The 72,089-nt window shown below is 39.0% G+C and overlaps 1 protein-coding gene across 1 annotated transcript; it reads left to right on the forward strand.

The window, feature by feature from the left end:
- Positions 1 to 26,675: 26,675 nt before the first annotated feature.
- Positions 26,676 to 27,698, forward strand: LOC138873413 (uncharacterized). The gene has a single exon (XM_070151883.1). The coding sequence runs from the start codon at positions 26,676 to 26,678 to the stop codon at positions 27,696 to 27,698; it is 1,023 nt and encodes a 340-aa protein (XP_070007984.1).
- Positions 27,699 to 72,089: the final 44,391 nt, after the last annotated feature.

Below are 72,089 nucleotides of genomic sequence, written 5' to 3' on the forward strand. Positions count from 1 at the left end.
TTTTTTTTCTTTAATTAAAAATCTTATATTAAATTCCTAAATTAATCTAAAATTGTAAAATTGAGCCAAATATCTAATTACAATAATTATAAAATTACTTGATCCTAAATTAAAAGAGAAAAATCACTAATCTAAAAATTAAAAGGTAAAAAATGTAAAATGAGCTATTTTGTGATTTTTATTTTTTTAATAAAACAAATAGTTAACTAATTAATCCTAAAAATGTAAATGCAATGCATGGTGTTTTTGACATTTTTCATTGATTTTAATAAAAATTAAACGTGCACAGAAATGCAAGCAATTAATAAAAATCCTACAAAAATCCTATAAAATGACAAATAATTGAAAAAAAATCTATTTTCTTGAATTTTATACGAGTATTTCATATAGGGCAAAAATCACATGCTCACATATATTAATAAGTTTGAATAAAGTAACACCGTGACAGAGAAAATTGTGATAGTGAAATTAATTAAGTTTGGTTGTATTGTAAAAAAGATAAAATAATGCAGCGATCTTTCTTTCATATACAACACCAATTTAAGACGACGAATCCAGCTTTGGATGGACGTGTGGGAGTTGGCTTGCGGGGCAGCTAAGTCTGTGACTGAAAGTGTGTGTGAATAATTTCTATTAAGGGGAGCATTTTCAACGCAAAGAAAATAGGAGGAAAAAAGTGGCTTATTTCTAGTAAATTCATAGTTGGTGTGGTTGTTAGAAAGTTTTTGAGTGCACGAGAGGCAACTCCCCTTTTGTCTTTATTACATTATTTATTAAGTATTGAAATTCGACTAAATTGGACGTAAGCAAGAATATTTTATAATAGGGTAAAATATTTTCTGACAAAGACGAGTTTATATACAGACCTCGAACTCGAGATTTCCAATCGATTGAACATAATAATGGCTTGTTTAATTTTCACTGAATCTTGTTAGATTTGATTTTGGAAGTCTCTTATTCAGTCTTAATTGGCTACTTTCAATGCTCATAAATATGGTTTTAATGTTAAGCAATGGTTGTCAAACACTCAGAAGTTTCTAGATCAAGGAGATACGTTTTTCTGTCTAAGACGGACAAGAAAACGTACCAATTTTCTGCACCAACTTGTACTCTAATTTTATACGTATTATTAATTGGCTCGACAAGTTATCCTCATAGCCCCGACATTACAACAATTAACTAATTAGATAAGTACTAAACATGATGTTTGTAAGTCCTTAATCAATCAAGAGTCAATGACCTGCCTTCAATCTCACTTTATCTTCTAGGTGAAGTCGAAACCAAGAGATGCCGATTAGTGTAAATTTTAGCAGTTTGTGGTGTAAATCTTATATACGTTCTACCTAGGGTGTTCATGGTTCGGTTTGAATCGATTTTTCCCTAAAAAGAAACCAAACCAAGTAAGTCGGTTTTTCAAATATTAGAACCAAACCAAACTAATTAAGTCGGTTTTTTCTCGATTCGGTTTATGTCGGTTTTTCGATATTTTCGGTTATTTGTCGGTTTTTTCTTAAATATAAGACATACACTACCAAACATACATTTCGGCAGCCACATTTTCAACGTAACACTATCAAATCAATTGGCCTTTGAAAAATCTATTATTTACCAAGATATATTGATGATAATTGAACCAAATAGTAATGAACAATTTAAGGAGTCAATTAAAAATATATTATTTTTAACATGAAATAGATTCTTACACTTAACAAAAGAAAACTATCAATTAAAATAGAATGTAAAGGTAAAGAACTGTACTAAAAGTACAAACGATTAATATTTACTATAAATTTTTTAAAACTTTGTATAAAAGGATACATATATATGTATAATAATAAATTTAAAATAGTTACTCCTATATTCGGTTTGGGTCGATTTTTTTTAATTAAAACCAAAACCAAACCACATTTGATCGGTTTTTAAATTTCAAAACCAAAATCAAACCAAACCAAAAAGTATTGATTTTTTTGATCGGTTTAATTTGGTTTTCGATTTGGTTCGAATTTTCGGATTTTTATGAACACTCCTAGTTCTACCACTCGAAAAAAGAGAAACCTTTCATTCTCATAGTAAGTGTAGTATTTTATTAGAAAGAAGGTTTCATATAACAATTATCTTAACCGTTGATCGGATAATATAGACACCAAACTCCAGAATTTTTGTATTTTAATCGCTGAAAGTCCAATGTTAAAACTTAGCATATTTTTATATTCTTCTAAAATTTAAATAGAAGAGAACGATCTTGCAAAGATCTATTGCGTTTATTTTACGTTAAGGTAAAAAATTCTTAAAAATTTTGACGAGAATTTATAACTGACCACAAAATCGATTTTCGGATAAGAGGAGATAATTTATGGAAGCGTGATTAAAAAGGGTAGTGGAGCAGCATATTGTAGAATATTTCTGGGAAACTAGGAAGGGATTTATTACGAGTATTCAAATTAAAACAGTGACAACATGAGGCACGGGGCGCGGGACCTAGGGTTTGATGCTTCCTCGGCACAACTCACAAGTCTGTTTTTTTCTTCTCAAGGTCTGTTATATCTTTACCACTGTTTTCTCCTTTTTTTTTTGTGTGTTGTTTTTTCTTTTCTTTCTTGAAGCTGAGTTAATACCATGGCTCATTTGAAATTTAAAAATGTTTATATAATAGCAGAATATCACTAAAATTATAGTCTACATTTTGAAATAATTAATGATCATATGATTCAGATTATATATTTTATTGTATATAGAGAATGTAATTTTTTTTTTGAATAGAAGGGAATGCAACTTGATGCACGAAGCACCCCGCATTCTATAGATTCAGAAGAAAAGTCGTATTTCAAGGGGATGTAATGCAGACAGCTTAGTCATGACCTATAGATATTAATGACTGATTTTATAGATCGAACCTGTAATTTATAGATCACATGAAAATAATTTTATCCCTATTTTAAGACTCTTTCTGGAATGTATTTTTTAATGCGCCATAAAAAAGAATGTAATTTTTGAAATTAAAAATCAAGGGAATGGACAATTTAGAATTGTGATTGAGGGAACAGTTTTGTCAGTATGCACATCACACGAGTGAAAGTGAAGGACCACAATTGAGAGGGGACTGAATCCAATTCTCGTGTCTTATTTGTGTAGATTCGATTCGCCGTTAGTTAATGCCAAATTGGCAATACATTCAATGTATACAATTACGGTCAGACCTCTCTATATAACATCCCTGATATAACAACACTTTATTATAAAAGTCAGGCTTTTTCGGAACCAATTTTCATATTATGTTATAATATATATTCTATATAATAGTACTTTGCTATAATATTCCAAAATATTCAAAATAAACGAAATTGTTATAGAGAAGTTTTACTGTACAACAACTAGTATTTGGCAGCATTCCAACAAAACATACAATTCCCTACTCCTTTTCTTTCTCTTCCTGGGATTACTCCCACATTGGGGAAATTCTTGACATCTACATTTGGTATGACTATTAACTATTACACAGAAATTTAAAATAGTAGAATATAATTTGTTGCACTATGACACAGCGGAATCCTCGCAAAGAAACCAGGCTGATTTTTGGCCCGTCCTTTCTGTTACTACTACTACTTTTTCTTTTCTTTTATTTATTATTATTTATTTAAAAACGTCCTACTAGTACTTATTAAGTATAGCAGGTTTAGCCAAATGAAATGAAACTCATTATCCTCTCCTTACAGGCTTTTACTTGTACTAGAGCCAAAATAAAAACAAGAGCAAGGAGGGAAGCGCTGAAGAGAGAGATAAAGATTCCATTTATTGGATAAATGATGCTCCATTAAATTAAAGAACAAGTGTCGATTTTAGTAAATAGGACAACTTATAAAGGAAAATTTTGTGTACGCGTGTCAGAAAGGAGCCTTCATAGTTTTTTACAATATTAAAATTAAGAATTTTTTTTAGATCTTTTATATAGAAAAAATAAATCTCTCATGTGTAAAAGTTATAGGAAAAAAAAATAAGGTCATAAAATTAAAAACAAATTTATAATGGACCACAAAATGTTTTTGACTCAAACTTTACCGTGAGATACATAATTGAAACGAATAATGAAAAATATTCAAAAAAAATAATTGGTTTTTATTTTTATATTCATATGGTTAAACAACTTACTAGAACAACTACAATAAGAGATAAGACAATCACTTTTTTATTCCAGATAGTTAAGCGAGGTACGAAAAACATAACCAGTCATAATTAAAAGACGACGAGTATTTGAATTAGTAGCCCGCATATTATGACCTCTATTGTGGGGCGATTTATTTGGAACCTGTAAAATAATTTTTTCCCTTGTCTCCTGTAATTCATTTGTATTTTATTTTTTCAAAATACAATAAAGGTCGCGTCATTGTTATCATTTTAGATCGAATGGGAGGAAATTAATTAATTAAATTTAAATAGAGTGATAAACCGATTACATACATACCCCACACTCCCACAGTCCCAGTTTTGGGGGAGGGGGCCGTAGGGGCTACCTAATTGTTGAACTCGTGATGTAGAAAATGAAGGTGGTGGCCCAATAGCGTCACGGCAGCCGCGCACGAGTGCCAGTGGGCCCAATTTTCGCTAATATTTGACTTCGAACAATTCTACTTTCCAAATTAGACTTTTTTTTTGTTGTCTCTTTCTATAATCCCACTTAGTGGGGTCTGGGGAGGGTAGTGTATACGCAGACCTTACCCCTACCCTAGGGTAGAAAGACTGTTTCCAAATAGACCCCGGCATCCTTCCTTCCAAGAACTTCCCACCTTGCTCTTGGGGAGACTCGAACTCACAACCTCTCGGTTGGAAGTGGGGGTTGCTTACCATCGGAGCAACCCCTCTTGTCTACTTTCAAATATTATACTTTGGAATAAAAATATCCCTATTTTGAATGGAGTTCCACGTGGCAACACCAGATTAAAATGACTTATTTTTTTTTACCCAACCCATTTTACAAAAAACCCACAACCCGAACCATATTTTCATTTTTCAGTTTTTTAAATTTTCTTTTTGTAAAACATAAAAAAAAAATTGCAAAATATTTCATTTTTTAAAACTGGGTAGATACTGAAAAGATTTTGCAAAACAAATTGTAAAAACTGAAAAAATTGTTTTTTTCTCCATTTTTTAACAAAATATTTTCGTTTTTTAAAAATTGGAAAATATTTCCAACAAAATATTTTCGTTTTTGAAAAAATATTTTTTTAGTTTTTTTAAAGATTTCCTTTTTGTAAAAACTGAAAAAATAAATTTGTATAAACTGATTTTTTTGTAAAAACAGAAAAAAAATATTTTTCGTTTTTAACGAAATATTTTAGTTTTTTAAAAACTGAAAAAATTATTTTCAACAAAATATTTTCATTTTTGAAAAATATTTTTTTCATTTTTTCAGTTCTTTAAAAGAATTTTGTTTTGTAAAAACTGGATTTTTTTTTGTAAAAACAGAAAAAAATATTTTTTGTTTTTTAACAAAATATTTTCGTTTTTTAAAAACTGAAATTTTTTAAAAAAATTGGAAAAAAATGAAAATAGGGGTCGGGTAAAAAAAATGTGTTGTTTAAATCTGGTGTTGCCACGTGTCACTTCATCCAAAATAGGGGTATTTTTGTTTTAAAGTATGACAGTAGGGGTATATATAACCCAATAGTATGACGGTATTAATATAGATAGTCCAATAATATAACGAGGGGTACAAGTAAACAATATTTGAAAGTAGAGGGGTATATTTAGCCCTTTGCCGTTTCCTAATTCAAATTAGACTGCAAACGTGTCCAACGTTTGATGACTCGTGCAGTTAGTTGGGCTTGAGTACCTACAAATCGACGTTTAAAAATTAATTGTATCATATAATGAGTTCAAAATTCAAAGTTCAAACCAAATAACTTGAAATACTGCTAAAATAAATTATTTAATTTAATATAAATATTATATACGATTAAATATTAATTACTCTTTGTATGGCAGAATATGGTTATACATGTTTAATCGATTCGGGATGATATAGTTTACTTTCTCATTCCTCAATTGTAACTCAAACCATTATCAATATGTTAGGGACTATAGCCGTTTATCAATAAGTCATTCTTGCTTGGTAAGTACACAATTTAATGATTAAAATGTCATAATTCAAATAAAAATATTTGGACCCAATATAATTTATGACCGACCCGTCATCTCTTTCCTTTAATAGTGCTTTGGTTTCACCTCAAAACGATTATTTACCCATAAAAAAAAAAAAGGACGCAGCAGAAAAAACTACCTTGCCTCTTCTTCTACACAACACTAAGTGGGCGTTTGGACATAAGAATTGTAAAATTCTACAAAAAGTGGTAGTTTTTTAAGTGAAAATGGTATTTAAAAATTAGAGTTGTGTTTGAATATGAATATAATTTTGGGTTATTTTTGAAGTTTTGTGAGTGATATGAGTGAAAATTTGAAAAAATAATTTTTTGGAGTTTTTAAAATTTTTGAAAAATTTCAAAATCTATCTTCAAGTGAAAATTAAATTTTTTATAGTCAAACACTGATTTCGAAAAAAGTGATTTTTTTAAACAAAAGTAAAAAAATTCTTATGTCAAAACGGGCTCTAAGTTGTTTCTTCACTTTTTAGTATTGGTTCTTCTATGATTCTATCAAGTACCGCTTAAACTCCAATAGTACTCACTAGGAATGACAATTTGAGCCAAACTCATTTAACCTGTCCAATCACCTAATATTACTTTTTATATTTTAGCTAAGAAGGGTCTCTAAATTAGAGTTAATGGTTCAAGCGCGGGTTTTGAAAGTGTCTCTTTACAGGAGTAATATTAATTAAAGGATTAAGCGCGGGAAAAGATAAATTTAGGAGAGAAAAAGGAAAAGATTGACGCATTGTTAATAATAATGACAATTGACAGCTTCTATTGGGGGCCATTATTATTTATTGGGGTAAAAAGAAAAAGGCATGTAATGGTGGCCAACACGTTTTACCTTTCGCTGTTAACTCTAAAGTAAATATGAATATGGAAATTCTTAGGCTTAATCTTTTTCTATCTCTCAGTCTTTTTTCTTTTTTCTAATCTGGGTCTAAATAACCAACTAACTCGTGACTTTTAGAATCTTTTAAGCTTTCTTTTCTAATCTTTCTTAGCTCTTGACATGTGATGCACGACCATATAAGAAGCAGAAACTATTAGCTGAAATAAAGCGATTGAATGATCTACATTTTTTCAGGAAAAAGTATTTATATGTAAGGTGTGTTTGGTACGAAGGAAAATATTTTCTTGAAAATATAATTGATTTGTTTACTTATTTTCAGGTGTTTGATTAGATAACAAAAAATATTTTTTTTTTGAAAAATATATATTTTAGGCAAACAATATGGAAGACGAAATGAGTAGGGGCAGGGGAGGGTGGTCGGTTAAGGTCTAGGGGCCGAGGTGACAATGACAAGGGTAGGGGTGGCAGGGGAGGGGGTGGGGTGGGGGTGGGAGTGGGGTAGGGAAATTAGGGTGAGGGTGGTAGGGGTGTGGGGTCAGGGGTGGGCTAGTGGTGCGGGTTGGGAATAGGATGAGGAAGGTTCAAAAAAGAGTTTAGGAAATATTTTTCCTCTTTTTAGCAGGGAAGTCGTTTTCCTCAATTGAAGAAAAATGAGTTTATGAAAAATATGTTTTCAAAATAGTTAAGACAATCAAACATTAAAAAAATTAAAAATTATATTTCTTCGTACCAAACACGCCCAAAGAGGTCAAATATTTGGAGATTAACAATAGTTCCTTATTTACTCCTTGTGACTCCTTCACGTATTATGGGAATTATGACAATGCTAGAGCTAACATAGTGAGTCCAAAGTTGACGATAAAGTCGACTTTTTAAAAATAGAAATTTGATTCTTTTTTTTGAAAATTGAGGATAGGGGAAGAGAAAATGGAGAGGTCGGATTACGAGGCAGTGAATCAAATTCTCACCAACAATATAAAAGCTTAGGTAGCGATCAAGTGAACTACTAAAATTAGTTCTAAAGTATCTTTTAAATGCTATAATTATATGTGCCAAAAATTACCTTTGACATGATCAAAATCAAACCATGTTAACATTAAGGAGGCACTCGTGAATTGTCACGTGTCTCCGGTACGACTTCGATTAACGGCTGCCCGATGTCGAAACGATCTCTTAAGAAGTGAAGGGCAGGACTGACGAAGCTATTGAAGACCAAGGTCGAAGAGTCGGCAAAAATCGAGATCAAAGAGTCAGCGAAGATCAGGGTCGAGGTCGAGCATTCACCGTAAATAGACTGAATAATGACTAGTTTTAGGATAAGACATGAGAGGAGAATATTCTAGTGGATATTCACTGTACATGTACTATTAGGGTATTCTAGGTATATATTCCCTATATATAGAAAGAGACAGAAGGATATGAGACATAAGATATTCACTTGTAAGAAAATACATTGACTTTATAGAGAGAATATAACTTTATTGCAAGCACCCGAGAAATACCTTTTTACTAAGATTCTTGCATAATGTTTCCACTTGATCCAAGAACAACCTGAATATTTGAAGGCTCATCAATTATTCATCATTATTAGAAGGAATATCCACAAATCTCACCCCTTTTCGGGTGACTGGCATATTCTTATTTACTTAAGTACCATTTATTGCTATTTATTATTATTTAATGTTATCCTTCTTTTTTTGAGTCAATGAATATTGTTAGTGTTGTCCACATTTATTGTCATTTGGTCAAACATACATATTATCTACTACAAAATCGATTAATATATCTTTTTGATATTAATATTAGCTAAGATTGACTCTACTTTATTTAAATCTAATAGGTTGAACTCGGATCTAAATTTTGGGTCAAACAGTTTGGCGCCGTCTGTGGGGATTTCTTAGCTAATCTTTTAGTTTCTTTTAGATCTACAACTTACGTGAGTTACTAACCTAACAAACCATAAGGTTTTCCCTTTCTCAGCACGTACGGAAACTTACATGGTAGGTAACCAAGGAGACATGACTAAAGTGACAGGTGACTTCCCCGACAACCTCATGAATGCTATCAACAAGAGCTATGAAATGCTAGGCGATGATGTGACACCCACTGCCTCCCCCAGGTGTGAGAGGTCGCCTCCCCCATTGTAGCACAACAAAACCAAATGGAAAAAAGGGCCTCCACGTCCATAGGAAAAAGGACGCTACCGGCCATGAAAATCTCCTCGAAGTGTGATTGACCGATACATTAGTGAGCATGCTCAACAAACAAGCTCCATGCATGACCATAGACACCGCAGGAGCCCACACGGTACAACAAGCAGACGAACATGGCGACTAGCCAGACCCTCCAATGCCAGGTATAACTCACAATGTTAATAACAATGTAGGTGATGGCGTCTTCACCGTTGTTATGAAGAGAGTGGAAGAAATGGAAAATGAGAACAAATCTCTCAGAGACCAAATGAAAGAACACCAAGAACGGGTCGACAAGATACCGGGTGCTACCAAACTACTGCCAAAGAGGGAAACCGGTAGTTTCATAGAGCAACCGTACAACGAGGGAGCATGTCCACATTCCATAACAAAAACCTTCAAAATGCCACTGTATCTCAGGATATATGACGGAACAACCGACCACGAAGATCACGTGACTCATTATGTCACCACCGTGAAGGGCAACAATATCACCAAGGAACAAGTGTACTCTATTTTGGTGAAGAAATTTGGCAAAACCCTCACTGGAGGGGCGTTAACATGGTATTCACAACTATCAACCCACTCCATAGAAACCTTCGAAGAAATGGCCGACAAGTTCGTGACGGCACACGCCGAGGCCAAGAAAGCCGAAACAAGAGTAAACAATATCTTTGCTGTTAGGCAATCCCTAGGAGAGGGACTAAGGGACTTCTTCGCCCGATTCAACAGGGTAAGGATGACCTTACCAAATGTGTTCGAATGGATGACAGTTGCAGCCTTTCAGAACGGGTTGAATAGAGAGGGTTCAAGAACGACCAAAAAGTTTCTGAGTTGACTGATGAGGTACCCCCAACCACTTGGGATGAAATCCATAATGCTTACTGTACCAAAGTCCAAGCAGATGATGACGACCTTAACGAACCAACTCAGCAACTCATCTCAGTACAAACGAGCCCAGGAGAGAATGAAGAGATAACATAAGGAGGGATCACCCAGTCTCATGGCCAAACAAGGAACGACATCAACCATACGTTAGGGCTCCCGCCCCTCCGGCTTTCCACTATAATGATGGCCCATCCAGATCGAGAACATGGACTCATAGGAACGAGAGAGGTATGCCCCCTTGTTATCTGCTCATAATTTTTGTATGTCGCCTACAGGAATAGTCTATGCCCTAGAGAAACTAGGAACAAAGGTGAAGTGACCGCCAAAGATGAGATCCGGTCCAAGTACCAGAAAATTTGATGCCCTCTACGAGTTCCACCAGGAACGCTGGCACAAGATAGAATATTGCATGGCCCTAAGGCAAGGGGTCGTGAACATGTTGCAACAAGGACACCTTAAAGAGCTGTTGGGTGACAAAGGGTGGAACACTTGCGACAGGGGCTGAGAATGTCAAGGCCCGCCAAGGCTGCCCTCACCAGCACACACCATCAATATGATTATTAGCGACAATGATAATGCCTCCATAAACGACATCAAGTTCACCGCCTCCCACAAGATCCAGAGATCGATCACCCACGAATGGTATGACCGACTTGAAGAAAGTATCATCTTCGACAAGCAAATGCCGACAGTTTGACTTTCCCTCAGAATGATGCTTTTGTCATTACTTTACGAATTTTAGATACTGATGTTAAGAGTATCATGGTAGATGGTAGGAGTGGAGCATGTATTATCCATCCCCGAATCCTCACCCAAAGGAGACTCGAGGACAATATAGTGCCACACTGCATCACACTAATTAGTTTTAACAATGCAGTTGAACGGACCTTGGGAGAAATTACACTCCCCGTCCTCGCTGGCGGTATAACTCTAGAGACAACGTTCCACATCATGGACCAGGCCATCATATACAATGCCATAGTGGGACGTCCATGGATACATCCCATGAGAGCCACCCCCTTCAACCTATACCAAGTGATCAAGTTACTGACACCTTAGGGAATCCAGAAATGCTACTGTATCGCCATGGATGGCTCAATGACCTAACAAAGGAAAGATAAGGAAAAAGAAATATAGCAATCAATAAGGTCATGGTCGATACAAGAAGAGACCAATGACATCATCACCAACCCTAAAATGGTCGAAGCCATTGACTAAACTATATAAGACCTCGACCCATTCAATTAGATCCCAGCGATCCCCGCAAAAAGGTCTACATCGGTTGAAAACTTCGAAATTCAAGTAAATTTAGTCAATTTTTAATATCTAACATAGACTTAGTTTCCTTCAGCCATGCAGCTATGCCGGGGCATCCCAAGGAGACCTCCACACACAAGTTGAATACCAATTCATTTAATTTCCTCCGTAAGGCAGGTCTGATGAAAGTTTAACCCCATAATTAATGGTGCCATCCATGAGCAGGTAGAAAAACTATTAGAAAATGGATCCATGAGAGAGTTAAAATATCCCAAGTGGATAGCCAACATTGTGATGGTCAAAAAGAAAAATGGGAAATGGAGGATATGTGTAGACTTCACAGACTTAAACAAATCATGCCTGAAAGACTCCTTCCTATTGCCACATATCGACCAACTCATCGACTCAATGGCCGGGGATGAGCTGATGAGTTTCTTGGATGCATACTCAGGCTACAACCAGATACTCATGGAAGAAAAGGAATAGGAGAAAACCACATTCATCACCCACCGAGGAGCGTACTGTTATAGGGTCATGCCATTTAACTTCATAAATGCGGGAGTCACATAAGAGATTGGTCACAAGAATGTTCAAAGGCCAACTCGGCAAGACCATAGAGGTATATATTAATGATATACTAGTCAAATATGTAAGGCGAAGGATCATATCAACCACTTGAGGGAAGCTTTCAACATACTAAGATGGTACGAGATGAAACTAAACCCAGAGAAATGTGCATTTGGCGTAGCCTCGAGGAAGTTTTTGGGTTTCTTCGTATTGCAACGAGGAATTGAAGTCAACCCAGACCAAATCAAAACTATCGAAGGGATACCTGAGCAATTGACTACTAAGAGGCAGGTTCAAAGGTTGACTGGTCGAATCGTTGCCCTATCGAGATTCATCTCGTAGTCATCTGATAGACGTCATAGGTTTTTCGGCGTACTTAAAAAGGATAACGGCCTCAAGTGGACGCGTGACTGCATATAAGCTCTGTGAGAGCTAAAAATGTATCTGTCCTCGCCACCTCTGCTCTCGAAGCCCAAACATGGGGAACGACTCATCATCTATCTCCCCTTTATCGAAATGGCAGTAAGTGCAATCCTGGTCTGAGAAAGTAAAGGTACACAATCTCTCATTTATTACATTAGAAAAATACTCGTCGACGCTGAGATGAGGTACCCACACCTTGAGAAACTGGCCCTGGCACTGGTCATAGCCTCACAAAAGCTTAGACCCTATTTCCAGTGCCACCCTATCTCGGTCTTTATCACCTTTCTTCTAAGAAGTATTTTACATAGACCCAAATTGTCAGGGAGGCTGGCCAAGTGGGCCATCGAGTTAAGAGAGCACGATATCATATATCAACCACGAACAATGATAAATTTGCAAGTGTTCGCTGACTTCATCACAGACTTTAGTGCACAGATAATGCCTGAGGTAGAGAAGGAAGCCGTCCAAGCTTCTCTCCAAACACAAGACCTCTGGGTCATATACATCGAAGGCATATTTAATGCTTTTGGATCCAGACTAGGACTCATACTTGAGGTCCCTACCGGTGAAGTAATTTGCCAATCCATAAGATGCCCATATATGACTAATAACGAGGCCGAGTATGTGGCCATAATTGCAGGATTAAGACTAGCACTCAAGTATGGGGTGAAGCGGTTGAAGCTCTATTGTGATTCACAGCTCATAGTCAACTAAGTCATAGGGACTTTTCAAATCCAAGAACAAAGGTTGCAAAAATATTAGGCTGAAATCTGTAAGCTGCTGCTGAAGTTAGACGGATGCCATCTTGACTAGATTCTGCGTGCCCAGAATGTCAAAGCGGATGGTCTCGCTAAATTGGCCTCAACCACCAAAAGCATCACGACCGGGGACAAAAGTGTAGTCTATCTCCTCAACTGATCGTTGGACCAAATCGAGGTAAGATCTGTAAGTTTAACTTGAGATTGGTGCAATCATATTATAACCTACTCTTAGGACGTCACACTCCCAAATGACAAAAAGGAAACAAAAAAACTAAGAATGTAGTCAGTCAGATATAACCTCCTCCATAATGATTTATACAAGAGAACATATGACAGACCTATGGCAAAGTGTTTGGGTCGAAACCAAACCTAGCGCATCCTTAAAGAAGTCCATGAAGGCCATTGCACCGCTCATTCTGGCTGTCGAACGCTCGTTAGGTGTCTCATACGGGCAGGATACTACTGGCCCACCATGAAAAAATGTGCCTCAAAATTTGTGAAGAAATGCGAATAATGTCAGAAATATGCCCTAATAATTTACCAAGCAGGCGAACATATTCATTCAGTCACCTCCCATGGTCATTCATCAAGTGGGAAATGGACATCGTGGGCCCCCTCCCAGCAAGGCGAGGTAATGTACGATTTCTTTTAGTTTTAACTGACTATTTCTCTAAATGGGTGAAAGCAGGAGCGTTTGGACAAATACGTGAACAATAAGTAATCACCTTCATATGGAATAATATCATATGTCGATTCGGCCTACCCAACGAGATCAGCTGTAACAATGGACCCCAATTCACGGGGAAAGAAAATCGTTGAATTCCTCGAGAAATGGCATATTAAGAGGATACTTTCAACCCCTTATCACCCAGTGGGTAACGTGCATATAGAATCTTCCAACAAGTCCATATTAAACATCATAAGGGAAAAGAACTCGAAGATGCCAATGAACTATGAGTGGAAATAATCCCAAAAGTATTGTAAGTGTATAGAACTACTCTGAAGACAAGCACAAGGGAGATGCCCTATTCTATAGTCTATGAAACTGAAGCAGTTATACCATTCAAAGTCGGAGAACCCAGCCTAAGGTACTTCCATGAAAGCGATACTAGAAATTACAAGAGTAGAAGGCAAGAGCTCGATGTGATCAATGAAAGAAGAGATATGGCATACATAAGAATGGTTGCCCAAAAGCAACAAGCGGAATGTTACTGCAACAAGAAGGCAAGGTTTTGGCCACTCAAAGTCGGATACTACGTACTCAAAGCCAAAACCCAGACAAGTAGAGATCCACGAGAAGACAAACTGGAACAAACTGGGATGGTCCGTACAAAATTATAGCCAAAGTAAACAAGGTTTAATTCCAACTAGAGAAAATGGAAGAAAAACAATTATCAAACAATTGGAACATCATCCATCTCAAATACTTCAACTTCTAAAAAGGAAGAAGTGCCCTTCGAGTCATACTCTTTTTCCCTCACTTGAGATTTGTCACACTAGGTTTTTCTCAAGGAGTTTTTTGATGAGGCAACAAAAGGGACACTGCGAGTCGAAGTATGCAAAGAATGGACTGGATTCTCTCTCATAGTCCGACTCCTCAGTACTCTCCAAATCAAATAATGAAGGGACTAGATAGGGAATGAAATGCCAGCCAACGCCCAAAGTTATAACTTTCTCCAATAATGTAACCTGAATAACAACGTCAAAGTAATAGAAATTTTATGTTTATCAAAACAGCCTTAACAAAAGGTTATGTTTGACCAAGTTCGAACAACACCTACTGGCCCTCGACCGCGATTTAACAAAAGGTTAGGTTAAACCAAGTTCGAACAATGCCTATCGTTCCTCGACCGCGATTTGAAAAAATGTTAAGTTCGACCATGCTCGAACAACATCTACTGGCCCTCGGCCACGAATTATCAAAATTCACATATTCGACCAAGCTCAAATAACACCTACCGGTCCTCGGCTGTAATTTAACAAAAAGTTAAGTTCGACCAAGCTCCAACAACACCTACCAACCCTCGGCCATGACTTCTCAAAAGTCACCAATTCGACTAAGCTCGAATAACACCTACCGGCACTCGATTGCAATTTAACAAAAGGTTAAGTTCGACCAAGCTTGAACAACACCTACCGGCCCTCGGCATAGAAGGTTAAATTCAATCGAACAAGAGGCTAAGTCCAAACCAATTTTAAATTAACCTATCGATCCTCAACCAAAGAGACTTATTCGATCTATATAGACAAAGGGATGATTTAGCCTATGGTTATTCAAGCCCAAGGACTACGATCATCTAGAGGACAACAATGAAAATATGAAGGAGCAAAACATACAAGTACAGAAATAAATCAACTTTGATAGTAGGTTTATAGCTGCTTTTGGTAATTCGACCAAATCTTTTTAGGTGGAGAAAATAAATTTGTTATCGCTGAGTCATTATCTATAAAAATTGAGGCCAATTAAACAATGCAAGTTGGCGGCAATAGAGAAAGAGTCCACCTTTCGTTTTACGTTTGTGTGTTTTTTCAACTATTTGAAGGGAAGTTTTGGAGCAACAATAAATTTGTCTTCATGTGACTACGGGTGTTCATAAGAACCCAAAAAACCAAACCAAACCGATCAAAAAAAACCGATACTTTTTAGGTTTGGTTTGGTTTTGGTTTTGATTTTTTAAAAATCGATCAAATTTGATTTGGTTTTGGTTTTAATAAAAAATAACCGAAAATATCCGAACCAAACTAACTATAAAAATAGCTATAAATTTATTATTACACACACACACACACACACACACACATATATATATATATATATATTTATGTAAAGCAAAAATCAACTTTGATATTCATAGACAAAAGTTTTTTACAAAGGATCTTAAAGACGCCGGCAAAAATACACAAAAAATATTAAAGAACTACTATCCATCGCCATCACGACCCATAACATCCTCACCAGCCCGACCCTCAACAACGTTGCCTCCTTTACCACCAATACCATCACCGTCCTGGCCATCAACATCCTCTCCATCCTCTCTTTGAGGATAAATAGAATTGTACCAGGAATCCTCCTCAAGATGATCCATAGCATCCTCCCCATTCTTATATTTTTCGCTAGGACGAGGAGAATTAGGGTCGTAGCCACAAGTAATCTGAGCCTTGTGAGCCTTGACCCCAACATCCTCAAAGGCCGCCCCAGAAATGGAGCCCGTCGCATGCTACTCACGAAGCACATCTAGTCGGGCATCGACATGAATCATTCTTCATACAACTCGCAGGGGACATTGGGGAACCCAAAAGTAGTAGAAAAAGAAGGTCATGTAAGCAGTTAGGACTTCTCAGCCTCCAAAGCAGCAACTCGATCATAAAGATTGGAGGTTTCCTTTTCGAACTCTCCAATCCTCTCATCAAGTCGGTCCTCCTTATCTCTCGCCATTGATAGGTCATTTCTTTCTTAGAACGAAGGGTTCAATTTGCCAATTCAAGGAACTCCACCCTCCTCTGAGCCTCTAACCGAGAAGACTCCGCCTTATCAAGCTCCTCCTTCTTCTCAGCAATCTCACCATTCAGAGCCTCCGCCTTGAAATGGAACTCTTCAAGTTGGCCTCACAGCTGGACCACTTGGGCTTGGAGATCGCTGCATTGGGCCTCTATGTCTCTATTAAGCTCGAGCTCAGCCTCTTTGCTCCTCAATGTCCCCTTGAGGATGCTACACTTCTCTACATCCTGCATCAACTCTTCATCCCTCTTATTCAAGTCCTCCCACAAGACCCGCACATCACTGCCTTGGCAAAATTGACCCCGAAGCTCCAGTACTTTCTAGGGCACGTTGTATACTTATATTTTAGCTTCACATAAATTTCTTTACGCCTCCTTTTCTACCGAGAACTCTCAATCTTTAGAATAACCGTCTACAAAACGAAGAAAAGGTGTTAGAACTTGCAAGAAAACTAAGCCATAAGGAAAGGAACAGATGATAGTCGGACTTACCCCGAGAGCGATACCGGCAATGTTATTCGATAGGGTACCATCATTTATCTCCTTGATAGTCATACCCTCAATTTCAGAACAAAGAGAACCGAGGGCAGGTGTTACACCCTATGTTTTCATATGTAAAAGTACGTTACAAGTCAATTGATGTAATCTAAGAAATGAGATCATCTTTGAAAGTACATAAAGTAGGTTAATCATGTTAACTTGGAGGTTACAAATACTTAAGATTATGAATACCAAGTATCAAGAGGGTTGGAAGGCTTAGAAGCTAAATGAATCGAAGAAAATAAGTTTCGTCAAAAGTCGACAAGTTGGGAATTTTATGACATGTATTTTTGGGTTGAGACTAGGGTGATTAACATTATAAGTAGGTTATTTTATGAGTTATTTTAGTTGTATTATAGTCATGTGTTAAATTTTGAAGTCAAGCGAGTTATGGAATAAAGGTTGGCAAAGGTCATCACAAGTTACATTCGTAAATATGCTGATAATTAGGTCAAATGTAGTTGAGCTTTTCTGCCAATATACTTAGAATTACGGGATTACAGACCTACTAAATTAAATATATACGACTCTAGTTTTTAACTCATTAAACCGTTTGTCAATACAACATCGGAGTAGAGAGATATTCAAACTTTTGCGAGACCGCACAGGCAGCCCCTATGGGACCTATTTGGTCGGTGGCCAACCTTCACCTATTTTTATCTCATATTTGGGATGAGATTTGCTCATTTTTCGACCACCTTATATCCTCACATTATCCAAACCCTCCCAAATAGTTCCCCCAAGTATCCAAACAAATTCCAAAAATATACACCATAATCCAATATCAAAGGTAGCCAAAGGTGAAGAATAACCCCTCTATGATGTTGCGATGTGAATAAGGATGATGGTGAGCTAAGTTAAGCTTAGGGTTAGAATGTAATCTACTGCCTAAGGTTTGTTTAAAATTATTTTTATGGTTTTTAAATTTAATTACATGTTTGTTGTGGTGTTGGAGTGAAAGATTACAAAATAGCACTTGAAAGGGGAAGAGACGTTGTTATCTTTTATTGGGTCGTTTTAAGGCTATATATATATTGCTGTATATATATATTGCTGTAAATTGGAAAAAATAACTTTATTATTATATGGTTTCTTTTGTTATACATGTCCATAGTTTATCAAGTGAAGTGATGAATGAAACATATGAAACTTGAGATTGGAAGTGAAGATTAGCTTAAGTCGCTTCTGTGGTGTTGTATTGCCATTGAGGGATGTTGTAAGTTAAATATAACTTGAATTTTGACTTAAAGATACCGTATGAGGTAAGTATATTATGTTCTTGCATGTACTTAAGGTTATCTTGATGTTGATTAAGCTAAATGGATGGACTGGACATGAACTAGTGAATAAAATAGCTAATTGAGGATACTTGGAGTTGTGGATTATTTTCTTTATTATGAATATATGGTATAAGGATGGAATCATCCATGAATAACTTTATTATCATGTTAATGATACTGTTAAGTATAAATTTAGAAGTTTATAAGGGGTGATATGGAGAATAAGAGTTTCAATCAGAGCTTGTCGCTCGTCGTGAAGTAGTTGTGACTTGTTGTTGTTATATGGTGTCATGTTATTGATACTTATATGTTGCTGGATTTCTCTGGTTGTAGTTGTAGTTGTTTATATGGTATTGGAGGAGGCCCTTGTTACAAGGGAGATGTTGCTGAATTTACATAAACGAGCTACTAGCTTAAGTTACGGACTTAGCCTTTACTCAGCACTGATTTTGAATCTCCTTATGCTATGGTAGATTGAGTTGAGTTATTTGAAAAGTTGCTTGGACGCTATTAGGGACTCAACGGGGTTAAGGTATGTTAAGACTAAACCTTTCCTTCATTTTGGCATGATCTCGTAACTGCATGCATTTGATAATGAGACATAAAGAGAAGTTCGTACTCCTAAATTTATGTACATTATCCAAGGCTAATAAGTTATAATATTCTCCCTTATCGGAATTTTATATCCAGTTAAGTATTATCTTCTTCTAGTTAAGAGAGTAGAGGGTCTATAATTACAGTATTTTCACTACTATCGAGCTATAATCGGTGGACAGGCCCCTATTGGGCAACCTCTAATCAGATGATAAGTTATATACCGAGCCTACTATGGTCGAACGCCTATGAGAGAGCCTAGAATGACTGAGATACAGAGCTTAGTATGACTGAGCACCGATGAGCGAGCCTACTATGGTAAAATAGTTACACATACCGAGCCTTATAGTGCCGGATAACTATTTTACTTACTATATTGAGAGAGTTGAGTTAGTATCAGCAGGTAAGCATATCTTCAGATCATCTTTGACTCCCAGCTGCTTTCAGTTATTATATTGTCAGTTCAGTTCAACTTTTGGTTATTCTATTGTCTTACGTACTCGGTAAATTATTTTGTATTAACGTTCCTTTTTGCCGGGACGCTACATTTCATGCCTGCAAGTCCTGATAGATAGCTGGATAGACCTTCCCAGTAGACAAGAGTCAAACATCAGCTTGGTTAGTAAGCTCCACTTCCTCGGAGTTACTAGGTCTTGACCTTGGAGGTCATTTTTTATATACAGGTTTGATGGGTGTGAGTACGTGATTTTTTCTCTATGTGAAATACTCCTACAAATTAAAGAAATAGATTTTACCTAATTGTTTGCAATTTTATAGGATTTTTGTTAATTGTTTGCATTTCGTTGCATGTTTACTTTTATTAAAATCATGAAAAAATACCAAAAAATACCATGCATTGCATTTAGATTTTGTGTTCACATTTTAGGATTAATTAATTAATTAATTAATTGCTTTATTAAAAATGAAAATTACAAAAATAGTTCATTTTTACATTCTTAGCTTTTAATTTTGGATTATTGTCAACCAATTTTTATAAATATTATAGTTAGATAATTAGCTTAATTTTACAATTTGAATTAATTTAGAAATTTAATTTAGGTTTTTAATTAATTAAAGAAAGAAAAGAGAACAAAAAGAAAAGGAAATTGAAAAAGGCTGATTTTTAAATTCAATTAGGCGAAACATTTTAAAAGCCCAAATTTCCCCCAACCCATCCCAGACCGGGTCGACCCGACCCAACTTTATCTTAAATTAACATAGAACCTAGACGTAGAGACTCCTGGACCTAACGACTAAGCAGTTTGTCGTTTTTCCAAAAAGGAGACCCCACATTGGATTTACATCCTCTTCAGCACTAACACACACACACCTCTTACATCATTTGGAGCACATACACACAAGAGAACATTTTCAGCATTCTTCTCCTTGAGGTTGGAGACATCAGCAACCTAAGAACCCTAGCGAGAATAGACACAACCGTTTCGAGGATCAGCCTAAGCTTTCTTCTTCTTCCTTGAAACAAAAAACACCAACATATAAGCGGATTTATGTTTCTCAAAGGAGATGGGGTTTAGTTGATTTGAGTTGAATTTGCCGATCGAAGCCCGTTTGCGGTTCCGTCGTGTTAAGCGGATTCCAACCTGAGTTTTGTTCATGGTTTGCGATTTGCCTCCCTGTTGTTTTCTTCGTTTGGATCTTTATTTTGGTGAAGCTGTTTCAGAAACTTTGTTTTTCATATACTAAAGAAATCTGCCTTACAAGTTCTTTCCCTTATTCCTTTTCTATTTTTCCATGTAATTTGTGTGTTTGTTGATTTCTTATTGTTTTAGTTTTTTTATTGTGGTTGTCCGTTTCTTCTTCAACTTCTGCTATTAGTTTGGTAGTGTTCAAACGAGTGTAAATTTGACATGATTTCATGTTGCGATAGCACCACTACGATGAATATGTTTCACTATTTGAGGTGTGCTTTTAAAATTGAGTATTGAACATGTAGGCTCAATTTGTTCAAATAGGCGCAAATGTGTTAATGTGAGTCTGTGGAATCTTGCTGTGGAAACCGAAAAGGGGTGTTTCTTCTGTAATTGCAATGATAGCCTGATAATTGCTCAAATTGTTTGATAATCCATCTTCTTTTGGTGAGAGAGATGGAGTAACAGAAGAAATTAATTTATAGGTACTTGAATTATGTTCATTTCGTTTTTTGGAAAATTACCGGGTATTAAGATTGGAAAATCCTTTATTGGTGTTTATAGGGTTAACTTCAAATTAGTAAGCCAAAGGAAGGATTTCGATAGAGATGTAAATTTGCCTCAAATATAAAGAGGAAGGCGAAAGTGCATGGTTGATTTCTTTTGGGGAATTCTAGATAGACTAATGGAATGTGGTTGTTTATACAAATGGTTGGATAGGTAGGGTAAAAGTTCTGGACATATTGGGTTCAGAAAGGAGAAAGTGTGAGTTTTAATAAAGTCTTGTTGTAGAGTAATCTGATCATGTTCTACGGCACCCATGGAAAGGAGTGAACCAACATTAGTTCCAGAATGGTTGAGAAGTACTAGAAGTGTTACTAGGGGTGGTGGCTCTTCAAGTCCCCATTTTGCATCATCTTCTTTGCATTCAGATGTCACTTTATCCACTGTCTTATCGCAATAGATCTCCTAAGAGTGTTAGTGACAAAGTTAGCCCACGTTCTGTGTTTTTGGATCGCAGTTCATCGTCGAATTCTAGGCGTAGTTCTAGTGGTACTAGTTCGAAGCATTGTGAGCACGTGATTTTTGCCCTATGTGAATTATTCCCATAAAATACAAGAAAAATATTTTTTTCTATTTTTCACAATTTTATAGGATTTTGTGGGAATTTGTGCTAATTGTTTGCATTTATGTGCATGTTTATTTTTGTTAAAATCATGAAAAAGCCAAAAATATCGTGCATTGCATTTAGATTTTATTTTCATATTTTTAGGATTAATTAGTAAATTATTTGTTTTATTAAAAATGAAAATCACAAAAATTGCTTATTCTTGCATTTTTGCCGTTTAATTTTAGATTAGTAATTTCCTCATTCAATCTAGGAGTAATTAATTTTGTAAATATTATATTAGATAATTAGCTTAATTTTGTAAATTATTTTAATGTTAGAGTTTAATTTTTGTTTTTAATTAATTGAAAAGGAAAACAAAACAATTGAAAAAAGAAAACAAAAAGAGAAGGAAAATCAGAAAAGACTACTAGGGACAAATTGTTAAGGCCCAAAACGAATCTCCCCTTCCACCCGTTCCAGATCCGGGCCCAATTCTCCCTAGCCCGGTACAGTCCCCTTCAATACTAAAACGACGTCGCTTTGTCGTACTCAATCTAGATCTTTCATTTGATTTCATCCAACGGCCAGGAAAGCCTCATCATATTTGTTTAAAAATGTCCAATTGTCTCAGAGACAACCTAAGACCTTTCATCTCCTTCCCCTGTATATCACCACCGTCCGCCACCCCACCGAAAATCGCCAGCGGCAGCGGCGGATCTCCAAACTTCACAAAAAATTAACTCCACAACCTCCGTTGCCCTTCATTCCTAATCCACCACCATATTCCCCAAAATCCCCATTAAACGCTCTCAAAGCTGGATCTAACAAAAAACAGAAAGATGGAGTTTGTCTTTTTTTTAGCCGTTCGTTGGTTTTACAGGGCTCGTAGTGGCTCGAGATCCATGCTAGTTGATTGTTCTTGGAAAGAACAACCGATTAGCGTTCATTTTGGATCATCCCGGAGTTATTTGAACCCCATTTGGTCGGTCAGTGTTTGCCAAAGCTTTCTTCCCCATTTGTCTAGGTAATAACCAACACCCCTTTCTATTTTTCGTGCTTTAGCATATCTAGGTTTTGATTTTTTGCTTTGCATGATTCCAGCTTCAAATTTGTTCTGTTAAATTTCATTGTTTAATTAAGTTTGTTTGAATAGCCATCTCAATAGCTTAATAATTAGTCCAAGTGCATTTGTTGGTGAATTATTGTCTCTTTTAAAAAGTTCAATTTTTGTTTAAATTCAGAGTTTGATTGTTTAAGTTTTCGATTGAATTCATTTCTTTATGGTTTGAGGTTCAGTTTGGGTTGTTAGTATACAAGCCCATGGGTTGAGTTTGAGTTTTGGGTTAATTTGACCCATGAGTGATTTCCTGAAGGTAAATACAGGGGTGTCAAGGGCTGTTTTGGTCATTATAACTTGAGGGAATCTTGCCTAACTAACTAAGAAGTTTCCAGGAAGGTGGGATTGGGGTGGTTTAACAAACAGACTTTAATTTCAGGGTCTGAAATGAAAAAAGAAAAATTGGGGAAGGGGTAAATGGTAAAGTTTTAAAATCAATTCTGCTGCCCTAAGGTCTTTCTATATAAGGCCTATTTCATTCATGTTGTGGCAGAGATTAGAGACCTAAAAAACTTAGCAAACGGCTAAGGGATATACCTTGATAGAGTTTGAAAATTAGCAAGAAAAACACAAAAAAAGTTGAAATACTGTTGCATTAGCTGATTTTCTTGGTTTGAAAAGAGGTCTAATATTTTGCTGGGTTTTTGAATTCTAAGCATGGATTAGATTGGGTTGTTTTGGTGCTAACTACTGCTGCTAAAATACTGCTGATCTCACTCTATTCGTTTGGAGTTCTGTAGCTGTTTTTAGTTGTATCCAGGTACATTTTCGAACCCTTGGAGTGGGAATATGAATGCTGAATGAAAGTTGATGCTCCCATGTTTAAACTTCAACCTCATTTCAAAGTCTGATCCCAACAGTTTTGTCATGACCTAATGTTTATCACCTAGTTATTTCCAGCTTTAATCAAACTTGTTATAACTTTTAGTAGATATCATGTAGTGTTTGTAATCATAACTTTGGACTTTTAGTCTATTTCAGTGGCTTCAAGTGTATTTTAATGATTTTCTGGTTCATTATTAGGGGTCTGATGACATGAACATATTACTGCTTGATTCACTAGCTTCATATTCTCAAATCAGTGTTTTAATTAGCTTTGATGTGCCTGTATGATGTCTATTCTTGTGGAATCAATGATCTTGCTCAAAGTGATGTTTGTTTGAGGGTTATTGAAGGTTGTTGCCCTTGAGTGTTGGTTGTAGTTGTGGATTTGACCATTGGTTGGTCGAGTCAGCGAGTATTAAGCCCGAATAAGTTTGTTGCTAATGTGGTATAGAAATTGATAACTCTATTGCTATGATTAAAACATGGGTGAATAGAGCATATTCATTTTAGCAAGTATTTCACCAGTATATCACTTTCATGAGACATTGTAATAGAAGTAGTTAGCATTATCTGTTGAACTTTGAGTTTGGCTCTATTTTGGACTTCAAAGCTACTCTTTTACTGATTACCCCCTCCTGTTCTGCATGATTGGTCTCTCTCTAGTTTAGCTTGAAGCTCATTCTTATTGGTTGGGGAATGGTAATTAGCTTCTGTTACTCAATACATATTTGCACGAATCATGTATTAACCGTTGATAATTTTGTCCAGATTTTTATATAGTAGGATCACGATTTGGGTAATTATGCTTCAATGTGATAAAATTGCTAATCTGGTCCTATGACCAATGAAATTTTGTTTTCGCGATTAATGTTGATTTGGGTATATTGGGTGAATTGGGTCAAGCTTACGAGTAGCCAAAACAAGGCCACAATTATGAACTTGAGCGCTTTAGGCCTTGAGTCCAGAAATTCTAGTCAAGCAAACCACGTGAATTAAATTGGCATCCCCCTGCGAGCAAATGTATTGGGCTTATCAGGAAGCTTGGCATCAAAATGATTGGGTTTATCGTTGGCCCAAAACCTTTTAATTGATTAAAATGTTTAGTATTATCCGATACGGGTTATAACTAGCAAGGGTAATTTGAACCTTAATCTAGAGTAAGCCCAGACACTTTGGCCCTTTTTAATTAAGTGTTGTCCTTTACCAAAATGAGGCGTGCCATATCAAACAAGACCTATAATTTATGGCCCTCAAAAGACTAGATCAAAACATCACTTAAAGGAAATAGATTTGAGGTGTGTCATAAGCAAAATTAAATAATCTATGGCCCTCACGAATGTTATAATTTAGATATTAAAAATGAACTTCGTAGTTTGCTTTAGGCGCGTTAATTATATAATTACCATGACTACTACTAAAATCTGGGGGTATATTTCATGTGGCCCGGTTTTAATTTCCATCAAGGTTAAATAGAACGCGTCGTGAATCACGGGTGCATTTCATGTAGCGTGGCTTGCGATGTGTTTTAAGTAACCTTGAAATAATTCCTTAAATGAATAAAAACGGTTTGAAAATTAAAAATGCACATAGGTTTAAAAGTGTTTTAAAATCAGATAATTAGGCCAATAATAATAGTTGAGCGACCGTGCTAGAACCATAGAACTCGGGAATGCCTAACACCTTCTCCCGAGTTAGCAAAAATTCCTTACCCGGATTTCTGTTTTCGCGAACTATAAAACAGAGTCAATCTTTCCTCGATTTGAGATTTTAAATCGGTGACTTGGGATACCATAAATTATCCCAAGTGATGATTCTGAATTTTAATATAAATAATCTCGTTTCGATTGTCACTTTAATTGGAAAAAACTCCCTTATACCCCTTCCGGGGGTAGGAAAAAGGAGGTGTGACAGCTCTGGCGACTTTGCTGGGGAAAAGAACCCAGAATCTCTGGTTCAGGGTTCAGAATTTGAGCTTAGAATATTTGTTGTAGTTGGCTTTTGTTTATTATTTGATATTTATATGTTGGAGCCTAATGTGCTAATCGCCGCTTTTTACCGCTTTGATATTGTTTGGATTATATATAAATTGTTACGAAACCATCATCTCTCTGAGTCTTCTAAATCATCTAGGAAGTGTGCACTTCATGTGACTTCTCTTCTGTTAGAGTCATACTCCAATTTTAGAACGAGGTTTAGATAGGTTGCAAAGCCGGTGAAGCTTCTGTATTCCCGGTATGCTGCTCCCCTCGGCTCGAGCTGTCCGCTTAGGTAAGCCAGGTCTAGAACAAATAAACCCAAGTTTTTAACCCTAGAATAACATAGCCTCACGCCGGATCCCTAGTAGAAACGTTTGTTTGCATCATGTGCATTTGACTTTGGGGACTCAACATAGGGGTTGGGTCCGTCTAGGACAGGTGCGTCCGAAATCAAAAGACTATCCTGATACATTTTACCTACTACTTATTCGGCTTTTAGAATAGGGAAAAAAATTGAGAAAAACCAAATTGAGGTGAGAGAGAGGAAATTACCCGTCTGTAAAAAAATCTGGTGTCCAATATATCCTGAAACTCTGCCGAAATTTTTTGAGAAAAAAAAGAAAAAAAAGCTATTTCAAATGTTTATGATTTTTGTTGCGTCAAAATCGACCGAACTACACAAGTTTTATTCTCACCGGATGTGGGATACATAGGCAACCCTCATCGGGTCCAACTCCATTTTTGCAAAATAACCCAAAAAATATGAAGTGTCTCTATCTTGTCATAAATAAATTAGGTGATGTCGTTCTTGTCCAAAATAGCCAAAATGCCCCAAAAGGGCGCAGAAAGGCTGTTTTTGCAAGAATAGCCACCTAAGGTCCTTTTTCAAATTTTGGCTGATTAACAAACACAGCCCTAAAATTTTCTTTCTTGAAGTGTTGGAGGGCTGTATTCATAAAAGTGTTTTGTTTTAAATTGCAATTTTTTTTGAGTCAAAGTAAATCATGGTCCTCGAGGAAATCCTGTTAGAACTCCATATGTGGTGGAATGATTTGGGAGAAGTCAGTAGAGAAACTGTGGTAAAAGCTTTGGGTGGTCTTGTTGGTCTTCTGAATATTAAGCCAATGAAGGATATAATTGAGTCTTTAATACCCTTTTGGGACCCAGCGCATAATGTGTTCCATTTTACTAAATTTGTGCTAACCCCTACGCTTGAGGAAATAGCGGTCTATGCTGGTTTTAGTGGGAATCTCAGAAATCAATACCCGGTGGCACCTAGAACAGTGACTCCTCATAAGTTTTTGGACCTTCTAAGCATCAGTCGGGAAGTTCAAGAAGGAAATTTGGCTAAGGGATACGGGAATCCCCGCGTTTTTGAGATGCCGGATACCGATCTTACTCATTCGGGGAACAAAGATAAGTGGGAAGCTCAGCGGGGACTGACTTTTATAGTGGCATTCCTAGGTATTTTTATTTGCCCAAGAAAGGATGGAAAAATAGAATTGGGGCTTGTGGGAGTATCCGACTTCATGACTAAAAAGGCAAATGGCACCATTGTACTAATGATTTTGGCGGATATTTACCGAGCTCTAACTGCTTGCCGAGAAGGAGGAAAGTTTTTCGGAGGATGCAATATGCTTCTACAACTATGGATGGAGGAACACCTTTGCCACCGTCCGGGTGGCATGACCGGTCTTAAATGCATTGAAAAACTTAAACAACGGGTGGAAGGCCATGAGTTTTTGGATGGTACGGAAGCATGGTTTGCAGACTTGAGTTCCCTGACCGCAAGCAATATTGAGTGGACATTCGGGTGGCTCTCAGTCAGTGAAGTCATTTACATGTCATCCGAAGTATGTTTTCTTCTATTGATGGGTCTCCGGAGCATTCAACCTTATGCCCCACACAGAGTTCTACACCAGTTAGGCAGGTACCAGGCTATTTCGTATGATGAGGATTTGAGTCAGCAGGTCATCGAACTGGGACCAAAAGCTGCTTTCCTGGAAGAAAGGGTGCACCGAATTTGACACCAATGTAGGTTCCTAGAGCCAAAGACTCAGATGCGGGATCTGTCCAGAGGTGAGTTGGAGCCTAATTACACAACTTGGTATGGTAAAAGGTCTTAGGTCCATCAAGAGCCCGAACGGCCTGCCAAAAGGCCCCATGTCCAACAATTTAGTGATGGAGCACAGGAGCAATGAGATTGGTTGGCAAAAGAGGCAAGCTATAGAGCCATAATAAGCAAATTGGAGGGACAAATCCAAGACCTTAAATTTGACAAAAGTGTACAAGCCGTTGCTGATGAAGGGGAGAAGAAGAAATTGGCCCAAGAAACAAGGCCCTTCGAGCACATATCCAAAAAATGAAAATAGCTGCTGAGAATCAGGAAGGAGTCGAAAAGATGAATGACTCATAAATAGTCTTAGGAGGAAAATAGCTGAGTGCGAGGATGATTTGGAAAACTCCGAGGGTAATCTGGAAAGAGCTCGGGCACAGCTATCAAAGAACGCAAAGGGACGAGCAATGTTTGTACGACAATTAAAAAGGAAATATGAGGGAGAAACCACCAACCTGAAGAAGAAACTAACTACCCTCAAGAACAAGATGACCAAACAAGCAAAGAGCTTCAAAGCAGAAAGAGAACACTGCTACGCCCTGATGTCACAGCTAGAGAAAGACCTGCAGCAGCTTCAAGAGCAAAATCATGCAGCTGAACAAGTTTTGGGGGCCAGATCTCAGCAGATTAGACAGTTGCTATAAGAGAAGGGTATTATCAGAGGAAGGGTTAGGAGCATTGTGGACTATATTGTGATGAAGTGCAATGAGTGTGAAGACATGACCAGGTCCATGTTCTTAGCTTCTGTTATGATTTTTGTCCGACAGATCATGGATGACCTATTCCGCCTCTAAGAAGATATGGCGCATAGGCCCACGGCGAGACCGACTGATATCCCGCGGGCCCTTGGAGCAGTTGAGGCACTTATGTATTCATGATTTTCATTCGAATCTGTATTTTCAGCTTTCTTCCAGAGTCTGTTAGTCCGTTTTCGAGTTTGTATTTTCATTTTTCTGTTAGAGTCTGTTAGTTCTCCTTTTTCGAGTCTATTAGTTTTTATGATTAAATTCTATAGAAGAAGTCGTTGCAATTAAGACGTTTTTTATGAAAATTTGAAAAACCCCAAAAATTGTTTTTTTATTATTTTATTTATTTTATTTTACACTTATTCCCAGAACTACGCTTGGTATGATTCATGCGGTGTCATAATACGTAAGCAATCCCTATAGGATTCGATCATAACCATAAAATAAAAAAAAAAAAAGAGAGGAAAGCAAGAAAAATTGTGAAAAACAAGAGAGCAAAAACGAGAGAATAAGAGAATAAAAACAAGAATCAAGCAAAGAAAGGCAGGAATGAAAAAAAGAGAGAGAGAAAATTGCAAAAGGGAAATTAGTGAAAGTCGGGATGACGCAAGCAGCCGTTCAAATGCATGATAGAAATGGTTAACTACTTAGGTGCATTGCATCCCCAACGTGCGGTTGCCTATCTGTTAAGCTCTAATCACTAACGAGTTTACTTGTTGTCATCAAGTCCATGCAGGTGGTTAGTTTGTTTGGCATTCTAGCAACTCACCCGTACAACACCAGGTCTAAAGACAAGTTGATCATGACTGGCCAAGAACTGGATGCAAATGTTATTGATCTGTCAAGTTATGGGGAAAAGTCTGATGTTAATCTGAAAAAGGAGTTACATAAGTTGAAACACCAGATGGAGGAGATGTACCAGGCGTGGATGAACGGGCACCAACCACCATCATACCCAGCCAACCCTGCTTTCGTCCCACCGCTGGCTCAATCCCAAGAACCTCCCACTGTTGATTCATCTCTAGGCTTCCCCATTTACCACCACTACCAAGGCACCACTTCCCAAACCCCACAAGCTCTACCACCCAAACCAATCCCATACCCCCTCCACCAGCCACCCCTATTTTCGTGGCACCCCCACCCGCTACACTCTATTGATCCTCTAGTGAGCCCTTATTCCAGACCCAAGAGAACCAGTACTATCCCCCGGAGCCTACTTTCAAGGCCCCAAAGCATTACTCCTACACTCCTCGTTTCGACCTCCCAGTTGAGACTAAGAAACCACCAAAAAACCCAGAGCAGGAGGAGATGTTCAGGAAGGTAAGAAGCCTGAAATAATCGTTCAGAAACATGCAACGGTTGGGAGTCAAGGTGAGCGTAGCCTACAAATATTTGTGTCTATTTCCCGATGTTCAGTTGCTTGTGGGATTTAAGATGCCGAAGTTTGATTTATATGACAGGCACGGAGACCCAGTGGCCCAGTTGAAGGGATTCTGCAGTAAAATGAGAGGAGCTAGTGGGAAAGATGAGCTATTGACAACATACTTTAGCTAGAGTCTGAGTGGCTCGACATTGGAGTGGTACACTAGTCACAATCACAGTAGATGGTATACTTGGGATGATTTGGCCCAAGCATTCACTCGTCATTTCCAGTACAACATCGAGATTGTGCCAGATCATTTGTCTTAGACTAAAATTGAGAAGAAGCCTAGTGAAAGTTTCAGAGAATACGGGTTCCGCTGGAGAGAACAAGCGGCAAGAGTTAACCCCCCGATGGAGGAGAGCGAAATGGTAGAATACTTTCTGTAGGCTCTAGAGCCTACCTATTTTGTCCATCTGATATCGTCCATAGGCAAGTCTTTCAACGAGTTAGTGAAGATGTGTGGCATGGTGGAAGAGGGGCTTAAATCAAGCAAAATCATGAGTTACTCGGCTATTGAGGCAACTACCCAAGCTATTCCGAACGGTACTGGGGGAGTGATTGGAAAGAAGAAGAAAGAAGATGTGGCAACAGTTGACTCAGAATCATGGTTTGGACCCAAGGGCCCATCACACCATTATACCCAACCTCGACCCCCTCACCGAACCTACACCCAAACCTTATATAATCCACCCTAAAACTACTTCCCATCACCAAATCCTCATATTTCTATCCACTATGCCCAGACATATACTCAACCTCCTGCCTACGGGCAATGGCATGCCCAAACCCTACAAAATACCTACCCAGCTCCACAAAATGCTTACCCACCCCCGTGACCTACCGAAACCCTGCCGGCCTAGGTTTCCAGCCCAATCCAGCGTTCAAAAACGAGAGGTTGGAGCGGAAGAAAACCTTCACCCCATTGGAGGAGTCTTATACCAGTTTATTCCATAGATTAATGCAGTTGGATATGCTGAGGACAATTGAGTTGAAATTGCCAAACCCTCCTCCAAAGAATCTTGATTACTCTGTGAGCTGTGAATATTGTTCTGGTACCCCAGGGCATGATACAGAGAAGTGCTGGCACTTGAAAAATTCCATCCAGGAGCTCATCGACAAAAACCGGATTGAAGTCTAAACTCTAGAGGCACCCAACATCAACCAGAACCCATTGCCAACCCATCATGAAATGAACATGATCGAGATAGTACACAGGGGGGGGGGACCCAAGAAGCCTTCACAGTCTGTCATGATGATTCGGTCCAGTGAGGTCAAGCCAGTCAAAAAACAAATGGTTGAAGGATCGGTGAACAAGTTGAGCATGGCAAACAGTGAGCCATCTGTGGTAGCTGAGAAAAGATCCCCAAGTGATGTTATATGAAGCAAGAAAAGTCAAAAGTGGTCGTTTTAGAGTTGACAAATAAGCCTATCATAATTGTAGAGGGTGCCCATATGGATCTTGTCATTATCGAGCCTGTAACCCAGTTGCCGATAATCAACAGCAAGGCTATCCCATAGAACTATGAACGGGTGATAGTGACCTATAAGGGAAAGGAAGTGAAAGAGAAGTCAATGAGGCCTAGGGATTAACTCGTTCAGGGAGATGCTTTGCCCCGGAAGAGTTAAGGAAAGCTAAAGCATCCAGAGATAATCCAGTCCTAGTAAAAAAGTTAGTGACTGAAGAAGAGGCGAAAGAGTTTCTGAGAAAAATGAAGGTACAAGATTATTCTATCGTGGAGCAGTTGAGAAGGATGCCTACTCAAATTTCCTTGCTTTCATTTTTAATCCACTCAGACGGGCATCGTCGAGCCCTAATGAAAATTCTGAATGAAACTCATGTCCCCGACAAAATTTCAGTGAACCATCTGGAGAAGAACGCTAAAAAAATATTTGAGGTAAACATGGTCACCTTCTCTGATAATGAGTTGCATGTGGATGGTACTGAACACAAAAAAGCTCTCTATCTTACGGTGAAATGTGAAGATTCTATAGTCACCAGGGTATTAGTTGACAATGGTTCCAGTGCAAACATCTACCCTCTCTCTACTCTAAACAAGTTGAAAGTTGATGATAAGAGGATTCACAAAAACAGCCTATGCGTCCGAGGTTTTGATGGTGGAGAAAAAGACTCGGTTGGTGATATAGTACTTGAGTTGACAATATGACTGGTTGAATTCACCATGGAGTTCCAGGTATTGGACGTGGCCGTTTCCTACAATATGCTATTAGGTCGACCTTAGATTCATGCCGCCAAAGCAGTCCCGTCCACTTTGCACCAGATGGTCAAGTTCGAATGGGATAGACATGAGATCTTCGTGCATGGAGAAGATAATTTGTGTGCTCACAGTGGTGCCTCTGTCCCGTTCATTGAGGCCGAAGATGACAAAGGGCCTTGGGTCTATCAAGCTTTTGAAACAGTGTCGGTCGAGAAGGTTCTAGAAGGGAAACGTATTCCAACTCCAAAGATTACCTCTGTATCAGTCATGGTGCCCTTTGAAATGCTAAACAATGGCTTTGTGCCAAGTAAAGGTCTGGGTGCATATATGCAGGGTATCATACAGCCAGTGTCCCTCCCTAAAAATTTAGGCACGTTTGATCTTGGATTCAAACCTACACCGACAGATGTGAAAAGGGCTAAAAGGTTGAAATAGAAGGCATAGGCACTTCCAAAGCCTATTCCGCGTTTCTCCAGGTCTTTTGTCAAGCCCAGTGCCAGGAAACGCCTAGTGACGACAGTTCCAAGTTCTGTGGTTGACATTGATGAGGAGTTAATTGAAAGGTTCCAGAGGTTGTTTGATGATGTGAACATGGTAGAAGTTGGAGAAGGTTCTAGCAAAGCGGACGTGCAGTTTGTCGGGCCGAACGTAAAGCTTAACAATTGGAAGGCTACTCCTCTCCCTACCCGGAAGGAGTCTTGGTAGTTTGTTTTGTTTTCCTTTCTATCTGGGTCATTCTAGGGTTGTGACCCAGACTTTTATTTTCCGCTTGTTGATGTATAAACCCTGTTATCCTTTAGTTTTCAATGAAATGCAATTTCCCTTTTCCATCATTCCTAATAGTTTTATTTTTATTTTCTTTTCTTCTCTGTACTGTTCTTTTTATGCTGGTTTCAATGACATGACATGCATGAGAAATCTTCGGCCAAGTCTTAAAAGTCAATCTAATTCCAAAATAATAATCCAATAAATAGAGTGCGATGATGAATTAGAATATGATGAGGATGGGGACTTTGAAGAGATTAGTAAGGAACTAAATCATTTTGAAGAAAAACCCAAGCCTAATCTGAATGACACGGAAGCAATCAATCTAGGGGACCTAGATAATGTTAGAGAAACTAAGATAAGTGTCCATATTGAATCACAAATCAGGGAAGAAATAATTAAAGCATTGTTTGAATATAAGGATATTTTTGCATGGTCGTATGATGACATGCCAGGCTTGAGTGCCGATTTGGTGGTCCACAAACTGCCAATTGATCTAGTATTTCCTCCCGTTAAGCAGAAGTTGAGAAAGTTCAAAACTGAAATGAGTGTGAAAATTAAAGAAGAGGCCGCAAAGCAGCTTGATGCAAAGGTCATTTGAGTCACGCGGTGTCCAACGTGGTTAGCCAACGTTGTGCCTGTTCCAAAGAAAGATGGTAAAACCAGAGTGTGTGTTGACTACCGTGATCTCAACAAAGCAAGTCTAAAGGACAATTCCCCACTGCCAAACATTCACATTTTGATTGATAATTGTGCCAAGCATGAGATTGGATATTTTGTGGACTGCTATGCAGGGCATCATCAGATTTTAATGGATGAGGAAAATGCGGAAAAGAAGGCATTCATCACGCCGTGGGGAACATATTGCTACAGGGTCATGCCATTCGATTTGAAAAAGTCTAGGGCAACTTACATAAGGGCAATGACTACCATATTCCATGACATGATTCACAAGGAGATTGAGGTTTACGTAGATGACGTGATCGTAAAGTCCAGGAAGCAGGCTGACCACGTCAAAGATTTGAGAAAGTTTTTTTAGAGGCTCCACAGGTACAATCTTAAGCTCAATCCTACAAAATGTACATTTGGTGTTCCATCCGGGAAACTGTTGTGATTCATAGTCAATCGGTGTGGCATTGAGTTGGATCCATCAAAGATCAAGGCTATCCAGGAATTACCACCGCCAAAGAGAAGACCGAGGTGATAAGTCTGCTAGGGAGACTGAACTACATCAGTAGGTTTATTGCTCAACTCATGACAACTTGTGAGCCCATCTTTAAGTTGCTAAAGAAGGATGCTGCGGCCAAATGGACTGATGAGTTCCAAGAAGCATTTGATAATATCAAAGAGTACTTGTCAAACCCACCTGTGTTGGTCCCGCAGGAACCTGGGAGGCCTTTAATTCTTTATTTGACAGTCTTGGATAACTTGTTTGGCTGTGTATTGGGTTAACATGACATCACTAGCAGGAAAGAGCAAGCCATCTACTATCTCAGCAAGAAGTTCACATCTTATGAGGTTAAGTATACTCCCCTTGAAAGGACATGTTGCGCCCTGACTTGGGTAGCACAGAAGTTAAAGCATTATTTGTCATCCTACACTACTTACCTCATCTCTCACCTGGATCCTTTGAAGTATATCTTTCAGAAGCTCATGCCTACATGAAGGCTCGCAAAGGGGCAAATCTTGCTCACAAAGTTTGACATCGTATATGTGACTCAGACGGCGATGAAAGCCCAAGATTTGGCCGATCACTTGGCCGAGAACCTAGTGGATGAAGAATATGAACCTTTGAAGACCTACTTTCCTAATGAAGAGGTAATGCATATCGACGAGGTCGAGAAGGATGAAAAGCCCGGCTAGAAACTCTTCTTTGATGGGGCTGCTAACATGAAAGGCGTTGGAATAGGAGCTGTACTTATTTCTGAGATAGGGCATCATTACCCTATTACGGCCCAACTTCATTTCTATTATACCAACAACATGGCTGAGTACGAAGCATGCATTTTGGGATTGAGGCTAGCTGTAGATATGGGAGTTCAGGAAGTCTTGGTCTTGGGAGACTCGGACCTTTTGGTGCACCAGATTCAAGGAGAATGGGAGACACAGGATTTAAAGCTTATACCGTATCGACCATGTCTGCAAGATCTCTATCGGCGGTTGAGATCAGTGGAATTCAGGCATATCCCTAAGATCCACAATGAGGTTGCTGACGCTTTGGCTACTCTGGCGTCGATGTTGCATCATCCAGATAAGCCTTATATTGATCCTTTGCATATTCAGGTCCATGATTAACATGTTTACTATAACATGGTGGAAGAAGAACTTGACGGTGAACCTTGGTTCCACGATGTCAGGGAGTACATTTGGTCGGGAGTATATCTAGTACAAGCCACAAGGGATCAAAAGAGAACAATTCGACGTTTGTGAAGTGTATTTTTCTTCAGTGGGGAAGTTTTGTACAAAAAAACTCTAGATCTTGGATTGTTGAGATGCATAGATGTAAAACAAGCCACAACTATCATGACCGAAGTGCATTCAAAAGTCTACAGACCGCATATGAGTGGGTATGTTCTGGCAAAGAAAATTCTTCGAGCAGGTTATTATTGGCTCACCATGGAGCGAGATTGTATAAGTTTTGTGCGCAAGTGTCATCAATGCCAGGTACACGGAGACTTGATTCATTCTCTGCCATCTGAATTGCACACAATGTCTGCACCATGGCCCTTTGTTGCTTGGGGAATGGATGTTATCGGACCAATTGAGCCAGGGCATCCAATGGGCACATGTTCATTCTGGTGGCCATTGATTATTTTACTAAATGTGTTGAAGCTAAAACTTTCAAATCTGTAACCAAGAAGGCAGCGGTCGATTTTGTGCATGCGAATATCATTTGTCGGTTCGGGATCCCAAAGGTGATCATCACAAATAATGGTGCCAATCTTAACAGTCATCTGATGAAAGAGGTATGTCAACAGTTTAAGATTACGCATTGCAATTCCACCCCATACTGCCCCAAGTCGAATGGAGCAGTCGAGACAACCAACAAAAACATAAAGAAGATACTTCGGAAAATGGTGCAGGGTTCCAGGCAATGGCATGAAAAGTTGCCCTTTGCATTGTTGGGTTATCGCACTACTGTTCGCACTTCAGTAGGTGCAACTCTTTATTTGTTGATATATGGCACTGAAGCGGTGATACCCGCGGAAGTTGAAATTCCATCCCTTCGGATTGTTGCTGAAGTCGAAATTGATGATGATGAGTGGGTCAAAACCCGTCTGGAGCAATTGAGTTTGATTGATGAGAAAAGATTGGCAGCAGTGTGTCATGGCCAGTTGTATCAGAAGAGAATGGCGAGAGTATATAACAAGAAGGTGCATCCGTAGAAATTTGAAGTGGGTCAGCAAGTATTGAAACACATCCTTTCACATCAGGCTGAAGCAAAAGGCAAGTTCGCCCCAAATTGGCAAGGGCCATTCATTGTAACAAGAGTGTTGTCCAATGGTGCTTTGTATATAACATATATAGAAGGCAAATGTATAGATATGGCTATCAATTCTGATGTAGTCAAAAGATATTATGTATGATTTCTTTGGTTTAAATTGTGCTTGTTTGTACTTGGCATGTTTTGAAGATTGGAATGACGAAGACATTTTATTCTGCTATCTAAACACTGTACCCTTTGTTACCCCTTTGAGCCTTATTTATTTTTCTTTCATACCCCTCTTTTGGAATCAGTAGAGAAATTCAGAAACACAAACATAGAAGGTAAGTAAAGAAGGAAAGAGAAAAAGAGGAGAGAAAAGAGAAAGAAAAGAATGAGAAAAAGTGAAGAAAAAGAAAAAAGAAAAAGAAAAAGAAAAAAGAAAACAGAAGAAAAAAAAGGAAAAGAGAAAAGTAACAACAACAAAGCAATTCCTATGACATGAACTACGTTCGACCTGATTCCTTTTAAGGATACGCAGGCAACCTCACGGTTCAGTCCCATCAAAATAAAATTTAAAAGTCCCCAAGCAAAGAAACTAGGGCAGAAGTTGTGGTTTGTTGTAAGAAATCTGATTCCAAAAGTTGTAATTTTGAACCCATTCAAGTTATTTTGAGCCTTTGTAATACCCTTTCTTTCTAACCCTATCCAAAAGCCCATATTACGGTTCAAAGAAAGACCTTCCGATCAGTCTTCGAGAGATGCCAAGTCGAGCAAGTAGAGGTGCAATTCATATCAGGGGCAACACTCTGGTCTAAGCAGGAAAAATGAAAAAGGAGAGAGTCTTATTGGTGAAAACCCTCACGGGCACCGTAAGGCGACAAAAAGCTGAGAGAAATAAAAAATGAGAGAGTCTTATTGGTGAAAATCCTTACAGGAACCGTAAGGCGATGGAAAGCTGAGAGAAATAAAAAATGAGAGAGTCATATTGGTGAAAACCCTCACGGGCACCATAAGGCGACGACAACTGAGAGATGAACAAATGAGAGAGGTTTGTTGGTAAAAACCCTTCAAGGCACTGCAAGCCGAACAAGGTAAGTGACTGGGCGAAGAGATTGGGTTATGGAAATCCCGGGTTATAAAGTATGATAACTGAAAAGTTGATTGTTTGAATAGGCTGGGCTGATTAATCCAAAATGCATGTCATGATCATTGGTACTAGCTGCTCTACTCAGATAAGTCTCTTTTCCTTATTTCCCCCAAATAGTCATTTAGTTTTGGATTTTGTTCTTTATTCCTAACTCTCGAAGTTATTGCATTTCATTTCTTTTGGGTTTATTTCTCTAAGGTTTTTTCCAATGTCAACATTGTTTAAGCAAGTAAGAAAGGATTTCAAAGCTTACTACCAACTTCCAAATTGAACAAAGCAAAGTGCGGCCAAAACATACCAGAGATAGCATAATGTAAAGTGGGAAATAAGGTGTCAATGAAAGTTTAGGCGGTCGAGTGGTCTGTGAATTTTATGGGAGATACAAAGATTCAAATTGGGAGGACAGAAACGTAAAACAACGGGTTGAGTATAGAGTATTCGGGTCATTCAGGGTTTTGTGGTTGAAATTTAGTCAGAAAGGCAAATAATTCTTGGTCACTTCAAGGCAGACAGTCAAAGAAAAGCACGGCAGCGAAAGGGCCACCCTCAGTAAGAATGCTACAAACTAACCACCACATTTTCAAACTGACAAGATTTTTTTTGATTGAAACAGGGGCAGGAAATTTTATTTTTTTCGGAGAAACCCTCCGTAAGGAAAGCAAGTGCCAAACGCGCTCGGCAGTAAGTTCCAGTACCCTCTTTGATAATAGGATTTAGTAAGTTTTGAGGCCCTCGCAAATGAAAAGGTTTGACGAGAGGTCTACTTTTGGGAAGTGTAATTCGGCATTTAAGTTTTCACTTTTGAAATAAGGCTTGGTTTGAATATTTTAGGATAAAAGGAGTTTAATTTAGAATTTAGTTCGATAACAAGAATTGGTTAACACTTACAAATGTTCCCAATATCAAATTGGGGCAGAAAATTTCTTTTGTTTGTCTATTTTATTGAAATTAGGTGTCCAGCTGAAGAACCAGGAAAGACAACACGAGTTTCAAGAATAGAAGATAGTTAAAGCTCAAGAAATTAGGTACCCACCTGGAGAACAAAGGGAAAGCAGCAGTTTCAGAGGAGTCAGTTCGAATTAGGCAATCAGGCACCCACTTGGAGAACAAAGGGAAGCAGTTCAAGTTTCGAGGAAAAATAGTTCAAGTGTTGGAAATCAGGAGCTCACCTGGAGAACAAAGGGAAAGCAATTCAAGTTTCAGAGGAAAGGAAGACAATTCAAATGTTGGTAATCATGCGCCCACCTGGAGAACAAAGGGAAGCAATTCAAGTTTCGAGGAAAAACAGTTCGAGTTAGGCAATCAGGCGCCACCTGGAGAACAAAGGGAAGCAGTTCAAGTTTCGAGGAAAATTAGTTCCAGTGTTGGAAATCAGGATCCCACCTGGAGAACAAAGGGAAAGCAATTCAAGTTTTAGAAGAAAGGAAAAACAGTTCAAGTGTCGGAAATCAGGCGCCCACCTGGAGAACAGAGGGAAACAGTTCAAGTTTCGAGGAAAAACAATTCAAGTGTTGGTAATCAAATGCCTACCTGGAGAACAAAGGGAAAGCAACAATGTTCAAAGGAAGACGGTTCAAGCATAGCAATCAGGAGCCCACCTAGAGAACAAAGGCAAAGTAGCAATGTTCAAAGGAAGACGGTTCAAGTTCAGCAATTAGACGCCTACCTGGAGAACAAAGGGAAAGCAGTTCAAGTTTCGAGCAAAAATAGTGAAAGTATTGGAAATCAGGCGCCCACCTGGAGAATAAGGAGAAGACAGTCAAAGTTTCAAAGGAAGACAGTTCGAATGTTGGTAATCAGGCTCCCGCCTGGAGAATAAAGGAATTCACTTCAGAATACAATTCAAGTCAGCAACAAATGAAGCTCATCCGGAGAGCACAAGTCAACAGAACGGCAGAAATTGCAAGATCAAGTTTGAAGATATGTAGATATATTCCTATAATTCATAGATCATAGTTTAGTCTAGCTTCTTTTATTTTGTCTTGGTGTAATAAGGAGTTCAGCAAGCAGTAGCAACAGCAACAACAGTGAAATCACAACTTCCTGGTAGTCCCAGCTACCGAAACTTCCCGAACTACACTGACCTGATACCTTTGTAGCCAAGGATATGTATGCAACCTCGGAAGCAGGGTGCAGTCAAATCCTTCAAAAATGCTTCCCACGGAGTATTCAAACGGGGAAAAATCGCTCGTATCCGCTCACTTTATCTTTGCACGAAAACTCTTCGTGTTTCCGAGCAAAGAGGGGCAACTGTGAGCACATGATTTTTGCCCTATGTGAATTACTCCCATAAAATACAAGAAAAACAATTTTTTCTATTTTTCATAATTTTATAGGATTTTGTGGGAATTTGTGCTAATTGTTTGCATATCTGTGCATGTTTATTTTTGTTAAAATCATGAAAAATCCAAAAATACCATGCATTGCATTTAGGTTTTATTTTCATATTTTTAGGATTAATTAGTAAATTATTTGTTTTATTAAAAATAAAAATCACAAAAATTGGCTTATTCTTGCATTTTCCTGTTTAATTTTAGATTAGTAATTTTCAATTTAATCTAGAAGAAATTAATTTTTTTAATATTATTGTAGATAATTAGCTTAATTTTGTAAATTATTTTAATTTTAGAGTTTAATTTTTGTTTTTAATTAATTGAAAAGGAAAAGAAAATAATTGAAAAAAGAAAACAAAAAGAGAAGGAAAATCAGAAAAGGCTATTAGGGCCAAATTGTTAAGGCCCAAAATGAATCTCCCCTTCCACCTGTTCCAGATCTGGGCCCAATTCTTCCTAACCTGGTCCAGTCCCTTTCAACACTAAAACGATGTCGCTTTGTCATACTCAATCTCAACCTTTCATTTGATTTCATCCAACGACCAAGAAAGCCTCATCATTTTTGTTTAAAAATGTCCAATTGTCTCAGAGACAACCTAGGACCTTTCATCTCCTTCCCCTGTATCTCACCACCGTCCGCCACCCCACCGAAAATCGCCAGCGGCGGCGGCGGATCTCCAATCTTCACCAAAAATTAACTCCATAACCTCCGTTTCCCCCCATTCCTAATCCACCACCATATTCCCCAAAATTCCCATCAAACACTCTCAAAGCTGGATCTAACAAAAAATAGAAAGATCGAGCTTGTCGTTTTTAGCCGTTCGTTGGTTTTACAAGGCTCGTGGTGGCTCGAGATCCATGCTAGTCGATTGTTCTTGGCAAGAACAACCAATTAGCATTCATTTCGGATCATCCCGGAGTTATTTGAACCCCTTTTGGTAGGTCAGTGTTTGCCAAAGCTTTCTTCCCCATTTGTTTAGGTAATAACCAACACCCCTTTCTATTTTTCGTGCTTTAGCATATCTAGGTTTTGATTTTCTGCTTTGCATGATTCCAACTTCAAATTTGTTCTATTAAATTTCATTGTTTAATTAAGTTTGTTTGAATTGCCATCTCAGTAGCTTAATAATTGGTCCAAGTGCATTTGTTTGTGAATTATTGTCTCTTTTAAAAAGTCCACTTTTTGTTTAAATTCAGATTTTGATTGTTTATGTTATCGATTGAATTCACTCCTTTATGGTTTAAGGTTCAGTTTGGGCTGTTAGTACACAAGCCCAAGGATTCGGTTTGGGTTTTGGGTTAATTTGACCCATGGGTGATTTTCTGAAGGTAAATATAGGGGTGTCAAGGGTTGTTTTGGTTAGTTTAATTTGAGGGAATCTTGCCTAACTAACTAAGAAGTTTCCAGGAAGGTGGGATTGGGGTGGTTTAACAAACAGGCTTTAATTTCAGGGTCTGAAATAAAAAAAGAAAAATTAGGGAAGGGGTAAATGGTAAAGTTTTAAAATCAATTCAGCTGCCTTAAGGTCTTTCTATATAAGGCCTGTTTCATTCATGTTGGGGCAGAGATTAGAGACCCAAAAAAGTTAGCAAACGGATGAGGAATACACCTTGATAGAGTTTGAAAATTAGCAAGAAAAACACAAAAAAAGAGTTGAAATATTGTTGCATTAGCTGATTTTCTGGGTTTGAAAAGAGGTCTAATATTTGCTGGGTTTTTGGATTTTAATGTGATTACCCGCCATGTCATCATGTCACATAGGTACGATTTTGCATATATTAATGCCATGTGGAAGCTTACATAAGAATAAGGCTAGCATTTGTGAGAAGATTCTAGAGAGGTATGGACATTTCCATAGGAAGAACCTAAATCCTTATGGATTTGCTAGGAAAGTCCTTGGAATCTTCTAGGCTTGTAGAGAATTCTAGAAAAAGCCCTTATCTTGTAAATATCAAGGACTTGTGTAATAATTAATATTTACACACTAGCCCCTAGGATACTAGTACATAAAGGGGGTCATTCATTTGTAATTCATCAAGCAAACAATTCAAGTTCTCTCTAATACAAAGCTTCCTTTAACAATTCTCTTGTGTTCTTTCTTCCATTCTCTTAGCGATCTTGAGTGTAGTAAGGCTGACTTGACATAGCAAGAACGTGAGCAAGTTGTGCAAGATCGTGAGCGAGTTGTCAAGTGACGCACGTGTACTTAGTTAACAACTAAGGACGTGACAACATGGTATTAGAGCAAAGGTTTCAACTAAGGGAATGGCGAACAACGGAGAAATTAACGTTGCCAACACCCAAGCCAACGTCATCCAGGATGCTGCTGGCAAGAGCGGTCGTAGCAAAAAGAGGAATGCCACCAACAAGAGCCAGGAGGTGCCACCTGAGGTTGTGTGAAACAAAGGGCTTACATCCTAAGAACCATCTGCCACTGAGGCGAGCGAGGATGAAGTGGAAGCCCTTCTAGGGGACGTCTCGCTCAGTAAAGAGTGGGTGATGAAGATGAACGCGGGGATGGATGTCATGGAGATCTTTGGCCAACGCTTGGGGAAGGTTGAAGGCACCCTTAACGTTCTTGAGGGGCATATTCTTGAAGAGATTGAGAGTATCCGAAATGACTTGGAGGGACGTACACAGACTGAGATGGAACTAAGGTAAACCATCACTGCCTTAGAGTGCAGACTCATGGAGGCTTTGAGTACTATCGATGATATGAAGGTGAAGATAGAGTCACTCGAGGAGCATGTTAATGCTGGCGTGACCGAGGTAGCTAGTAATGTTGTGGTGATGAGGGAGGCCAAGATCGAGGCTCCTAAACCCCCGGTGTTCAAAGGTGTTCGTGATGTACAAGAAGTGGAAAACTTCCTTTGGCACTTGGAGAACTACTTCAGGCATGGCAAAGTGAGGGACGACGAGGCCAAGATCAACACTGCGGTATTGTACCACTCAGAGACTACCATGCTATGGTGGAGAAGGAAGATGGCTGGCGTGGATAAAGGTCTATGTACTATTAGCACATGGGATCATTTCAAAGCGGAGTTCAAGCGACAGTTCTTTCCAAACAATGTCTTGTACGAGGCAAGGCGCAAGCTTAGGGAATTGAAGCAAACAGGGAGCATACGTAACTATGTCAAGGAGTTCACTACCCTTATGCTTCAAATCCCCAACCTAACCAATGATGACTTGTTGTTCCACTTCATGGACGGGTTGAAAAATTGAGCTAAGCAGGAGTTTCAACGCCGACAAGTCACTGATATAGACCAAGCCATAGTGGAGGCCGAATCATTGATGGATTTCAGGAATGACAAGCACGGCAAAGGAAATGGCAAGGATTCAATGGTTAACAATGTCAAAGGTGGGGGAGACCGTGGCAAAGTCAAGGAGATACAACAATAATACTCCAAGACTCAAGATTTCAAAAAGTCGAGTGGTCGTTAGGGCTACACCGAGAAGAAGGAGCAGGTCGAGAAGAAGGGATGCTATATATGAGGAGGGCCACATGGCTTCAGGAATTGTCCTCACCTCAAGAGCCTCAGTGCCATAGTATGTGAGCGGAAGGAGCAGCCACAAGGAGAGAGTCTGGGAACTGCACATTTGGGTATGATCGGATTATGTGGTGCTGTCACGAAGCAATCTATCCAACCTACCGAGAATGGCAATCAGTACGTGGATCTCACCATTAACAACAAGCCCGCTCGTGCAATGGTGGATACTGGAGCAACTCATAATTTCGTGACTGAGGCTGCCACAAAGAGACTGGAATTGAAGCATGCTCCAACCAACTCTCGCGTCAAGATCGTGAATGCCGAGATATAAAATGCTCGTGGGGTAGCTAATGGAGTTGGTGTCAAATTGGGAACTTGGAAAGGTATGACAAACTTTACCGTAACCGCTATGGATATCTTTGACATCATACTAGGGCAAGAGTTCTTTAGACATTGTCATACTTTAATCGACCCCTACCTCCAACATTTTTTGGTTATGGAGCAAGAAGAAGCTTGTATGGTACCTACAGTGACTATGCCACATAGACAGATCCAAGCACAACTCTCAGCTATGCAGGTTGTCGATGGGATCAAGAAGAGGGAGACGACATTCATGGAAACCATTGCAAGTCTAGAGGAAGACAAAAATTTTCAAGAGACAGTATCGCCTTGCATAGAGAAGTTGCTTAAGGAAAACAAAGATGTCATGCCCGAGGAGTTGCCTAAGCACTTGCCACCCAGGCGAGATGTGGATCACAAGATTGAGTTGGAGCCAGGGGCTAAGCCACTCGCATTTTCCCCATATTGTATGGCACCTCCTGAGCTAGAAGAGCTCAGGAAACAATTGAAGGAGCTGCTAGATGCTGGTCATATTTGCCCATCAAAGGCACCTTTTGGCGCACCAGTATTGTTCCAGAAGAAGAAGGATAGATCGTTGCATTTGTGTATAGACTACCGAGCACTTAATAAGGTCACCGTGAATAATAAGTACCCGATCCCTCTCATTGCTGACTTGTTCGATAGACTTAGGCAAGCCAAGTACTTTACCAAGGTGGATCTTCGAAAGGGCTACTACTAGGTTAGCATTGTGGAAGGGGATGAGCCAAAGACAACATGTGTGATGAGATATGGAGCCTTTGAGTGGTTGGTGATGCCCTTCAGCTTAACCAATGCACCGGCCACATTTTGCACCCTTATGAACAAGATCTTCCATCCATACCTTGATCAGTTCATGGTAGTCTACCTAGACGACATAGTCATCTACAACAACACCTTGGAGGAGCACATGGAGCACTTAAGGAAGGTTTTCCAAGTCTTGCGAGAGAACGAGCTATACATCAAGAGGGAGAAATGTGAGTTCTCACAATCAAAGGTGCACTTCTTAGGCCATGTCATTAGCAATGGAGAGCTACACATGGACGAGGCTAAGGTACGTGCTATCCAGGAGTGGGAGGCAACTATAAAGGTAACTGAGTTGAGATCCTTCCTTGGCCTTGTTAACTACTATCATCGGTTCATCAGTGGATACTCAGCAAAGGCTGCACTATTGATTGAGTTGTTAAAGAAGAACAAGCCACGGGTTTGGATGGAGCATTGTCAAAAGGCATTTGAATGCCTTAAGATAGCTATAACAGAGGAGCCAGTCTTGGCATTACCTGACTTTACCAAGACATTTGAGGTGCACACAGATGCCTCAGACTTTGCCATTGGGGGTGTCCTGATGCAGCATAAGCATCCCATAGCATTTGAGAGCCACAAGTTAAATGAGACGGAACAGCGTTACATGGTACAAGAGAAGGAAATGACTGACATTGTGCATTGCCTTCGTACATGGAGACATTATCTGCTCGGGTCGAGGTACGTGGTCAAGACTGATAATGTGGCTACTAGCTACTTTCAGACACAGAAGAAGCTCACACCAAAGCAGGCTAGGTGGTAGGATTTCTTGGCCGAGTTTGATTATGCGCTGGAGTATAAGCTGGGAAAAGGTAATGTTGTAGCCGATGCCTTGAGTCGAAAAGTCAAGCTTGCTGCAATTACTTCAGCGAGATGGGACATTAGGGAGGCTATAAAAGAAGGCATGCAGAATGATCTAGCAGCCAAACAGCTTATCGAGTTAGTTAACAAAGGCAAGATAAGACGATTTTGGATAGAAGACGACCTACTACTTACCACAGGTCGGTGGGTCTACGTGCCTAAATTTGGAGACATTAGACGATGGATCATAAAGGAGAGTCATGACACAATATGGGCTGGTCATCCAGGTCAACGTCACACTAGGGCCCTGGTTGAGTCAGTCTACTATTGGCCACACATGCGTGATGACATAGAGTGCTATGTGCAGACTTGTCTTGTCTGTCAACAGGACAAGGTTAAACAACAACAACCCGGAGGACTTTTGGAGCCACTACCAGTTATAGAGCATCCATGGGAGAGCGTAACTATGGACTTTATTACTTGCCTACCGAAGTCCGACGGTTATGGTACTATTATTGTGGTCGTGGATAGATTTTCCAAATATGCCACCTTCATACCCGCCTCACTAGGTTGCACAGCCAAAGAAGCCACCAAGCTGTTCTTTTAGAACGTCGTGAAGTATTGGGGCTTACCAAGGCATATAATTAGTGATCGAGACCCCCGCTTTACTGGAAACTTTTGGAGAGAGTTGTTTGACATACTTGGTACGGAGCTGCACTTTTCTACTAGTTTCCACCCATAGACGGATGGACAAACGGAACAAGTCAATGCCTTACTAGAATGCTACTTGAGGCATTATGTAAGCACGCATCAGAAAGATTGGGCAAAGCTCCTAGATATCGCCCAATTCTCTTATAACTTGCAGCGGAGTGAGTCCACTGGGCGGACACCATTTGAGCTAGCCATAGTCCAACAACCACAAACTCCACATTCATTACCAGCCGCGTTCGAGGGAAAGAGTTTGGGGGCTTATCATATGGCCAAAGGATAGGAGGAGCAGCTCGACGCTGCTAAGTCCTACTTGGATAAGGCAGCTAAGAAGATGAATAAGTTTGCGGACCGTAAGCGGCGTCCCACATACTATAGAGTTGGGGACATGGTCATGGTGAACTTTAACCCAAGACAGTTCAAGGCACTACGGGGCATGCATCAAAATCTGATTCGCAAGTATGAGGGGCCATTTAAGATCGTCGCCAAGGTAGGAAAGATTTCATACAAGCTTGACATGCCATCGTATATCAAGATCTACCATGTCTTCCATGCTAGCATGCTTAAGCCATATCATGAAGATAAGGATGATCCGAGTATGGGCCAATCAAGTCGGGCGCCAATGACTATCACCGCCTCGCATGATTGGGAGATTGAGGCTATCATAGATTACCAGGCCAGGCGAAAACAAGGGAAAAAAGCCACCGCTATGTTCCTCGTCCATTGGAAAGGGCAATCACCGGAGGAGGCCACTTGGGAACGATATGAAGACTTGTGGCAATTCAAAGATAAGATCCGAGAGTTTATGCAGTAGCATTGCACCGCGGTCGTCGCAATATTAGGTAGGGGAGAGTGTGATGACCCGCCAAGTCATCATGCCACATAGGTACCATTTTGCATATATTAATGCCATGTGGAAGCTTACATAAGAAGAAGGCTAGCATTTGTGAGAAGATTCTAGAGAGGTATGGACATTTCCTTAGGAAGAACCTAGATCCTTATGAATTTTCTAGGAAAGTCCTTGGAATCTTCTAGGCTTGTAGAGAATTCTAGAATAAGCTCTTATCTTGTAAATATCAAGGACTTGTGTAATAATTAATATTTACACACTAGCCCCTAGGAGACTAGTATATATAGGGGGTCATTCATTTGTAATTCATCAAGCAAACAATTCAAGTTCTCTCTAATACAAAGCTTCCTTTAGCAATTCTCTTGGGTTCTTTCTTCCATTCTCTTAGCGATCTTGAGTGTAGTAAGACTGACTTGACATAGCAAAAACGTGAGCAAGTTGTGCAAGATCATGAGCGAGTTGTCAAGTGCTGCATGTGTACTTAGTTAACAACTAAGGACGTGACACTAAGCATGGATTAGATTGGGTTGTTTTGCTGAAAACTACTGCTGCTAAAATACTGCTGATCTCACGCTTTTCTTTTGAAGTTCTGTAGCTATTTTTGGTTTTATCCAGGTACATTTTCAAACCCTTGGAGTGGGAATATGATTGCTGAATGAAAGTTGATGCTCCCATGTTTAAACTTCAGCCTCATTTCAATGTCTGATCCCAGTAGTTTTGTCATGACCCAATGTTTATCGCCTAGTTATTTCCAGCTTTAATCGAACTTGTTATAGCTTTTAGTGGATATGACGTAGTGTTTGTAATCATAACTTTGGACTTTCAGTCTATTTCAGTGGCTTCAAGTGTATTTGAATGATTTTGTGGTCCATTATTAGGGGTCTGATGACATGAACATATTACTGCTTGATTCACTAGCTTCATATGCTGAAACCAGTGTTATAATTAGCTTTGATGTGCATGTATGATGTCTATTCTTGTGGAATAAATGATGTTGCTCAAAGTGATATCTGTTTGAGGGTTACTGAAGGTTGTTGCCCTTAAGTGTTGGCTGTAGTTGTGGATTTGACCACTGGTTGGTCGAGTCAGCGAGTATTAAGCCCAAATAAGTTTGTTGCTAATGTGGTGTAGAAATTGATAACTCTATTGCTATGGTTAAAGCATGGGTGAATAGAGAATATTCATTTTAGCAAGTATTTCACCAGTATATCACTTTCATGAGACATTGTAATAGAAGTAGTTAGTATTATCTGTTGAAGTTTGGGTTTGACTCTATTTTGGACTTCAAAGATACTCTTTTACTGATTACCCCCCTCCTGTTCTGCATGATTGGTCTCTCTCTAGTTTAGTTTGAAGCCCATTCTTATTGGTTTGGGAATGGTAATTAGCTTCTGTTACTCAATGCATATTTGCATGAATCATGTATTAACCGTTGATCATTTTGTCCAGATTTTTATATAGTAAGATCACGATTCGGGTAATTATGTTTTAATGTGATAAATGTTAATCTGGTCCTATGACCAATGAAATTTTGTGATTAATGTTGATTTGAGTATATAGGGTGAATTGGATCAAGCTTACGAGTAGCCCAAACAAGGCCACATTTATGAACTTGAGCGCTTTAGGCCTTGAGTCCAGAAATTCTAGTCAAGCAAACCACGTGATTTAAATCTGCATCCCCCTGCGAGCAAATATATTGGGCTTATCAGGAAGCTTGGCATCGAAATGATTGGGTTTATCGTTTGCCCAAACCCTTTCAATTGATTAAAATATTTAGTATTATCCGATACAGGTTATAACTAGCAAGGGTAATTTGAACCTTAATCTAGAGTAAGCCCATTAAGTGTTTTCCTTTACCAAAGTGAGGCGTGCCATATCAAACAAGACCTATAATTTATGGCCCTCAAAAGACTAGATCAAGACATCACTTGAAGGAAAAAGATTTGAGGCGTGCCATAAGCAAAATTAAACCATCTATTGCCTTAATGTTATAATTTAGATATTAAAAATGAACTTCGTAGTTTGCTTTAGGCGCATTAATTATATAATTACCATGGCTACTACTAAAATCCGGGGGTACATTTCATGTGGCCCGATTCTAATTTCCATCAAGGTTAAATAGAACGCGTCATGAATCACGGGTGCATTTCATGTAGCGTGGCTTGCGATATATTTTAAATAACCTTGAAATAATTCCATAAATGAATAAAAGCGGTTTTAAAGTTAAAAAAGTCACATAGGTTTAAAAGTGTTTTAAAATTAGATAATTAGGCCAATAATAATAGTTGAACGACCGTGCTAGAACCACAGAACTCGGGAATGCCTAACACCTTCTCCCGGGTTAATAGAATTCCTTACCCAGATTTTTGTGTTTGCGGACTATTAAACAGAGTCAATCTTTCCTCGATTCGGGATTTTAAATCGGTGACTTGGGACACCATAAATTATCCCAAGTGGCGACTCTGAATTTTAATATAAATAATCCCTTTTTGATTGTCACTTAAATTGGAAAAAACTCTCTTATACCCCTTCCGGGGGTAGGAAAAAGGAGGTGTGACAAGCATCCGTACAGTAGCTTTAATATAAATAATCGTGACTATGGGTACGGTTCCCATGCCATGGTCACGACACGTAATTCCCAATTTGGGTGTTCATTTCATGTGACCCTATTAAAATTTTGAATGAATAAACATGTTATAAATCCGGGTGTGCATTTCATGTGATCCGATTTCAATTTCCAATAATGTTAAATAAAATAAACATGTTACGAACCACGGGTGCATTTCATGTAGCGTGGTTTACGATGTGTTTTCAAAAACAAACAAGTGTATGACGATCATGAATTTTCCTAAAAATATTAAAAGTGGTCAGAAAGTTAAAAAATGCACGTAAGTTTAAAATGTGTAATTAATCAGATAATTAGGCCAATTGTTAATAGTTGAGCGACCGTGCTAGAACCACGGAACCCGGGAATGCCTAACACCTTCTCCCGGGTTAACAAAATTTCTTACCCGGATCTTTGTGTTCGCGGACTGTAAACAGAGTCAATCTTTCCTCGATTCGAGATTTAAACCGGTGACTTGGGATACCATAAATTATCCCAAGTGGTGACTCTATTTTAAATAAAATAATCCCATTTCGATTGTCACTTAAATTGGAAAAACTCCCCTATACTCCCTTCCCGGGGTAGTAAAAAGGAGATGTGACAACTCTGGTAACTCTGCTGGGGACAAGAACCTAGAATCTCTGGTTCAGGGTTCAGAATTTGAGCTTAGAATATCTGTTATAGTTGGCTTTATTTATTATCTAATTTTTACGTGTTTGAGCCTAATGTGCTAATTGCTTTGATATTGTTTGGACTGTATATAAATTGTTATGAAACCCTCTTCTCTCCGAGTCTTCTAAATCATCTGGGAAGGGTGCACTTCGTGTAGCTTCTCTTATGTTAGAGTCATATCCCAATTTTAGAACGAGGTTCGGACAAGTTGCAAAGCCGGTGAAGCTTATGTATTCCCGGTACGCTGCCCCCCTCGGCTCGAGCTGTCCGCTCGGGTAAGCCATGTCTAGAACAAATAAACCCAGGTTTTTAATCATAGTATAACATAGCCTCATGTCGGATCTCTAGTAGGAACGCTTGTTTGCATCACGTGAATCTGACTTTGGGGATTCAACACAGGGGTTGAGTATGTCTAGGACAGGTGTACCCGAAATAAAAGACCATCTTGATGCATCCTATGTACTACATGTTGCACTTCTTCAAGGGTAAAATGGTCATTTGGCGGTCCAATGATGGCTGAGAGTAAATGAGAAAGAAGAGAGGGTTAGGTGTGAAAATAAAGCAAGTAGGACCAGTTATGTTTTTCTTTCATATTTTTTTAAGAAAAAGACCAAAAGCAGAAATATATGAAAAATCCAAAAGATTTTGCACTTTCCCATCATTTTCCAAAAAAAAAAAAATCAAAGAAAAAGGAAAAAGAAAATCCAAAAAGAGTTTACATGTTTCATCATTTTTCAAAAAGAAAAAAAATATATTTTGTTTAAATTATTTGTTAATTTTTAATTCTTGCCCGTATCCAATCTTCCCGAACTACGCATACGTGATTCTCGTCTTTCGGGGTGTGATACGTAGGGAACCCACATAGGGTCCGGTCTTCTTAGTGAGTCTTAGGTTCTTGGCTTCGCGGGGTCGTAGCCAAATCTTGCATGTTTATCCACTTTTAGCCACATAGGTTAATTTTAGAAAATTAGTCACAATCATGTCTTGCATGTGTCCAACAGGAAGGGTTATTATCTCACATAATGTTCTAAGTCTTTAACTTATTTGGTTTTAATTTTCTCATACAGGTGTGAGTTTACTTACCGAAATTTGAGCATGACAGACGCCCGGGACATCCTGTCAGGATTGCTTTTTCAGGAGTTGCTTAAGAAGATTTATTATTATTATTATTATTATTATTATTATTATTATTATTATTATTATTATTATTATTATTATTATTATTATTATTATTATTATTATTATTATTATTATTATTATTATTATTATTATTATTATTATTATTATTATTATTATTATTATTATTATTATTATACAGTAATGTCGAGTTTTTTTTATTGTACTTTCTATTTTGAAAAAGTGTGTTATAACTCAAAAATCCAAAAAAGAGAGATTTTGCGTCTTATATTTCCGTTAGAAGTTTTCTTTAGAATACTAATTCTAGAAATGAAAAAAAAATTCCTTTGAGTTGGTTGCCCTTAGGAAATTAATATTTAGAGCTCAAAATAAAAAAAAGTGCTTTTATATTTCCTTTAGTATATTAAGACTAAAAATTCAAAAAAAGAGAATTTTCTTTTAGTACCCCTCTAAAAAGTTTCTTTAAGATATTAATTCTAAAAATCCAAAAAGATTTTCTTTTGATGTTCTTCTTTGTGAAATTAATGAAAAATGATTTATTTTCACTAAAACTTTAGGATATTGTACATAAAAAATATACTTTATATGTTATTTATCTTTAGAGTTTCTTCCTTAGATAATCAAAAACTGAAATCCAAAAATATTTTTTTTATCTTGTTCATTTCTCGTTTCGAAATCTTTTTTCAGGGATATCAAATGAAAATTCAAAATATTTTTCTTTGGTTTATTCTTTAGATTTTCTTCCTAAAAAAGAATCAAAAAATAGTTTTCTCTTCTAGGGTTTTCTCCTTAATAATTTTCCATAGAGTATTTGTTTCCAAAAAAAAAGAGAAAAAATATATATGCTCGTTAATCTTGAGTTTAGAATAGGTTATTGAACATTAAGTCTAGAAATTCAAAAAAAAAGGATTTGCTTCTTTTATTTCTCTTTTCTCATAAAAGTAGTCATTAAGATAAAAAAGAAAAGAAAAAGAGAACATTAGTTTGTTTACTTCATTCCTGATTTCCTCGAACTACGCAAAGACCTGATTCATGCGGCGTCATGATACTTAGGCAACCTACATAGGGTTCGATCGAAACATTTTTTTAATTATTAAAAGAAAAAGAAAAAAAAGAAAAAAAGAAAAAAAAGAAAAAAAGAGAGGATGAAGTTGTGGGACATGAGAAATGAGAGGAAAGAAAAGAGCGATACTCAATTAGAAAAAAGAGGAAGGAAAATGAGAAAGCCAAGAAGTGCTAGAAAATAAAAGAAAGAGAAGGTTGAAATGAACAAATTGGGATGATGCCAAGTGACCTTGTGACCCTCGAAGTCAGTCTTGAACCATCAATTGTTGCTAAATGCATTGCACGCAATATGAAATTTTTAGCTATTAAATGCCCTAACGCTAACGTGATGACCTTATTTTATTCTTTTTGTTATTTTCATTGAGCAGAAGGGTGGTTGGTTTGTGGTTCTTAAAGTGGTAGCTCTTCCCTACAACATAAAGACGAAAGGCAATGGTGGACAACAACGAAATTGAGTTGGCGGATACTGGTTCTGGAAAGCAATTGATTGAACAGGACAATGGGTTGGTTGAAGAGACAACACATGGCGGACATGTATCAGGCTTGGATGACTGGGAAGGCACCACCCCCGCCACCACCTAGCTTCTTAGATGCTACCCTTAACCAAACTCCGGTCATAGTGCCAGATGATTCCCCATACTCTCTAGATTCTCCCGCTTATCACAGCTTTCCCAACCACCCTAGTAGCTCCATCAATCGTCCTCCAACTACCTTTCCCAAAATTGCCCTCCTGTTATATCCATTATACCCACGATCTCAACTTCTCAACAATTTTCCCCTCATATATCCAACAATGAATACGCACTCAAAACTCAAGATGCCCAATATTACCCCTTAGAGGTTGCCCACAAGATCTCTGACTCATACAATCATAGCCCTCGGAACGAGCCTCATGTTGAAAATGAAAAGTTCACAGGAAGAGAAGGGCGAGATGAGATATCTAGGAAGCTGAAAGGTACAGAACAATCCTTAGAGAACATGAAAGGGGTGGGAAATCATAGTAACAAGTCTTGCAATGACTTATGTATGTTACCTGATATTCATCTGCCCCCAGGGTTTAAAATGCCAAAGTTTAACTTGTATGATGGGCATGGAGATCCAGTAGCCCATCTGAGAGGTTATTGCAGTGAAATGAGAAGTGTTGGCGGAAAAAATGACTTGTTGATGGCATATTTCAGTGAGAATTTGACTGGGACAACCTTGGAATGGTATATTCCTCAAGATGTCAATAAGTGGCATGCATAGGATGACATGGCTCAAGATTTTGTTTGACACTTTCAATACAATCTAGACATTATCCCAGACCACTTCTCCCTATCTAAGATGGAAAAGAAACCCGAGGAAAGTTTTAGGGAGTTTGGGCTCAGATGGAGGGAACAAGCTGCTTGGTTCAGTCCCCCGATTGGTGAAGAAGAAATGGTTGAGCTTTTCATACAAGCCTAGGGGCCTACCTACTTCAGTCATTTGATCCCAGCCTTGGGTAAACCCTTCAATGATGTGGTAAAAATGAGGGAGGTGGTAGAGGAAGGAATCAAGTCAGGCAAAATCATGAGTTATTTTGCATTGAAAGATACTACAGAAGACATTCAGAACATCTCAGTAAGTTTGAGTGGAAGAAAGAGAAATAGAAAAGATGTTGTTGAGCCCCGCCAACGACAGGATCTAGTGGGCATTCCTGCTCAACACTTTCAGCCTCAATATCGACCCCATGGATATCCCTGTGCTCCAGATAATCCTCCCCAATGCTACTTCTCTCCACAAAATCCCCAAAGTCATACCTCACCTTCGTAGTACTCCATCCACAATACACCACCATATGCTCCACATCCACAGAAACCCCGATGGCCTGCACCATGTCTGCAAATATCTTACCCGCATCCTCAATCATATCAACCACCTACACGCAAAAGGTCCTAGCTGAGGCCAGAGTACAAAATGAAAAGGCAACAGGAAAAATAAAAGACTTTCACTCGTATTGGAGAATCATATGCCAGTCTATTTCAAAGGTTGATGCAATTGGACATGTTGAAGCCGATTCAGATAAAAATGCCGAACCATCTTCCAAAGAATTTTGATTATTCTTAGAGGTGCACATATTGCTCTAATGCCCCAGGTCACAACATAGAAAAGTGTTGGCATCTAAAAAGAGCAGTCCAGAAGCCTATTGATACATGTGACATTGTTGTGCAAAATCCAGATGCAGTAGACACTAGCAAAAGTCCATTACCAATTCATAATGAGACACATATGGTGGGTATGATTTGGGTTGAAAAGGAATATGAGAACTCTTCTGAGATACTCGGAAGGCCACTTGCTGCAAAGCTTTCAGCGCTATCAGTCTCGGTTCCGAAAGTTGATCTTAAGACCGAGCCGGCAAAAGAGACTCAAAGGAAATTTGCTAAGGTCAATGTGATGAAGACTTGTGAAAGATGTTGAGGTTAGTGATTGGAAAGATGTTGAGCTTGGTGATTGGAAAGATGCTCCTTTCTTGGTTAGCCAGGGAGGAGTCTTGGTGGTTTATTTTATTGTCATTTCTGTTGTCCAGTTTATTTCAGGGTTGTAATCCGGATATTGTCTTGTGGCTCAAACCCTCCTATCCTTTTATTTTGCCTAGTTCGTTTGGTCATAGTAGCTCGTTTAGTGTTATCTAGGTTTGTTCCAGGGTTGTAACCCCAGTTTAGTTTGCTTGTTTTGTTGTTCAAACCCTTTCACCATCAGTCTAATATAGTTTTCTGTTATTTCTAGTCATTTTTGTTTAGTTCTCTTTTCCTTTTATAGTTCTTTTTCTATTGACTCTAGTGACATGACATGCACGCGTAATTCTCAGCCTGGCCTTAAAAGTTAGATCATGAAACAATGAAACAAGTTTTGAAGATGACAGGGACATTTGAGGGAAATAAGTACAAATTTGGACATTTTGAGATCATTTGAAGCCCGAACCATGTGAAACTGGGGCAGGTAATTTGGGAAGTTAATAGGGTGACAAGAATTCATTAAAGGAGAGCGCATCCCAGATAATTTGAAGCAAGCAACTTTGAGTTCAAGCGCATCTCAAGATACAACATAAATCCAAGGGAGTTTGCTCCAAATCGACGCAGCACATCCATTTCGAAGAAAAAATCACCCAAGAAGAGCTATGTACTTGACAAGGCACCAAAGAAAGGTGGAAGGCATATACTGGGATACTAATGCCGATGCTACAAAAGAAACGTTATGCATGATCTTCGTTTTTTATCTTGAAGTTGCATGTGCTATACTTGGTATTCTTAGAGATTGGGAGACCCTCTTTCAGCTATCTAAACACTTTATACCCTTTGGTACCCCTTTGAGCCTGTGCTGAATTCTTTGACCTCCCCTCTTTTGGAATCAAGTTAGAGTCATAAATTTTAAAAAAAAATTCTTATGTCCCCATAGATTTGTTTTAGAAAATTCATTCCAAAAGAAAAACTCAAAAGAAAAGAAAAGAAGAAGAAGGATAAAGAAAAAGAAAAAAAAGAAAGAAAAAAGAAGAAAAAAAAACAGCAACAACATAACGTATCTTTGTGAACTACGTTTGACCTTATTCTTGTCACCACAAGATACGTAGGCAGCCTTACGGTTCGGTCATACCAAATAAAATATTTCATAATCCCACGAAGTCGAAAGTGGGGCAGTCTTTCTTAGTAACTCCATCAAAAGAAAAAAAAGAGTCAAATTCCCTTGTTTTAGAAATTGGAGCAAAGTTTTTAGAATGGATTACAAAAGTTGTAAATAAATTAATCCCGCTGTCTTAGTTATTTTGAGCCTTTATGATATCCTTTATTTGTACCCCTATCCAAAAGCCACATTACAGTCCAAAAAAGACCTTCGAGATAATATTTGAGAGTGCTGAGTTTAGACATGCCAAGAGTATATGATGTTTTTACCATGGTTAATGCCTTGTCATCTGCAGAATCAGAGGAAATAAGAAGAAAAGAACAAAATGAGAGAGTCTTATTGGTAAAAACCTTCACAGACACTATAAGGCGATGGTGAGTTGAGAGAAAGAATAAAATGAAAGAGGCTTGATGGTGAAAACCCTTCGGGCACTACAAGTCGAATAAGGATCGTGAATCAGATTAGATAATCGGAGCATTGAAGCCCAGTTTCACGGTTTATGAGTATAACAAGAGTTGAACATCAGACTTGCTTGATAGATTAGGCCACTTTATCCAAAGGTGCATGTCATGGTCATTAGAATTGGTATCCACATCTGATAAGTTTCTACTTTGTAATTTTTCTATTAGGAATCATCTCTTTCTATTGTCCTTTACTCTGTTCCTTTTGTCTTATTTACTTCCTCTTCCTGAGTCTGTTTGGTCAGAACAAGTGAGAAATGACTTCAAAATTTTCCACCAGCTCTCTAATTGCACAAAACGGGATCTGGCTAGCACATCAAAGTGGCATAAGTCAGGAAAGAACAACATGCGTACTAAGTTGGTAACAATCAACGTGCTTTGGGATTCATGTGAAATACAAAGGTTCGGTATATGTTAATTCATGAACAATGCAACAAATAAAGGGTGTTGGGTTTGAACGGATCAAAGGTATTTTCTCTGATAAGGTTGACAGAGAAAATGTTTAACCAATAACAAGCAAGGTCTTCCAAGTGGAAATCAAAGTTATCATGGCAAGTGAAGGAGCAATAGACCTCAAGGCCAAGGCCAGTGGCATACGTCAGGAAAGAACGACAAGCACACTGAGTTGGTAATAATCAACGTGCTTTGAAATTCATGTGAAATACAAAGGTTCGGTAAATGTCAATTCATGAGCAAAATGCAACAGATATGATGTTGGGTTTGAACGGATCAGAGGTATTTTCTGTGATAAGGGTGACAGAGAAAGTGGTTAGTCAATAAACAAGCAAGGTCTTTTGAGTTGAAATCAAAGTTATCATGGGAAGTGAAGGAGCAATCGCCCTCAAATTCAAGGCCATAAACCAACAACCACATTTGTAAACTCACAAGTTTTCTTTGTTTGAAACAGGGACGAAAATTGTGTCCAAATCAAAGCTTGGAATCTTGAACGTTTTCAAGTGTCATGCCCAAATTTTGTCAGCACGAAGGCGGTTTGAGAAGGGGAAAGAAATTTATTCGATCTGCAGGAACACTCCATGAGGAAAAGCATAGTTCAGGGGCAATGAATTTTGTTCATGCTGTAGAGATTCTCCAGGAAGAGAGCATGGCTCAGGTAAGTTCATTCTCGGCTTTTCAGGACCCTCCTGGATAATGGGATTTAATTTCATGTTTTTAGGACCCTCCTGGATAATGAGATTTAGTTTTAGGACCTTCATTAGATAATGAGATTTAGCATAAGTTTCAGCTTTAGGAAATATAATCTAGCTTTAAAGTCTTCACTCCTAAGATGAGATATTATTTGAAAGTTTCAGGGTCCTCCTGGATAATGGGGTTTAGCTATTAAATTCTTAGAGCTCTGTTGGGTAAAATTTTCTTTTGTTTTGTTGGAATGGTAGGCGCCCACCTGGAGAAACAAGGGAGTTTAGTTCAAGTATTGACAGCAGGTACCCACCTGGAGAAACAAGAGAATTCAGTTCAAGTATTGACATCAGGCGCGCATCTGGAGAAACAAGGGAATTCAATTCAAGTATTGATATCAGGCGCCCACCTGGAGAATCAAGGGAATTCAGTTCAAGTATTGACATAAGGCGCCCACCTAGGGAAACAAGGGAATTTAGTTCAAGTATTGACATCAGGCGCCCACCTAGAGAAACAAGGGAATTCAGTTCAAGTATTGGCAGCAGGCGCCTACCTAGAGAAACAAGGGAATTCAATTCAAGTCAGAGGCATCAGGAGGATCCCGCCAGAAGAACAGGGTCAACTTCTAGTTTTCAAGAGACAACAGGAGTCTGCTTGAAGAACAGGATCAACTTTCAGTTTTCAAGACTAAAGATAAAGACAACAGGAGTCCGCCTGAAGAATAGAGTCAACTTTCAGTTTACAAGTTCATGTCAGGGAGGCATTAGGAGCCCGCTGTTGATACCTAGTTTTTTCCTGTATATTTTAATATGTAAAATACTCTCAAAATAGCATGTATGTGCATATATAAGTATGTCCCAAGGTTTTATTATTTTTCTCTTAATTTTTAAAGATTCTTAAATCAATTTATTGCCCTATTTTATCAAGAAAAACCCAATAATTATCCCCAAAATTATCATTTTGGGTGATTCATTTATTGGATTCTCATATTTATATTAAAATATAGCTAGCATAAATTTTTCATATTTTTACAAATTTATTTAGTATTTTTAAAGCTAAATTGCATATAATTGCAATATTGGCCTCTTTCAAGATTTTATTGAAATTATATTTATAAAATTGACTCCAGTATTTTTAATTTGATAACTATGTATTATTAATCATTTTAGTACCTTTAATTTATTTCCAGAAAATATTTTACTATTTTTTATAAAATAAATAAGGGAAAACATGGCTATTTAAATGCTAGCCCATTCGCATTTCAATTTTATCCAGATTTGACACCCAAACTAAACCCAATTTCAAATCCAATTATCCAGTCCAAATCATAAATCTACCCGACCCACGACCCTTTAAAATAACCCTTCCAGATTCCCCTTCATCCCAGGCCATTGATCAAAATGATCAACAACCACCCTTAACCCCTTTCTTTATTAACCCGACCTAACCTCTAAACCTAATCATTTCCCTTCTGTAGTCGCCCTTGAATCCCCCCATTTCTCCCAGTTCTCTCTCAAGCTCCCCTCAAACCCTAGCCACCTCCCTCCGCTTCCACCCTAGAATCACCGGAATCCATGGCTTCCAAGGCCATTGAAGTCCTATACCGGCCTCCTATAATACCTACACGCCTGGTTACTATAGTTTCAAGGCATGATCCAGAAGAAGCTTGGCCCAGACTTTGTTCGATTCGAGTTCTATGGTCGTCTCCGACCTTGATCCGGCCAGCCATGGCTATTCGAGCCTGATCTTGACTTCTCCTGCTTAGATCAATGACTTTCCAAGCCTTTCTCACCATCTGGGTTCTTCTGAAATCCTAACTTTTGAGGTTCTTCTGATTTCTTTAGATCTGTTCTAGATCCGTGTTTTCCCTAAACTTTCAAACGCTTTCTCAAAGTTTCTTTCAAAACTCTGCTTTCAAAACCTTTATCTTTTCCGATTTAGGGTTTTGGCAAGATATTTAGAAGTCTCTCTGATCTTTAGCATGTTATACTGTGTTTCTTATGTTGTTCTTCTACTATGTTTCTTATGTTGCTTCTTCTACTATATTTCTTTATGTTAAAGTCTTAAGTTCTTTCTTAGGGTTTCTAATTTTATTTTCTTTGTTGATATTTTTGCCTAATTCTCTTGTCTTTCACCTCTACACTCGATTGTTGGCAAAAACCTAAGATTTGGAGTTCATTCGAGTTCTGATATTATTTGCTATGTGATTTGTTTGTTCCTCATCTCCGAACTTGTTTGGTTTCAAAACCCTAATTTTTTGGACATATTTGAGTTTCTGAAGTTGTTTTATCTGTTGCTTGACTGAATTTCAAAATCTTTTGTTTCTTTATATGATTCTGAATCCCTGGTAAATTCTTCTAAGGTCTTTCTACTGGACCCTTTGCATGCTATTTGATACTCTCTCCCTTCTCCATTGCTGAGTTACTGAAACTGACCTATGTGACTACCATGTTCCTATAGTCCACTACTTACTGATTTTGCAATTGCATGACACTTTTCTTTTTCCTAAATTCAGCCTCGCATGCCTAATACTTGTGTGCTCTTTATATATGCTGAGCTTCTCCTCTAAAATGACTTTCAATTTTATACTGATTTCAGACCTCTTTGTGTAAGTCTGATTGATTCTTTCCTTGTTTTACTAATTTCCCTGTTTTTTGGTTTGATTTGAAAACTTTCCTTAGCCTTTCTAACTTGGTTTATTCATGAACCAATAATTTTGAATCTCTGACTCCTTGATTTACTATGTATTGATTGATTCTTACCTTATTTGTTTAACCGGGTATTTCAAAGATCCTTCCCTTAATTAAACTCTTATGTATTTACCCCTAATTGTCTACTTTGCACAAGATGTTTATTTGATCTTTTTCCTTAAATGATTTCTATTCATTACCGTTTAAGTTTGAACTCCTTAATTAAAGGAAGTTCTTCTACTGGTTGATTTTAATTGGTACATGGTTATTTTCTTGCCTTATTCTCTGCCTATTTTCAAACTATAAATACCATGCTCTTTCATTAACACAAACACACGAACACTCTTAGTTTTCTGAACTCACGCTCACATTCAAAAAGCATTCTCTCTTGTTACTTGCACTGTGGCCTGTTTCTCAAGTCCTGCTACTTGTTTTATTGTACTTTGCCTCTTTGAAACTGGTATGTTCTGATTAAATTTCAGCATCACAACAATGTGTTTACTTTACACTCTTCTGCTTTTCTTGTCTATCTATTGCTTGTGTTTAATTCAGTATTCATCCCAAACCCCCTACCCCAATGTGTTTGATGCTAATGGTTTGTTTGAGGCATGACAATATTAAGTATTGTTGTTTATGGCTCAAACTTGATTCCTCTGGAATCGTAACCTCTATATCACTATATATGTTGTATATTCTTTTTGATTTTTAAGCATAACAACACTCTCTATTGCTGTGCATGCCCAGAATTAGCTAAATGCCTAAGCACGCAGGCTCTTTGCAACTTCCCTATTCTCCTGAACCCTTTTTGTGTACTTGTTTGTAGCTGTTTTCCTCTCCTTCACCCCTTTAGAACTCTGTATCTCACTTTCACTCTCTCTTAGACTTTAAGTTCTGCCCCCCTCTTGTGAGCCTTGCCTTGGGACCCCTTGAGCTCCCTCTGTACTTGGACACTTGAGGGCTGGAACTTCCACACTGCACTTATCCCCATTCTGATAATGCAATTTGGGTGTGAGCATTACCCGGAGTCCTATTGAGGCTCTTAGGGAACTTTGACACACTCAGATTGGAGAAAGGCTTTGGATCAATGGTCATTGAGTTGGGTTTATCTTGTAACTCAGAGAGGAAGTCAGAATCAGGTTTCCTCTGGTTGTACTTTTATTTGTATTTGGATATAATTTTATTTATTCTGGTTTATAATAATTTGTAATAAATATTTGGGGCTGGTTAGTGAAAAAGGGTGGGTAACTATGTATGCAAAGGGTAGAAATCGTGACTATAGGACTACTATATTCCTACATATTCAACCTCATATAGAAATTATGTCTATAGGATTCTGCATATTTAACTTCATATAGAAATCATGTCTATAGGATTCTGCATATTTAACTTCATATAGAAATAATGCCTATAGGATGTTCTGAATTCTGCATGTTCAAACTTCACTTAGAAATCATGTCTATAAGATTCTGCATATTTAACTTCATATAGAAATTATGCCTATAGAAATGTTCAATTCTGCATAAGGTTTAAAATAAGGTCCGCATTTGGAAACCATGTCTATAAGGTTTTTAAATCAACAACGTATAGAAAGCATGCCTATAGGATTTTCTAATAAAATCTGATTCACCTCACTCAGTGTTAGATATAAATCCAGTAGTAATGGCTGCTATTGTTTGCAGAACTCGTAATCAATTCATTTAAATTCCGCCTCTCTCTTTCAATAATCTGAGTCCCTCACTTAGCAAGTTTAACGAGTATGCATTCAAACAGTTCATTTCAAGCCTTACTGTTTCATTGCTTTCTGAATCCAGTAGATACCATGCTTATAGGATCCTTTCCAACACTTAGGCAAGCCCTAGGGTAATAAATATAAACTGAATCTGCTTCTGTTAATAATTACAACCAATAGGCAGACCTGATTCGGACTTCTTATCCGAGTTATGTGATAAGCTGAAACTGTCTCAACAATTTCCTCTCACTCGTCTTTAATACTTTTAAATCAGACCTAAACAGTATGTGTAAGTCATGCTAATTACGTGCTTCTTTGTTTCAGGAGGTATATCATAGGCTCTGCTTGTTATATGCTTTCCCCAATTTGCAATACATGTTTTGTATGTCGCCTTAGAGTTTTTTCCTTTGAAGTTACAAATAAGCCTAATATCCCTCCCTTTTAGGATTAGTAGTCCTAAATGCCTCCGGGACTGATAGGATTACGGCAGGTAATAGCATACAATAAGTAAACGAGACCAATACGAGCTTTAAATACCTTAATGGGGTGGGAAGGGTAGACATGGATATGATGACCACGCGATAATGTCATGTGTAGCCCCTCATTGAGGAGTGATTACCGGGCATTGTGTGGGGTGATCCATATTGTTAATAAACCTAGGACCCCCTTTCCCTTATTTCTTTATTTCTTTTATCATTTCAACTCCTTCTTTAAAAAATTAGATTTCTTTGCTCTTCCAAACTTTGTTTGTTTGCAAACCATTATATGAAACCCCCTCTTATTTGAGCTTTATTTGTCTATATGTTAATTGCACCCCAAATTCACAATAATTGTTTGGCCGGGAACCATACTAGTGGATTCTGAGGGGTGCCTAACACCTTCCCCTTGGAATAATTTCAAGCCCTTACCCTAATTTCTGGTTATTCAAAATCAAACTCTTTTGGTGTTTTAATGCACCATAATCATTAGGTGGCGACTCTTCAAACGCAAACCCAATTCCCAAAGGGAACGAGTTGTCCTTCCAAATGTCATAAACCCGATTTCGCTCTAGAAAAAGGGGGCGCAACAGCATGACGACTCTGCTGGGGATTTTTAGGCTTTTACCATTTCAAACTATTATTGTGAATTTATGCTTCTTTATGCGCAATTATCAGTTTATTTCTTTCAAGCATTCAATTTTCTTTTCGATTGCAAAACTGACTTGTCTTTTTGTTTCTTTCCTTTATTACTTTCCTTTACTGCTTTCCTTTACTACCGCTTTAAATTATGAAAAACTGTTGTATTTACTGCTTTCCAAACGTGCAAATACGTGACACCTGCTTTAATTGTTGCATAATAATGCTCAACATCATATTCCACTCGTGCCAAACAAAATACCATAGCAACGCTTATAATGAGTGGTTGCGCTCTTCAGATATTATCACCCCTGAATCCAGAAAAGGCGTATTTGCGGTAAAACTAGTCGATCAACGGTGTAGTCGACAGTTTCGTGCCTTTCCCCCTTGAGTTGTCCGCTCAAGGGTACCAGTCTAAAACCCTATAGTAACCTTACTCTATTTAACTATGCATATATCATGGTCAAACCTATCCGAGTTAGTTATGTTGTACGCATAATGACTCTTTAAGATAGCCTTGTCCAAAGTCCACTGGGTTTCCCTAAAACCCAAACGGACGTTACCACGTTCTATGCATTTATTTGGAGAACTAAATGCTTTTATGCTAATTGTTGATATTAAATAGTCGAATCTGGTGGGGGTAAGGGCCTAACCCTTTTGTCTTGAAGAAATATGAGGCACGAAGTCCCCAGATTCGGCATGGTCACCAACATCCACCCAAAATTGCTAAGCTGGTGGGATGATCTTCACTCTAGTGATCAAACCCTTATTCATAAATATCTGGGCAACCTACCTTCTCTCCTGGAAATCCAACCTAACAACAAGATCATAGAAGCTGCCACTTTATACTGGGATTGTGAGAGGTTTGTGTTTCGCTTCAGGGACATTGAAATGACACCCTTGCTAAAAGAAATAAGAGGATTGGCCGGTATACCATGGGAAACACCGGGATTGTTAATGCCTTAGAACTGCAAAGGTAGGGGTTTTCTTAAAATGATGGGTCTGAAGAAGAATCCAGAACTGATATGTCTGAAGGAATCTTATATCCCCTTCGACTATTTGTATGAGAGGTCCGGTCACAGCAAGTCCTACCGTACCTATCCTGACGAATTTGCCATCACATCATTAGGGCATATTCACCGAAGGGTCTTTGTATTTATGTTTTGTTTCCTGGGGTTGATAGTGTTTCCAATGAAGAAAGCAAGGATCCATACCAGGTTGGCTATGGTAACTAAAACTCTGATGGAGGGCATTGGTGGGCAACCTTTCAGCATTGTGCCCATGATTATTGCGGAGATATACCGAGCCTTGGAGAAGTGTCAACGAGGAGCCAAACACTTTGAGGGCTGCAATTTGCTACTTCAGCTCTGGCTCATGGAGCATATCTAAAGGGGTGAATACCGATAGGAAATTCAACGAAGAGACTGGGACGATCATATTGCTTTCCATCATCCGAAGCGAATAAACTATATGCCCAACATGTTCGCCCAGCCAGAGATGCAGAGGATGGGTAGAGTTATTTGATAACCTTACCGAGGACTGGGTACAATGGAAGTTCGAATGGTTCCCTACTGAGGAGTTCATCGCCCGATCTAGGGAAGCGCTGTTTCTGATATTAATCAGTCTGAGAGGAACCTACCCTTATATCCCTCTCTGAGTTGTGAGACAGGTTGGTAGGAAGCAGGTTATACCAAGGGTCGACAAGATGAGTCACTTCCGGGCTGACTTCCAAGTTGATGACAGTCCTTATAAGTGCCAAGCTCAACATATGTGGCATTTCAAGATCATCATGGGAAGAGATACCATCGAGCCAGACGGATACCATGCTGGTTGTGCTCCCTACTATTCAGGTTGGTTAGAAGATAATCACGATGGTCTGGGTCATCCGGGACTTGCTAGGGGCCACAGGATCATAGATAAGAGGGCCGAGGCACAAGTCAAATACAATCAACTGTGCAAGAGGATCCGGGAATGTGAAAGCGAGCACCGTGAGATACAAGAAGCCAACCAAAAACTGATCGAGGAGTGGAAAGACATGGCTGTCAGTGCCAACAAGCGACTGAGGTACTTGGAGCGGGGCATAGTAGAGTTGGAAAGGAAATTTCTCAAAAGAATCGAGGATTGCCAGAATTCTAAGATTAATGAGGGCGAACATCTAGCCTGAGCCTACCTATTGCTGAGACTTCGCGAGTTGGGAAAGCTGTTCGATGGAGCCAAAGATGCCGAGTCTAGGGAAGGTCCTTCTGGGACCAAGTAGATAGGAATTTACTTTTTCGTTTTATAAATGTGATAAGGCTAACAACCACTAGTGATATTTTATTTCCTGTTATTTAGTGTCGATTTGGGATTCGTCTACTTTTTATCAATAAAATGAGGCATTTAGCATTCTAATCTCTCCAAATCAACTTGTCGCTAGGACTACTTCGGGCACAAAGAGGTTCCCAAATAGGACACGATTTACATTCTTGCACTATGTGTTTAAATATCGCAATATTTTCTTATAATCCTCACTAACTTGTTACCTTTTTGTTTTTACTTTATTTATTTCCCTTCTCCAAAGGTTAGTTCGTGCACTCTGGCAACATCATCTTATTCAACGAGATCCTGGGGGACCCTCCACCCACTCCTCCTCTTAGTCCAGTCAAAAACAAGAACAAAGAAAAGATGGAAGATGTGAACAACTCCAGAAAGGAAAACTCAACTGAACAGGTAGAGGTCGCTCATGGTCATGGTACTTTGGTTCCTAAGGAAAGTGCATCCCAGCTTGAACAAAAGCTGCTGAAATTCCAAAAATTACTTGATCAGGTTCGGAATCTGGCGAATTTGTCATTTTTCCTCACCATTCCCGATGTCAATTTCCCAAATGCTTAGAACCCCACACCTCCACAAAATATCCCAAAGCCATAAAACCATCCCGCTCCTCACCACCACTGCAACACCTGTCATACTTCCAACAATACTCTGCTGCTTGTCCCAGAACCCTTGAACTCCACAAATGACCACTTTCACACCCATCACAACACCCCCATCTATGTGGAGACCATGTCACACTCCATCCAACCCATCTCAAGCACACCCGAGTTTGATGATAAAGACTCGCTTATCAGGAACATGGCTGAAGAACTTAAGAAACTAACTAGCCGAATTCAAGGTGTCGAAGGAAGCAACGGAATTGAGGGTTTAAACTATGAAGATCTCTACATACAGCTAGATGTTGAGCTGCCGAAGGGTTACAAACCTCCGAAGTTCGAGATGTTTGACGGTACAGGTGATCTGAGGGTCCATTTGAGAACATACTGTGACAAGCTAGTCGGAGTAGGGAAAGACGAAAGGATTCGCATGAAGCTTTTCATGAGGAGTATGAAAGGAGATGCTCTATCTTGGTACATTATCCAAGACCCAAAGAATTGGTCAAACTGGGTGAGTATGGCATCGATTTCATGGACATGTTCAGGTCCAACTCAGAAAATGCGCCAGATGTGTTCTACATTCAGAACCTAAAGAAGAAGCCCACAGAAACATTCCGCGAGTATGATACTCGCTGGAGATCCGAAGCTGCTAAAGTCAGACCCGCCTTAGAGGAAGAACAGATGAACAAATTCTTCGTCTAGGCTCAAGACCCGCAGTATTACGAGCGACTAATGTTGATTGAAATCCATAAATTTTCTGACATCATCAAGCTAGGTGAGAGGATCAAAGAGGGCATCAAAAGCGGTATGGGTGAGGCCTTGCAAGCTACAAACAAGGCCTTATAGTCTAGTGGTGCGTCCAAAAAAAGGGACGTAGGGGACGTAATGGTTGCACAGAGAACCAAATCTCCCATCAAATACCAAACCTATCCGATGCCTTCACTCACATATCAGCCTACACCAAATTACCAAACACCCTCACCCTCTTACCAAACTCCACCACCCACTTATCAATCACCTCCAGCTCCCACATATCAGCCTACTTCACCCAGATACTCCCAACCCGCACCTGTTTACCAAGTCTACAATGCTCAACTATCCCACTATCAATCACCCCTTACACGCCAAAACTTCCCTAAACCTCGACAAAATTTTGACCGCAGACCTCCTAAATAGTATAATGCCATTGCCGAACCCATTGACCAGTTATACGAGAGACTCAAAGCCATTGCTTATGTCACCCATATCCCTACCATAACCCTTGAGAACCCTTCTCAATGGGTTAATCCAAACAAATCCTGTGCATACCATTTCAGCATGAAGGGACACACCATCGACGAATGTCGCTCTCTGAAAGACAAGATCCAGGCTATGATTAACAACAAAATTATTGTGGCAAAGGAACTTGCTCCAAATGTCTGCAATAACCCTCTTCCATACCATAAGGATGAAGGCGTTCACATGATCGAAATAGAGGATGATTGGGATCCCGAGAGGTCGATTGGGTTGATCACAGAAGGTGATGATCCAAAGAAACCAATAGTTACTCTTAATCCAATCATAGTCCAGATTCAGCCATCTGGGGACGTTGATGTAAACATGTCTATGCCACTTGAGTTCGAAGCAACTACAAAGACACCAACACCAATTGAGGTCGAATTTGTGACTCCAGCCAATGCACCTCTACCATTTGAAGTTGCAGTTTTACCTCCCAAAGCACATGTTCTGTTCAGAGTGAAGATATCTACGCCGATCCCAGTGGAGATGTCCACCATGACACCATTCCATACCAAAACTATACCATGGGACTATACAGTTGAGGCAAGGAGGAAGGGCAAGGTTAGGTTCTAGGAAACTATTGCCGCACAGGGTATGACGAGGATCGGTAGGGTCTATACCCTGGAACAGCTAGCTGAATCAAGCAAGCAGGCCTCTAATCGGCCGCCCATCATTGAAACGAGTCCAGATGATCTTTGGAGAAAGATACAAGCCAAGGAATACTCGGTCATCAACCAGTTGAACAAATTACCGGCGCAAATCTCCATACTTGCTTTGCTACAAAATTTTGAGGCACACAAGAATGCTTTGTTGAGGGTGCTAAGTGAAGCATACGTGCCAAGCAACATTACTGGCGGAGAAATGGCTAAAATGGTCAGACAGGTATTGGAGAGTCACAAAATTACTTTTCATGAGGATGAGCTACCGCCTGAAGGGTTAGGGCACAACAAAGCACTGCACATCACTGTGCAATACGAGGATTATTTTATCACAAAGATCCTCATTGATGGGGGTGCCAGCCTCAGCACTTGTCCACTGGTAACACTCAAGAAGTTGGGTAAGGGACTGCACGAGATAAAGGATGGAGTCATCAACGTGAAAGCCTTCGACGGTTCCCAGAGGTCCACTATTGGGGAAATTAGTCTATGTTTGCAAATGGGGCCAACTTAGTTTGATGTCGATTTCCAAGTGATAGACGTGACAACATCTTACAATCTACTATTGGGACGGCCATGGATCCATGCTGCTAGTGCTATAGCATCAACACTGCATCAGGCAGTAAAGTTTGAATGGAACCACCAGGAAGTGATCATTCACGACGACGGTAGCAATCCTATATACAGTCGCCAGACCATTCCGTTAATTGAAGGAAAAATGAAGCTGGGTGGAGAGATTTACCATCACATTGAATGAGTGAATGCTGTTGACAAAGACAAATGGTGGGATAACAAGATCAAGAGCATACTGAACTGGTGTAGGTAAGAACCTGGCAAAGGGCTCGGCAAGAATCTCCAAGGAACCGCTAAGCCCATAAAACTCAAGAAATATGGCACCACTTTCAGTCTGGGATATGAGTACACCTGGGAGGAATTCAATAGCTGGTCACCACCATGGCGTGGTCCTTATTATCCACTGGAGCAGCCTATCCCACATTTGGAGTGGACTTTCCAACCGGCCGATATTATCTATGGGTTAGAAGAAGAGGAAGCATTGGCAGCGGTGAAGAATTTGTTCTTAGAAGACAATGATATGGACTGCTGTGTCATTCTCAAGGATGGGGAAGAAGGCCCTTCCATGCAAGCTGTAAGTAGAGGGGCCCGCCTCAATAACTGGACCATTAGGACAACTAGAGCCCGACGAGCCTCGGGGTAGCAAGCTAAAACAATCACTATTTTGATTTACTAAAAGATTATTATTTTTCCTCTCGCATGTTTTCAATTCCCGCAATAAGATCTTCAATGTTCAAAACAATTATGCAATTTATCAAAGAATTCTGACCTTTCTTATGAATCAACACTTATTACTATTGTTTTCTCTCATTACTTTACTTATACAGCATTACTATTACTTATCTTGATGAACCAATGACCGTGACATGCAACGAGACAATGCAACAAACGGACACAGATTCAGAGGAAGATGAAATATCAGAAGAGGTTGCTAAGGAAGTTGAGAATTTTAAGAATAGACCTAAGTCCAACCTGGATGAGATCGAGATTGTTAATTTGGGAGATGCAGAGAACGTCAAAGAAATAAGAATCAGTGTCCACTTATCGCCACCATAAAAGAAGGAATACATAGAATTTCTAAGGGAATATGAAGACATATTCGCTTGGTCGTATGATGACATGACTGGCCTGAGTACATCTATTATGGCTCACAAACTGCCAATCGATCCAACATGTCCGCCAGTAAAGCAAAAGCTCAGAAAGTTTAAGCCTGACATAAGTCTGAAAATTAAGGAAGAAGTCACTAAGCATGTCAAAGCCAAGGTTCTCAGGGTAGTAGAATACCTAACATGGTTAGTCAATATTGTGCCAGTACCAAAGAAGGACGGGAAGGTCAGAGTCTGTGTCGACTACCGGGATCTCAACCAGGCCAGTCCGAAAGATGACTTCCTCTTGCCAAACATACACATCCTGATCGGCAATTGCACTAAGCATGAATTGCAGTCATTTGTGGATTATTTTGCTGGGTATCATCAGATCTGGATGGATGAAGAAGATACTGAGAAAACGGCTTTCATTACACCGTGGGGAATGTACTGTTACAAGATGATGCCGTTCGGCCTGAAGAATGCAGGGGCCACCTACATGAGGGCCATGACTACCATCTTCCACGATATGATACACAGGAGATAGAGGTGTACGTAGATGATGTTATTATCAAGTCCAAGGAAGCCACTGGCCACATGGAAGATTTGAGAAAGTTCTTCAATAGATTACGGAGGTACAACGCAAAACTGAATCCCGTGAAGTGTGCATTTGGGGTTCCTACAAGAAAACTACTTGGGTTTATTGTGAGTTGCCGAGGAATAGAACTGGATCCATCAAAGGTCAAAGCTATTCAAGAATTGCCACCGCCAAAGAACAAGAAGGATGTGATGAGTTTCTTGGGGAGACTTAACTACATCAGCCGGTTCATAGCACAATCTACTGTTATCTGTGAGCCGATCTTTAAGATATTGAAGAAGGACACCGCTACCAAATGAACTGATGATTGCCAAAAAGCTTTCGACAGAATCAAGGAATACCTATCAACACCACCAGTCTTAGTTCCGCCTAAGCCAGGTAGACCCTTATTACTCTACCTTGATATATTGGATGGAACATTCGGTTGTGTTCTAGGGCAGCATGATGAAACGAGGAGGAAGGAGCAGGCCATTTATTACCTCAGTAAGAAGTTCACCCCGTACGAGGCTCGGTATTCTCTGTTAGAGTGCACCTGCTGTGCTTTGACTTGGGTAGCTCAAAAGTTGAGGCACTACTTCTGTGCTTATACTACATATCTCATATCAAGGATGGATCCTTTAAAGTACATCTTCTAGAAGCCCATGCCCACTGGCAAGCTAGCTAAGTGGCAAATCCTGTTGAGTGAGTTCGACATTGTCTATGTGACTCAGAAAGCAATCAAGGGTCAGGCATTGGCAGATCACCTTGCTGAAAATACGGTAGATAGAGAATATGAACCCCTGAAAATATATTTTCCTGACGAAGAGGTGTCATTCATAAGAGAAGACATTGCGGAATCCTATGATGGTTGGAGATTATTTTTTGATGGAGCAGAAAATTTCAAAGGAGTTGGCATAGGAGCAGTCCTGGTATCAAAACTGGTCAGCATTATCCGGTGTCCGCCAAACTCAGGTTCCCGTGCACCAACAATATGGCCGAGTACGAAGCCTGCATCTTAGGGCTCAAAATGGCTATTGACATGAACATTCAAGAGTTGCTAGTGATCGAATATTCGGACCTACTTATACAACAGGTCTGAGAAGAATGGGCAACCAAGAACTCCAAGATACTCCCGTATCTGCGTTATGTACAGGAATTGAGAAAGAGGTTCATAAAGACAGAACTCCAACATGTTCCCAGGGTCCAGAATGAATTCGCCGATGTATTGGCTACCATATCATCCATGATACAACATCCAGACAAGAACTTCATTGATCCCATTCCGATAAAGATCCATGATCAGCCAGCTTATTGTGCCCATATTTAAGAAGAAGCAGACGAAAAGCCTTGGTTTTATGATATCAAGGAATATTTGGCAAAAGGCGAATACCCAGAACTTGCAAATCCTACTTCGAAATGCACACTTCGGAGGTTGTCCAATAATTTCTTTCATAGCGGAGGAATCCTATATAGGAGCACTCGTGATTTGGGATTACTAAGGTGTTTCGACGCAAAGGAAGCATCCAGGCTACTAGAGATTCACGCTGGGACCTACGATCCGCATATGAATGGCTTCGTCTTAGCAAAGAAGATACTCTGAGCTGGTTACTTTTGGATGACTATGGAAATAGACTGCATCCAATATGTTCGGAAATGCCACCACTGCCAAATACATGCAGACATGATAAAGGTACCTCTGAATGAGCTTATTGCAACAAGCTCGCCATGGCCGTTTGCTACTTGGGGAATGGATGCTATTGGACTAATCGAGCCTGCCGCTTCTAACAGGCACAAGTTTATCCTTGTAGTAATCAACTATTTCACCAAATGGGTCGAAGCAACATCTTACAGAGCAGTAACTAAGAAAGTCGTACCAGACTTTGTCCGCGACCGCAT

Source organism: Nicotiana sylvestris, chromosome 7 (assembly GCF_000393655.2).
Source record: "Nicotiana sylvestris chromosome 7, ASM39365v2, whole genome shotgun sequence".
In the NCBI taxonomy this organism is placed as follows: Eukaryota; Viridiplantae; Streptophyta; class Magnoliopsida; order Solanales; family Solanaceae; genus Nicotiana; species Nicotiana sylvestris.

Bases quoted from the DNA above. Each gene is read 5' to 3' on its own strand.
- LOC138873413 (XM_070151883.1), top strand. From the start codon at position 26,676: ATGGTCCTCGAGGAAATCCTGTTAGAACTCCATATGTGGTGGAATGAT.